Source organism: Oncorhynchus tshawytscha, linkage group LG22 (genome assembly GCF_018296145.1).
Source record: "Oncorhynchus tshawytscha isolate Ot180627B linkage group LG22, Otsh_v2.0, whole genome shotgun sequence".
NCBI lineage: Eukaryota > Metazoa > Chordata > Actinopteri > Salmoniformes > Salmonidae > Oncorhynchus > Oncorhynchus tshawytscha.
Window position 1 is genome coordinate 37,742,527 of NC_056450.1, and position 55,063 is coordinate 37,797,589.

Consider the following 55,063-nt stretch of genomic DNA (forward strand, 5'->3'; position numbering starts at 1 on the left):
GGAGAAAACCGAGGTTGTGAGTCAGACAGAAGCCCACAGAGAGAGGAGCTGTCAGCTGTAACAGAGTACCAGCATCCTGGCCTGGCCTTCAGACCCGGCTACACAGCCTGAGAACACAAGGTAACCAGCAGTATAAATAACTGTTAAGGCCTGATTGAGTAGAGAAATAAAAACAACCCCACAGGTCCAGTGCTTTCAGGAAGTATTCACACCCCTTGACTTATTCTACATTTTGTTGTGTTACAGCATGAATAAAAAATTGATTAAATTAAGATTTTTTTGTTACTGGCCTACACACAATACCCCATCATGTTAAAGTGGAATTATGTTTTTAGAAATGTTTACAAATTAATATAAAATGAAAAGTTTAAATGTCTTAAGTATTCAGTAAATATTCAACCCCTGTGTTATGGCCCAAATAAGTTCAGGAGTAAAAATGTGCTTAACAAGTCACATAGTAAGTTGCATGGACTCACTCTTTGTGCAGTAATGGTGTGGGTCTATGGGATGGGTGTCCCTAACCCGGGACAGTTGTTGCTAACATGCGCTAATGTGACTAGAATTATGTGGTATACAACAGCCAACTTTCCGGGATATAAACATGTCTTATATGGGCAGAAAGCTTAAATTATTGTTAATCTAACTGCAGTGTCCAATTAACAGTAGCTATTACAGTGAGAAAATGCCATGCTCTTGTTTGAGGAGAGTGCACATCAACAAAATGTTTATCACAGCAACTGGTTTGATACACTCACCTCTGAAGGTAAATAATGTACTTACATTCATTAATCTTGCTCTGATTTGTCATCCGGATGGTCCCAGAGATAAAATATAGCATAGTTTTGTTTGATCAAATCTATCTTTATGTTCAAATGTAGGAACTGGGTTCTACAGTTTGACCCCACTGCTGTCTCTGGCTCCACACCCACCCCGCCCGGCCATCTAGATGTGTGAAGGTTAGTGTCTTTTCTATTGGGAAGCTAATGATCCGTCATGTATGACATTCCTGGGAGTGTGTAAACTTAAATGTTTTATTACCATAGCATTTTGCATGTTCTCTATAGTTATGTACTTGAAAATGTATCAATTGACCAATTCGGCACATTTGGGCAAACTCCTGGCAGACTTGATACAAAATATTGTGTAGTAATGTAATTCTTCACTGGATCCATGAAACTTTACACACACATTGCTGCAGCTGGTGGGCATAATCTACATCTTACACCTAGACTCCTATCTGAAAGTATGACCTTTCTCTTGCATTTCAAAATGATAAAAAAATATATTAAAAATGCATGTTTTTTGGTTTGTATTTTCTTTTACCAGATCTAATGTGTTATATTCTCCTACATTAAATTCACATTTCCACAAAATTCAAAGTGCTTCCTTTCAAATGGTATCAAGAATAAGCATATCCTTGCTTCAGGTCCAGAGCTACAGGCAGTTTGATTTGGGTAAGTCATTTTAAGCGAAAACTGAAGAAAAAAAAGGGTACCTCACCTCTGTACCCCACACATACAATTATCGGTAAGGTCCCTCAGTCGAGCAGTGAATTTTAAACACAGATTCAACCATGAAGGAAACTTCTCAGGGATTTTATCATGAGGCCAATGGTGACTTTAAAACAGTTAGAGAGTGTAATGGCTGTGATAGGAGAAAACTGAGGATGGATCAACAATATTGTAGTTACTTCCCAATACTAACCTAAATGACAGAGTGAAAAGTAGTAAACCATTACAGATTAAAAATATTCCAAAACGTGCATCCTGTTCGGAATAATGCACTAAAGTAAAACTGAAAAAAATGATGTGGCAAAGAAAGTAACTTCATGTCCTGAATATAAAGAGTTATGTTGTACCACTCTTCATATTTTCAAGCATGGTGGTGGCTGCATTATGTTATGGGTATGCTTGTCACCGGCAAGGACTAGGGAGTATTTTTAACATTTAAAAAAAAAAACAGAATAGAGCTAAGCACATGCAAAATCCTAGAGGAAAACCTGATTCAGTCTGCTTTCCAACAGACACTGGGAGACAAATGAACCTTTCAGCAGGACAATAACATAAAACACAAGACCAAATATACACTGGAGTTGCTTACCAAGACAGCATTGAATGTTCAAGAGTGGCCTAGTTACAGTGTTCACTTAAATCGACTTGGAAATCTATGGGAAGACTTGAAAATGGCTGTCTAGCAATGATCAACAACAAACTTGACAGAGCTTGAAGAATTTAGATAATAATAATGTGCAAGTATTGTACAATCTAGGTGTGCAAAGAGATTTAACCAGAATGAATCACAGCTGTAATCGCTGCCAAAGATGATTCTAACATGTACTGGCTCAGGGGTGTGAATACTTATGTAAATGAGATATTTGTGTATTTCTTTCATTTACAATAAATTTACAAACATTTCTAAAAACACGTTTTCATTATGGGGTATTGTGTGTAGATGGGTGAGAACATTTTGAATTCAGGCTGTAAGAACAGAATGTGGAGGGATAGGAAATGTCAAGGGGTATGAATACTTTCTGAAGGCACTGTAGACAAGGGAGCAACAGGCCACACACATCAAAAGAGGTCCAATTAGATACGTACCAAAACATTATGATTTTCCAAATTACATTATGCCAGATGACATTATGCCAGATTACATTATGTCAGATTACAGCGGATGCCTACGACTGATGTTGCCTGCTGATGCCTGCTGATAGAAAACCTGAGACTGGAATGCTGAAGCCTACCACAGGCTACCAAGGGAGAGTGCAGTGCTTGACTTGATTTGGTCAATGCCCTGCCCCTGATCATATCTCTACAATGGAAAGGATTCATCCTTTCTTTCCTCCTCTTACTTCTAATGAAAACCGATTGGCTCTGTGAAAAACACTCAGGGGAAAAAGTTTACTCCACCTAGACTTGTTTCCCCTTCCTGTCAATTGTTGTCTTCCTTTATCCTTGATTGCATTCTTTACAAACTCAGGACTCCTATTCATTGAAATCATGATACCAGGATGAGTCTGAAATATGATTCAAATTAATTAACTTTTCTCACATTCTTTTGGACATCAAATCATATTTGTCACAAGCACCAAATACAACAGAACACTGAAATGCTTACTTTACAAGCCCTTAACCATAAATCTACATATTCATTACTGTACAACTGAATGCATCTTCTGCATTTTAACCCAACCCCTCTGAATCACAGAGGTGGGGGACTCAAGATCCACAGCACACAGGGAACAGTGGGTTTACTGCCTTGCTCAGGGGTAGATTTTCACCTCAGGGATTTGATCCAGCAACCTTTCGGTTACTGGCCCAATGCACTAACCACTAGGCTACCTTCCCGCCTCTGATCATGTGTTGTCCTAAAATCCACTAACCATCGTTGAGGGCCCAAGATTATGAGATGGGGCGGCAGGGTAGCCTAGTGGTTAGAGCGTTGGACTAGTAACCGGAAGGTTGCAACTTCAAACCCCCGAGCTGACAAGGTACAAATCTGTCGTTCTGCCCCTGAACAGGCAGTTAACCCACTGTTCCTAGGCTGTCATTGAAAATAAGAATTTGTTCTTAAACTGACTTGCCTAGTTAAATAAAGGTTAAATAAATAAATAAAAGATACAGGAAGAGATACATAAATCTTTTTATCACAACACCCAACTAATTACGTATTAGTGAGATGCGGGCGGGGCTGGTTCATGCGAGGGCAGCTCTCTGGAACCAAAATAAAAACACTGTTGTCTGTGACAAACATGTCCAGTCACATGCCAGGGGGTTAAAAGAAACAGCCAAGTTGAAGGAAGTGACCACACTGTGTTTCCACAGAGGGATTTCCTCCTTAGTGTTGTCCAGCTCCTTGGCTCCGGGTCAACTGGGAACAGTGATGAGGTTCCTTCCAGTTAACTGGAAGTCATTGAATACACAATCATCTGGCTACGGTGCATTGCAATAGCTAGACCCCCAAGTGTTTTATTGGTCCTCGACTGGATGTGTGTGTGGGTGGAAAACATCCATTTTGTAGCTGGATTCATCCTTTGTGTTGCCTAAGAGAGGAACTAGCTTGGAAATCTGTCTCAGTTTGAGCATGATATTTAACAGTAAGGAAATGCTGTGTCTTTTTAACCTCTCCAAACACTGTATTTATCACATATTTGTAAAGAATGTCCAATGTTTAGGGGTCCAGAAGTGAGAGAGAAAACAGCTAAAGATCATAAAATTATGGAACCCGCAAAAATGAACATCTGCCTGTCACTGATGTACAGTAGTTTCTACTGAGGAGGAAGTACAGTACTATACATTCCTATCCTCGTTAGACGCATTTAGCCATACAGATTACATAACATAACAAGGCTTTTAACTTTTGCTTCACTAAATGACCTAAAATCCCCAGCATTTCCCTTTATCATACATTAAGTCTCCTCTCCGTCTACAGAGCATTGACCCGAGCTCTGTCCCGGTTTGGAGGGGGGGATACTGGATGTGTTACACCATGGAGAGGGTTTGGCAGACAGGACCAAGTCCTTTGTCTACAGTGGTTCTCTGAGACCTGTCCTCTCTGCCCGTCCTCCCTCCTCCTGACAGATTCAACTGCTGTGCACAATGGCCTTGAGAGTGGGTGTCAGTAATGAGGACTATTAAGGCTGGTGTCCGAGGTGGGTGGTGCCATCAACATCAGCACTGACACTCCTCTTTCCATGCTCATCCATCATAATCCTCCTGATGCCCTCCACTGATTTGTGGCTAGTTAACGAGTTGATGCTACAGACGTGGGCAATAGGGCAAATGTTCCTATAGGATAGAGGCTACATTACTTTTAAATTCTATACATCTCTTCAGTCAATACATCTCTTCAGTCAATACACCTCTTCAGTCAATACATCTCTTCAGTCAATACATCTCTTCATTCAATACACCTCTTCAGTCAATACATCTCTTCATTCAATACATCTCTTCAGTCAAATAAAAAATAAAAACAACTCTTAATGGGTATAGGTTTATGATATACTATAGATGCTATTGTTATATAACTTTTGCACTTTAATTACTTGTTACTTTTATTTCTTATTTTTATTCATATTATTATTATTTTTTTAAACTGCATTGTTGGTTAGGGGCACGTAAGTAAACATTTCACTGTAAGGTGAAATACCGGTTGTATTTGATAGATGCTTCCATAATCCATCTGTAGTGGATCCCCCCCCACACACACACTCTCTCTCTCTCTCCTATTCCTTATCCTGTCTAATCTTTGATGTGGCAAACATACCAATTAAATCATCTTTGTTGTGTGAGAGTCTTCTAGGCCCCCCTGAGGGTCTTCTAGGCCCCCTTATTCAAAGGTTTTTGCTTCTCTTCCCAAATTGAATAACGGAAGCAAGAAATATATTAATGTGGGTTTCTGCTGAGAAGAATACATGTATTTTTTTCCCACAGGAACAGAGAATCATGTGTTCTTTCCTCTTTCCTATGTGTTACACACGTAAATAATGGGAGAGAGAAAAACACTTCACTATCTTCTTTGAGTCTAGGTCATCTTGAATTAGTTAATTTATGCAGTTTGTTGCCAAAACATTAGATCATCAGTCCACTTGGTCCCCACCGGATACAGGATTCAGAGAATGTATACACACACACACACACACACACACACACAACTTTGCCATCAATGTGAACTCTCTGTGCAGCACTCTCCATCTTTGCTGGCAGGTGTCCAAGTGGGCAAATACTTTTGCAGCTGTTTTAAATAGCTTCATGTTGATAAGACAGACTGACAATTATGGCGACTATGGGAGCTTCAAGGACACAATCGTTCCGGTTCATGAAGGAATGAGTCGCTTTAAATCCGATAAACCCAGAGAAACATGGTGACAAACTGTTTGACATCCTTTTTGATAGTTATTTGTTTGTGTATAATGAAATGGTTTAGGATAAGTGTAGCCGCTACTCTTGCTATTGTCAACGACACTGAGTGTGCAAAACATTAGGAACACCTTCCTATTGATGCATTTTGCTCTCAGAACAGCCTCTATTTGTCGGGTCACGGACTCTAGAAGGTGTCAAAGGCCTTCCACTGGAATGCTGGCCCATGTTGATTCCAATGCTTCCCACAGTTGTTAAGTTGTCTGAATGTCATTTGGGTGGTGGACCATTCTTGATACACATGGGAAACTGTTGAGCGTAAAAAACTCAGCAGCGTTGCAGTTCTTGACACAGTCAAACCGGTGTGCCTGGCCCGTACTACCATACCCTGTTCAAAGGCACTTCAATCTGTTGTCTTTCCCATTCACCCTCTGAATGGAACACATACACAATCCATGTCTCGATTCTCTCAGGGTTTAAAAATCCTTCTTTAACCTGTCTCCTCCCCTTCATCTACACTGATTTGAAGTGGATTTAACCAGTGACATCAATAAGGGATCATAGCTTTCACCTGGATTCACCTGGTCAGTCTATGTCATGGAAAGAGCAGGTGTTCCTAATGTTTTGTACACGCAGTGTATATCAGTTGGCTGCGTCCTTGTGACATTACCTGGTCAGGTGAGAAGCATGAAATGTCAACATCATGACAATTTTTTTAATCATTCCACAACAAGGTTCTTGTTTGGCAAATTATTTGGGTTGTGCAACTTTGTGTTGATAAAACAAAATGAATCTTTCTTTTTCACTTTCACTCTTTTTGACTGTCTTGTGGCACATCATACAACAACTAAATAAGCTAATCTATCTATGGGGTATGAATGGATGAACAGATGGTGGACTGGATTTCTTTGTGGCATCTGAAAATGTATCTGATTATAAAAAATGTTAGTCCTGCAACTTCTGTCACAAGGCTTTCATTGTAGAGAGCGGTCTCCTAGCAGCCAGAGATGCATCTTCCAAACTGGGAACTGACCAATAGCGGGATTGTGGACATACCAAATTGGGACGTTATGAGGGGTGAATGAAATACCATGCTTTGGAAGAGATGCAGTATTTACAATAGGTAGTCCTAATCTAAAGAAATACCATCGCATATATCCTTAAAAACACAGATATGTATGAAACTGGTACGATTTTTTTTGTAACCTTGAAGACAAATTACAGCGTGCTTTTATTATATTGCCAGTGAATGATCTTGAGTTGGTATCTTCCGCGCCAAAGTTGAATTCCCAGACCGATCTACAACCACACCGATATTTACTTTCTATTCCGTTATCATACTCATCTGGAAATCCCTTTACAGATGCATAATTTTACTGTAACTAGCTAGCTAAATAATCGGGAAAGATTATCCTAACAAATTGATAAACCACTCAGAAGCCCATTGTGAGTAAATTATCTACGTTATTTATACGCATTCAAATTCAGCTTGCTTAAACCAGAATGAATGGCATAACCTAGGCATGGATCTCTTTATCTAGAAAGTTGGGTTCCATAACAATATTATTTTCATGTGATCGTACAACTTTCCCCCAGCAAATTGACTCAAGAGAAACGTGTAAAAGAAGTCCTCATGTGTTGTTGTCCTTTGTGATGAAACAGGTGTGTCCGCCAACTGACTTGTGGGACTGGATAGGTGACCTGTGTGCCTGGTGGATCACAGAAGTAGGCTAATTCCAAACCTTACTTTATGATGTATTCTATGCGGCTTCAACCCTTCAATTGTCATATGAATCCTAAATCATTTTCTCAACGATTGACAGAGCCATGTGGGTCCAAGAAACCCAAAGGTCATCACAGTTAGATTTTTTTATTTAAAAAAAAATCTGGCATCTATCTGGAGACCTATGTTTAATTCCCAGAAATCAGGAGAGAGGTTATGGGCGTTACCTCCACGGAGGGTATTAGGAAGTGGGTCGCTAATGAATGGGGTGTGGGGGACTAGGCTCGGCCTTCTTCTCATTGTTGGTTTATTTACACTCTGGTTTCTGTGTAAGGGCTAAAGTTCCCCTAGGAGAAAGAAGCCAGGGTTTGGGAGATGTTGTCCAGGAAGCAGTGGTCCTTTCCTGTATTGCCCTGGTTGCTGGCTGCTTTTCCTTTCATATGAAATCAGGACCTTGTCTCAGAGGAAACTAAGTCTTGTGTTGTCATCAGACCTTGTGTTTGTGTCTGAGCCAGAAATCAGGAACAGGGATTTATGTGGCGCAGCATACTGAATGCTGCTCTACTTATGAATGAACAGGCCATTACCGATGCTGCTCGCTCAGGTGAAGAAATTACATAACATGCTTACATGTTAAAATCCATTGGAAAAGGAACCATGGCACATTGTTACTGCAGAAATCCATTGGAACATCAAACAGTGACATTCAACAGTTGTCTGTCTGATAAACAACAAACCTCTTCCTTGTCATTTTCTTTCTTAATAATTCCCACCCGGAATACTCCCCTTTTGTTTGCAATCTTGAAAAGCCTGCTGACTACTTCCTCAATAGTGGTGAAACTAGATACCTACGTATGTTTTCTTAACCTTTCTAAGAATGTTTTAGGAACCCCCATAGCAAAGCTTTATTATACATCATGGTACACACAGACAAGTTCTAGCAGTGCATCGATATGGATGTTCTTTAGAATTCAGTATTGGCAGAGCACTAAACTGAGTCACCAGCATCCCCCTCACACTACCATCCCACTGGGTGTTTGAGTCATTTTCCCCAGGAAGTTGGATTTACACGCTCACTTGTTTTTTTAAAGAGAGAAGTCAATTGTTGTACTTTATTTAGTAGTGAATTTTATCAACAGGTGTATGTATCCCTCTTCACACGTATCTCTGGTCTGTCGGCCACAAATCCAGACAGATTGATGTCAGGGGTGTTATGGGTAACATTACAGTTAGTCTGGTAAAAAAGCATGAGCTGACGCACGACCAACGTTTAGTAGAGGTGCTGACTAACGGAGAGTAAACTGTAGAAAAAGAAAGTCACACACTATACATGCTCCTGTCCCACACTATACATTCTCCTGTCCCACACTATACATGCTCCTGTCCCACACTATACATGCTCCTGTCCCACACTATACATGCTCCTGTCCCACACTATACATGCTCCTGTCCCACACTATACATTCTCCTGTCCCACACTATACATGCTCCTGTCCCACACTATACATTCTCCTGTCCCACACTATACATGCTCCTGTCCCACACTATACATGCTCCTGTCCCACACTATACATTCTCCTGTCCCACACTATACATGCTCCTGTCCCACACTATACATTCTCCTGTCCCACACTATACATTCTCCTGTCCCACACTATACATTCTCCTGTCCCACACTATACATGCTCCTGTCCCACACTATACATTCTCCTGTCCCCACACTATACATTCTCCTGTCCCACACTATACATGCTCCTGTCCCACACTATACATGCTCCTGTCCCACACTATACATGCTCCTGTCCCACACTATACATGCTCCTGTCCCACACTATACATGCTCCTGTCCCACACTATACATGCTCCTGTCCCACACTATACATGCTCCTGTCCCAACATTATTTAATGGGTAAACTTAAACAACATTATTTAATGGGTAAACCTAACCAACGTTATTTACTGGGTAAACCTAACCAACGTTATTTACTGGGTAAACCTAACCAACGTTATTTACTGGGTAAACTTAACCAATGTTATTTAATGGGTAAACTTTAACAACATTATTTACTGGGTAAACCTAACCAACGTTTCAGCAGTGCCTTGAATAGCCACACAAATATAATGACATGTTTTCTTTGGGGTTACATCGTCTACCAGACCAGATTGCATAATATCAACATGTAATTAACAATCTGGGTTAGTGCAGTTATTACACTTCTTGTTTGGAACCGCACCAGATGACCTTCTGGCCTATGAGCTCAGACTTGATTAAAAAAGAGACGACATCAAATTGTAATTTACTAAAACGCCGTTCTCTGCTCCAATTTACATAGCAGGAAAGGGATGTAGTAGACTATCAGAAAGAGTTTTGGGTGGTTTGTCTGTTTTTGGGATGGGATAGGAAAACTCCCACGTTGCTGGTGGGGTAATAGTTTTTTGAGGTTTGTCTGTTTTTGGGATGGGATAGGACAACTCCCACATTGCTGGTGGGGTAATAGTTTTGGGTGGTTTGTCTGTTTTTGGGATGGGATAGGACAACTCCCACATTGCTGGTAGAGTAATAGTTTTGGGTGGTTTTTTTCTTATTGGGATGGGATAGGACAACTCCCACATTGCTGGTAGAGTAATAGTTTTGGGTGGTTTGTCTCTTATTGGGATGGGATAGGACAACTCCCACATTGCTGGTAGAGTAATAGTTTTGGGTGGTTTGTCTGTTTTTGGGATGGGATAGGACAACTCCCACATTGCTGGTGGGGTAATAGTTTTGGGTGGTTTGTCTGTTTTTGGGATGGGATAGGACAACTCCCACATTGCTGGTAGAGTAATAGTTTTGGGTGGTTTGTCTCTTATTGGGATGGGATAGGACAACTCCCACATTGCTGGTGGGGTAATAGTTCTGTAAAGATGTTAGTCCGTTCCCTCAGGGGCTGACTGGATGTCAGGTTGCCCTGTTCTCTGACTTATTCTGCTTGTTGTCAGTGCTGTTACTGACTATCTGCTGCTGTCATACTATTTTGTATTTGAGCAATATGATTGACTGTTCATTCAAGCAGCACCACGCTACCAAGAGCCACAACTTCTCGAGCATGCGAACAGTACAGAATTTGATACTTAACACCAATGATTTATATATACGCTAGATGATCGATAGAGGGGTGCTGTGTCGAAGCCACCGTGCCTCCATCTTGGCACTCCCTCACGTTGTAAAGAATTTTTGTAAATACATTTTTCCTTTTTTTTATTTCACCTTTATTTAACCAGGTAGGCTAGTTGAGAACACCTTTATTTAACCAGGTAGGCTAGTTGAGAACACCTTTATTTAACCAGGTAGGCTAGTTGAGAACACCTTTATTTAACCAGGTAGGCTAGTTGAGAACACCTTTATTTAACCAGGTAGGCCAGTTGAGAACACCTTTATTTAACCAGGTAGGCTTGTTGAGAACACCTTTATTTAACCAGGTAGGCTAGTTGAGAACACCTTTATTTAACCAGGTAGGCTAGTTGAGAACACCTTTATTTAACCAGGTAGGCCAGTTGAGAACACCTTTATTTAACCAGGTAGGCTAGTTGAGAACACCTTTATTTAACCAGGTAGGCCAGTTGAGAACACCTTTATTTAACCAGGTAGGCTAGTTGAGAACACCTTTATTTAACCAGGTAGGCCAGTTGAGAACACCTTTATTTAACCAGGTAGGCTTGTTGAGAACACCTTTATTTAACCAGGTAGGCCAGTTGAGAACACCTTTATTTAACCAGGTAGGCCAGTTGAGAACACCTTTATTTAACCAGGTAGGCTAGTTGAGAACACCTTTATTTAACCAGGTAGGCCAGTTGAGAACACCTTTATTTAACCAGGTAGGCTAGTTGAGAACACCTTTATTTAACCAGGTAGGCCAGTTGAGAACACCTTTATTTAACCAGGTAGGCTTGTTGAGAACACCTTTATTTAACCAGGTAGGCCAGTTGAGAACACCTTTATTTAACCAGGTAGGCCAGTTGAGAACACCTTTATTTAACCAGGTAGGCTAGTTGAGAACACCTTTATTTAACCAGGTAGGCTAGTTGAGAACACCTTTATTTAACCAGGTAGGCCAGTTGAGAACACCTTTATTTAACCAGGTAGGCCAGTTGAGAACACCTTTATTTAACCAGGTAGTCTAGTTGAGAACACCTTTATTTAACCAGGTAGGCTAGTTGAGAACACCTTTATTTAACCAGGTAGGCTAGTTGAGAACACCTTTATTTAACCAGGTAGGCTTGTTGAGAACACCTTTATTTAACCAGGTAGGCTAGTTGAGAACACCTTTATTTAACCAGGTAGGCTAGTTGAGAACACCTTTATTTAACCAGGTAGGCTAGTTGAGAACACCTTTATTTAACCAGGTAGGCTAGTTGAGAACACCTTTATTTAACCAGGTAGGCTAGTTGAGAACACCTTTATTTAACCAGGTAGGCTAGTTGAGAACACCTTTATTTAACCAGGTAGGCTAGTTGAGAACACCTTTATTTAACCAGGTAGGCTAGTTGAGAACACCTTTATTTAACCAGGTAGGCTAGTTGAGAACACCTTTATTTAACCAGGTAGGCTAGTTGAGAACACCTTTATTTAACCAGGTAGGCTAGTTAAGAACAAGTTCTCATTTACAACTGCGACCTGGCCAAGATACAGCATAGCATTTGCCACATTTATTAAAATAAAGACACCTTAATGCATACTTTTAAATTCTATTATGTTATCTAAACATAAAATGAAAAAAATATCAAAATATTTTCCTTACAGTATTTTTTTTTTTTCTGTCTGTGAAACATTGAATTGAAATAGTGTAGAATTCCATTCTTTCCTATGGAGGACTGCTCTTCCTGGGGAGTGCCAATATGGCCGACCAATGGCTTCAAAGCATCTCAATGGCCAATACATAGGCATCAGCAATCCAGGGTTTATATAAATTGTTGGTTCACACAGCACATGCAAACTGTCCTCCCCTGAGCAAAAAGAATCACCCCTCAATCTATTCGCTGAGATTATTTATTTCAGAGAAAGTGATTTACAAAAGTAAACCGTCAATAGTGAACATACTAGCAAATTTACTAGCTACTGTTGATAGTCTACAAAATGAAAGCTACAAAAATACACTTGAACATTTGCTTTGGCTAGCATACTGTACCCCAGCAGGGTAGCCTAGTGGAAATACGAATTTGTTCTTAACTGACTTGCCTAGTTAAATAAAGGTAAAATAAAAATAAATAAATATCTTTCGGAACACAATTGTCTTAAAGGGGCAGCGTCCTATTTTGAAAACAACTCTCTAAATGACATCCTTTTACAAAAATGTATGCAATTAAATAATACACTAATATACCACCCCACTCAGTTTGAAGTTGTCTTTGCATCTCTCTTGTCTTGCATCAGAGGTAAGCCAAACAGAAGGAGTATGGTAGTGATGATGACGTGCCTAAATGGATAGCTAAAGCTTTGACTCTGAAGCACAAGATAACAGAGGGTAATTTTGTGCTGACTTTTGCCATCTACTGAATAATAAAAAATAAATCAATGCCGTTTTCAGTTATACATTGAAGATGATTTTGTGTGGAAAACGAGTCACAGGTACAGTTACATTTCCCCTTGTCTTGATCATTTTTTCAGGTCTTGCGTTTCTAGGTGCACGTTTTCCCCTTTGCCTCCCTTTTCAGTGTTTTAACTTGCGACTCGTGATGTTATGTGCCAGAACAAGATGCTAGAAGGCCGTGCCAACTTCGACCAAGATCACAATCATTCACCGACACTAGGGACAGACAGACTTCTCTTGTCTGATTCTCTGGTGTTTTGAAATGCTGTTCAGCTCCAGGTCTGTGAGGAATGTGTGCAGGATCTCTCGTGTCTGCTGATGGAGGCTGAGACCTTCCCTTCGTTCATTACCAAAGGGACCGTTGACCAACTGAGCTGTGTGTTTAAACAGTGAGCTGTGTGTTTAAACAGTGAGCTGTGTGATTGGTTCACGCTGTGTCTCCTGGGTTCGAAGTGGGAGTCGGATCCTTAGGGTAGTAAAACTGAGAGGTAGGCGGGGAGTCAACTCTCCATGGCAACTATTCACGTGAACTTGTGCTATTGTGCAAAGTATCTCTTCACTTGGTGTTTTGGCTCTATTTGTGCCAGACTCTTTGTAGAGTTTTATCTCTCAAAAGAATGGTCATACTGTAATCCACTGGCAGTGGGCTGCTGTTACACTACCGGTGACTGTACACCTTGTGGGTCTGTTGCAGGTCATTGACCCTGATAAGCTAACTGAAAGACATTTGAATTTGAACTGTAGTGTATCATAGGCAAATTTACAATGAATGCAAATGTGAGTAGATAACAAGGTATGTTTTATTGCATCATTATAGTGCTGTTATGTTTCAGGTCTTTCATTTCTCCATAGTTAGCTGGATAGAGACTGTGAGGCCATTTAGTTAGCTGGATAGAGACTGTGAGGCCATTTAGTTAGCTGGATAGAGACTGTGGGCCATTTAGTTAGCTGGATAGAGACTGTGAGGCCATTTAGTTAGCTGGATAGAGACTGTGAGGCCATTTAGTTAGCTGGATAGAGACTGTGGGGCCATTTAGTTAGCTGGATAGAGACTGTGGGGCCATTTAGTTAGCTGGATAGAGACTGTGGGGCCATTTAGTTAGCTGGATAGAGACTGTGGGGCCATTTAGTTAGCTGGATAGAGACTGTGAGGCAATTTAGTTAGCTGGATAGAGACTGTGGAGCCATTTAGTTAGCTGGATAGAGACTGTGGGGACATTTAGTTCAGTGTGTGAGTGTGTGTGTGTGTTTGTTTGTTTGTTTGTTTGAGCCCAGAGGTCAGGCTCAGGGACAGTCCAAATCGAAGTGTCATTGCAAAAATAAAATGTCCACGACTCTCCCCTTGTTCTGTGAAGGGAATTGAAGAATTGCACAACCTCCCCTTGTTCTGTGAATATAATTAGCTCAAATGAATATTTACATCAACAAATAACAGTAGCTGTAGGAACCCTGTGTTTATAAAGGTGGATATCCACTTTGCCATTTCAGGATGCTTTTGTGGCACAGTCGATGCCAGGCAGGGCTACGGGCCAGAAGGTTGATGCCAGGCAGGGCTACTGGCCAGAAGGTTGATGCCAGGCAGGGCTACGGGCCAGAAGGTTGATGCCAGGCAGGGCTACTGGCCAGAAGGTTGATGCCAGGCAGGGCTACGGGCCAGAAGGTTGATGCCAGGCAGGGCTACGGGCCAGAAGGTTGATGCCAGGCGGGGCTACGGGCCAGAAGGCTGATGCCAGGCAGGGCTACGGGCCAGAAGGTTGATGCCAGGCAGGGCTACGGGCCAGAAGGTTGATGCCAGGCAGGGCTACGGGCCAGAAGGTTGATGCCAGGCAGGGCTACGGGCCAGAAGGTTGTTGCCAGGCAGGGCTACGGGCCAGAAGGTTGATGCCAGGCAGGGCTACGGGCCAGAAGGTTGATGCCAGGCAGGGCTACGGACCAGAAGGTTGATGCCAGACAGGGCTACGGGCCAGAAGGTTGATGCCTGTCTCCCTGCCTGTCTCCTGTCTCCCTGCCTGGTCTCCTGTCTCCCTGCCTGGTCTCCCTGCCTGTCTCCTTTCTCCCTGCCTGGTCTCCCTGCCTGTTTCCTGTCTCCCTGCCTGTCTCCTGTCTCCCTGCCTGTTTCATTAGATGACAACACAAGCCGGCTGTAGACAATGATCAGTTAGGTGGTAATCAGATTTTCAACATGTTGATTCTATATTTATAATAGCATTATGTCTATTATAAATATAGCATCAACTTGGTTGCACTACAACCAATAAGCAAATCCTTCTGACTTTGGGAGCTTCAACATCACGGTTTGCGTATTTCGACACCACAATCTGCACAGTTAGGATGCTGGAATGATATTTTGGATATACGTGCCCAGGTAACCTACAGCAGACTTTTTAAAGCAGCCTAATCAGATTCCAACATTGTGACTGGTTGTGTTTATGCCACACATAGAAGTTAATACATTTGAAAAGTTAAATAACAAATATGTAGGCTATAGGCTTTGAAGCGTTATGGGTTCGGTAACTGGTAATTGTCGCTCAGATTTGAGAGGAGCATTCGTTAAGCCCTTTCAACCTCAGCTAGAAACTAGTAATACAAAAACATGGATCAAAATGGGAAGTCTGACAGTGTACCTCTGGCTATCTGTTCATAAAGCGGACATTTTGTTATTGTAGATTTGTCCAAGACGTCTGGCGCTGTAGATGGATGGTCCATGTCGTAGGTTATTATATTAAACCCCTGCTGGAGAATACCAATCATACACTATGTCTGTTTAATCCTCTCTGACACCTACCTGGCAGCTGGCTAACGCAGGTGGAACAGGAGCAGGTGTTAGGTTGTTAGGGTACACGCTCAGCTAAACTTGAGTTTCCATGGTGAAACATTACCATAGCTACTGGGTACACTTTGGAAGTCGTTAGGAATGTTCAATAGTTGTTCTTGCTGAGGTGTGTTCCTCTGGCAGAGTGGTGTGTGTTTCTAAGCAGCTAGAGGATGGAGAAGCGGAGAGAGGGGGCTAACTCACATGGACCAGGGTTGATGGTCTGTCTGGACAGGTGCTGGTTTAGCAGAAGGCTAATGGAGTGGGTGGTATTTTGGTATTTTATTAGCATCCCCATTAGCTGTTGCAAAAGCAGCTGCTACTCTTCCTGGGGTCCACATGAAACATGACACATGACATAATACAGAACATTAATAGACAACTACAGCCCAAGGACAGAACTACATACATTTGAAGGATCAGAGGGCTGTTTGTCGCTGTTCTCTGTGATCTGACTGGTTCTGCTGTTCTCTGTGATCTGACTGGTTCTGCTGTTCTCTGTGATCTGACTGGTTCTGCTGTTCTCTGTGATCTGACTGGTTCTGCTGTTCTCTGTGATCTGACTGGTTCTGCTGTTCTCTGATCTGACTGGTTCTGCTGTTCTCTGATCTTACTGGTTCTGCTGTTCTGATCTGACTGGTTCTGCTGTTCTCTGTGATCTGACTGGTTCTGCTGTTCTCTGATCTGACTGGTTCTGCTGTTCTCTGTGATCTGACTGGTTCTGCTGTTCTCTGTGATCTGACTGGTTCTGCTGTTCTCTCTGATCTGACTTGTTCTGCTGTTCTCTCTGATCTGACTGGTTCTGCTGTTCTCTGATCTGACTGGTTCTGCTGTTCTCTGATCTGACTGGTTCTGCTGTTCTCTGTGATCTGACTGGTTCTGCTGTTCTCTGTGATCTGACTGGTTCTGCAGTTCTGCTGTTCTCTCTGATCTGACTGGTTCTGCTGTTCTCTGTGATCTGACTGGTTCTGCTGTTCTCTGTGATCTGACTGGTTCTGCTATTCTCTGTGATCTGACTGGTTCTGCTATTCTCTGGGATCTGACTGGTTCTGCTGTTCTCTGTGATCTGACTGGTTCTGCTGTTCTCTGTGATCTGACTGGTTCTGCTGTTCTCTGTGATCTGACTGGTTCTGCTATTCTCTGGGATCTGACTGGTTCTGCTGTTCTCTGTGATCTGACTGGTTCTGCTGTTCTCTGTGATCTGACTGGTTCTGCTGTTCTCTGTGATCTGACTGGTTCTGCTGTTCTCTGTGATCTGACTGGTTCTGCTGTTCTCTGTGATCTGACTGGTTCTGCTGTTCTCTGTGATCTGACTGGTTCTGCTGTTCTCTCTGATATGGCTGGTTCTGCTGTTCTCTCTGATATGACTGGTTCTGCTGTTCTCTCTGATCTGACTGGTTCTGCTGTTCTGTGATCTGACTGGTTCTGCTGTTCTCTGTGATCTGACTGGTTCTGCTGTTCTCTCTGATCTGACTTGTTCTGCTGTTCTCTGTGATCTGACTGGTTCTGCAGTTCTGCTGTTCTCTGTGTTTGATGGGACACCCCGACAGTGGAGGATGTTATGTGGTGGGATACTGTCCTAACTAGACTAACGGTTTGTTTTGACATCAACTGACTGGATGTCTTTAAATCATGATGACATATGGGGCTATTATATTATTGTAGTGTTTGTGTTCTTGACCTTTCACTGCAGAGTGCAGACAGCTAGTCAGTGTTTAAGTGGAAAGACGGTGCTAGTTTCACTGTGCTGTGTCAGAAAAATAACACTCCACCCTACATGTAGTCTCCCATAAATAAGCAAGATGTGTGTTTTGAACTGTAGAAGAGAAGCTCTGTCTCACAAGAAGCCATAAAGCCGCTGGTAGGAATTTACTTGGACATAGCACAGTCCTTTCCAGGTGTTCCCAGTAGGTCTGCCGCTGTAACGCAGGCCTATCAGGCTGTAACTCAGGCCTATCAGACTGTAACTCAGGCCTATCAGGCTGTAACGCAGGCCTATCAGACTGTAACTCAGGCCTATCAGGCTGTAACTCAGGCCTATCAGACTGTAACTCAGGCCTATCAGACTGTAACTCAGGCCTATCAGACTGTAACGCAGGCCTATCAGACTGTAACGCAGGCCTATCAGGCTGTAACTCAGGCCTATCAGACTGTAACGCAGGCCTATCAGGCTGTAACTCAGGCCTATCAGACTGTAACTCAGGCCTATCAGACTGTAACTCAGGCCTATCAGACTGTAACGCAGGCCTATCAGACTGTAACTCAGGCCTATCAGGCTGTAACGCAGGCCTATCAGACTGTAACGCAGGCCTATCAGGCTGTAACTCAGGCCTATCAGGCTGTAACGCAGGCCTATCAGACTGTAACTCAGGCCTATCAGACTGTAACTCAGGCCTATCAGGCTCAGGCCTATCAGGCTGTAACTCAGGCCTATCAGGCTGTAACTCAGGCCTATCAGGCTGTAACTCAGGCCTATCAGGCTGTAACTCAGGCCTATCAGACTGTAACTCAGGCCTATCAGACTGTAACTCAGGCCTATCAGGCTGTAACTCAGGCCTATCAGGCTGTAACGCAGGCCTATCAGGCTGTAACGCAGGCCTATCAGGCTGTAACTCAGGCCTATCAGACTGTAACTCAGGCCTATCAGACTGTAACTCAGGCCTATCAGGCTGTAACTCAGGCCTATCAGACTGTAACTCAGGCCTATCAGGCTGTAACTCAGGCCTATCAGGCTGTAACGCAGGCCTATCAGGCTGTAACTCAGGCCTATCAGGCTGTAACTCAGGCCTATCAGGCTGTAACGCAGGCCTATCAGGCTGTAACTCAGGCCTATCAGGCTGTAACGCAGGCCTATCAGGCTGTAACGCAGGCCTATCAGACTGTAACTCAGGCCTATCAGGCTGTAACTCAGGCCTATCAGGCTGTAACTCAGGCCTATCAGACTGTAACTCAGGCCTATCAGGCTGTAACGCAGGCCTCAGACTGTAACGCAGGCCTATCAGGCTGTAACGCAGGCCTATCAGACTGTAACGCAGGCCTATCAGGCTGTAACGCAGGCCTATCAGACTGTAACGCAGGCCTATCAGGCTGTAACGCAGGCCTATCAGACTGTAACTCAGGCCTATCAGGCTGTAACTCAGGCCTATCAGGCTGTAACTCGGGCCTATCGGGCCTATCAGGCTGTAACTCAGGCCTATCAGGCTGTAACTCAGGCCTATCAGGCTGTAACTCAGGCCTATCAGGCTGTAACTCAGGCCTATCAGGCTGTAACTCGGGCCTATCAGGCTGTAACTCAGGCCTATCAGGCTGTAACTCAGGCCTATCAGGCTGTAACTCAGGCCTATCAGACTGTAACTCAGGCCTATCAGGCTGTAACGCAGGCCTATCAGACTGTAACTCAGGCCTATCAGGCTGTAACTCAGGCCTATCAGACTGTAACTCAGGCCTATCAGGCTGGCTCGGCAGGATATCTTCATCCATTTGCACATGATTTTCTTTCCTTTACCCATCCTTTTCTATGATGTAATGTCACTTCCTGTCCAGCAGACCAGAGGTGTGTTTCAACTGGAATGAATGTATATGCCCATATAATAGGTCAGAGTTCATATTGTTTGTTTATTGGGTTTGTTAGGGACAAAGAAGGTGATTTTATGCTGGATAAAAGGAATGCCTGCACTAAATGACAGTTTGACTGACAGTGTACTGAAATCCTAGCCTGGCACAGTGGCACCATTCCCTTGGTCATCTGTCACAGGTCGAGGAAAATATGTCCAACCTTTTAAAAGGAAGCGGGGAAGAGAGTGTCAGAAAGTAGAAGGGATGTCATGTGGCTGAGAGCAAAAGTCCTTACGTCCTGCATGGCTCTTCCTGATTCATGACGTAGGGCGGAGTGAGAGCAGGAGGAGGAGTGAGCCAGCCTTTTAAAGGCTTGTCTTCAGACAGCACTCAACACATGCTCACAAGACGCAGACTCATGATCTACGTTCTCATAGCCAGCTTTTCACTTAGAGGAGAGGAATCTTCAGTGTCCCAGGGAGTGTTCTGTTCCAGGTCTCTGAGACTCCACTGGAGATTCCGTTGGTGAACACTCACAAGTAAGTAAACTAGAACTGTCTGAACGAGCAGATCAAACAGTCAGAGTTTAGACGTGGTTTGTGTCTGTGTGCTTTTATGGTAGGAGGCTTTGGTCTCTGTTAGTTGAGGTAACCAAACTTTGACTCAATGGAAATAACTTTTTGTACTCCAGACATGTAAGTGACATTTATATTAACCAGAAGCACATTCCATTTGAAACTAACCTAGATACATTTGTTGTAAGTTTGCTGAACAAATGTTATTAAAAAAACAACGCCTGTGGAGACTTCTATCCATGAAGACACAGAGACCATCCATTCTGTCTGTGTCTTCTCGTCTCTGGCTCCCTGTGGCCTCATTGTTGCTGGAATGTTCCTAAAAATACTGGCCTTGATTATAACATATGGCAACTCTGCTCGAAGACAATCGTCTCTCGCCTTAGTCGGGTGAAAGTATGTAAGGCAGTGGAAGAATTGAAGTGTAAACACTTAGCAACCATGCATTTCAGAATGAGAATGTTGAAAACGGATCATGCTGTTTATAATGATGTAGTTCGGACAGTTGTAATACCGAACTGGGATAATGTAGCTTTAAGTCAGATCCACAGGTTGGCTGGTGGTCTCTGTTGCCAGCCTGTGTATAGACTAGTGTGTACAGTGCATTAGGAAAGTTTTCAGACCCCTTGACTTTTTTCCACATGTTTCTACGTTACAGCCTTAACTCATTATGATGAAGCAAAAACAGATTCAGACATTTCTGCACAAGTCGATTTTTTTATATTTTTAAATAAGCATTCAGACCTTTTACTCATTACTTTGTTGAAGCTCCTTTGGCAGCGATTACAGCCTCGAATCTTATTGGGTATGACGCTACAAGCTTGGCACACCTGTATTTGGGGAGTTTCTCCCATTCTTCTCTACAGATCCTCTCAAGCTCTGTAAGGTTTTTCTAAAAACCTGTTTTGGCTTTGTCATTGTGGGATATTGTGTGTAGATTGATGTGTAAAAATAGTAATGTAATCAACTGTAACGTAACAAAATGTGGAAAAAGTAAAGGGGTCTGAATATTTTCGAATGTACCGTAGAAGTCGTAATATCCTCAGGCCGTCAGTTACAACAAACAAACTGCCCCACTCTCTCCTGCACACTTTGGACTTTGAGAGGCTCTCTGCCTGCCTATGGCGAAACAACCTGGGATTCCAGGGGTTAATCATTGGATGATGACTGAGATCTGTGTGTCTGGGGGAAAGTGGGAAAGTGGGTTCTCTGGCAAAGCCAAAAGGAGGCACCAGCTGGTGACTCAGCCTGGCCACTCTCTCCTCCAGAATCACATCTCTGTGATTACTGGGTGACTGACTGGCTGACTGACTGGCTGGCTGGCTGACTAGGGATATGTTTGTGATTGCGCCCGTGCCTGCATATCTTTGTAATGCATTCATTGCTCTGTGCTCCCTTTCTCTCTCCTCTTAGGCTGAGTTTTACTACCACAGTAAAGGCCTGTGGAATTGTCTATACTGTGTTACCTAAGATTAGCAGGGCTGGGGACTGAGCCCTAGGTTTAGGAATTTCAGAGGAACATGAATGGTTGTGAACAGTATGATGATAGATAGAGTTGGAGCACTATAGATGTTTTATGGTAATTTAGGAATATGTGGAACACTGTCTAATCGTCAGTCGTTTGCAGGTGAAGCAGAGTTGAGGGCAAAGGTCACAAAGCCTGTGTCAACATCGTGACTGATGATGAGGGCTTTTGAACTATTCTCTTTTAATTCTCGTGTTCTCGTGGGCTAATGTGGACAAATGGCAGATCTCAGTGTCTCTATGTTTAGCTCCACCAGGGATTTAGCTCTACCAGGGATTTAGCTCCACCATGGGTTTAGCTCCACCAGGGATTAGCCCCACCAGGGATTAGCCCCACCAGGGATTTAGCTCTACCAGGGATTTAGCTCTACCAGGGATTTAGCTCCACCAGGGATTAGGTCCACCAGGGATTAGGTCCACCAGGGATTAGGTCCACCAGGGATTAGGTCCACCAGGGATTAGGTCCACCAGGGATTAGCTCCACCAGGGATTAGCTCCACCAGGGATTAGCTCCACCAGGGATTAGGTCCACCAGGGATTAGCTCCACCAGGGGTTTAGCTCCACCAGGGGTTTAGCTCCACCAGGGATTAGCTCCACCAGGGATTAGCTCCACCAGGGATTAGGTCCACCAGGGATTAGGTCCACCAGGGATTAGCTCCACCAGGGATGAGCTCCACCAGGGATTAGCTCCACCAGGGATTAGCTCCACCAGGGATTAGCTCCACCAGGGATTAGGTCCACCAGGGATTAGGTCCACCAGGGATTAGGTCCACCAGGGATTAGGTCCACCAGGGATTAGCTCCACCAGGGATTAGGTCCACCAGGGATTAGCTCCACCAGGGATTAGCTCCACCAGGGATTAGGTCCACCAGGGATTAGCTCCACCAGGGGTTTAGCTCCACCAGGGTTTAGCTCCACCAGGGATTAGCTCCACCAGGGGTTTAGCTCCACCAGGGGTTTAGCTCCACCAGGGGTTTAGCTCCACCAGGGATTAGCTCCACCAGGGATTAGGTCCACCAGGGATTAGCTCCACCAGGGTTTAGCTCCACCAGGGGTTTAGCTCCACCAGGGATTAGCTCCACCAGGGGTTTAGCTCCACCAGGGATTAGCTCCACCAGGGTTTAGCTCCACCAGGGGTTTAGCTCCACCAGGGGTTTTCCACCAGGGATTAGGTCCACCAGGGTTTAGCTCCACCAGGGATTAGCTCCACCAGGGGTTTAGCTCCACCAGGGGTTTAGCTCCACCAGGGATTAGGTCCACCAGGGTTTAGCTCCACCAGTCCCTCCTCCCCTATTACCCCCATACCACTTTTCACCCTGCATTTACATTTACATACATGGCTAACTCTGAACCTTAACAACTTCACACAAAACAACAGTTTTGAATGATGCAGAGCTTGTTGATCCTGTTCACCCCAAGTCTTTAGTGTCACTGTCCTGATAGAAACACAATAACACTAGAGATGTATCAACGTGAGACTCTGGCGGGCTATTGGTTTGGGGGTTTAGATGACCATGTGTGTACCTATCTACCTCTGAATGCCACTAGCCATTGCTTCAGGAGGAGATGGGTGGGTAGTTGTTGGTTTGTGTTGGTGGGTTGTGTTTCGACACCTTCCTTCTTAGTGCACAGTATTTGGTATTCATGGCCGTATTGCTGGCTGGGGCCACAGATAACAAAGCGAGTGGATTTGAGGATAACACCATCAGTTAGGCTGGGTTTGAATGGACAGGAGGCAGCGTCTAGGGAGAAAAGATTAACCCTCTGTTTTATCACCAGGAACAGGAGAGGTTTACCCTAATTACCACCTGAACAATGAGACTCATTTGTTGGTGTGATTACACCCAGTATGCTAACCATACAAGAATGCTAATCGCACAATAGCATGAGTGTTCCAGTTAACTGGGCAGTTGATTAGGTCAGGAGTGAGAAAAGGAGATGGGGGGGGGTTACTAAGTCTCTCCTCTGAACAAGAATCTGGGTTGAGTGTGTTCTGGAATGATCACTGTCTGTGTGAGACTTGTCTTGCCTTTGACCAGAAGCTGCCGTGTTGTGTTGGACAGTGTCCTGTCCTTGTGTGTATGTCTGTGGGCCTGTAGGGCTGCAGCATGGCTCCACAGTAGCTCTGGATGTGAATGATGACTGGGTCAGGTAAAGCCCAGACACTAGAGAGCCTGCCTGCCTGCCTGCTAGCCTGCCACTTCACCCAGTCAACACTGCCTGAGCAACTGGGCCAGCTATTAAAAGACCTGCCTCTTCGGGACAGCAGTGTGTGAGGAGAGACTGAGCTACACGAGACAATTCAACCTTGTTTTATGTGCCAATATCATGATTATAGTCATGTCCTTTCTGTGTGGGGACTGATATCTACATTTCGACATAACTTGTCCTCTTCTGTCCTCTCCCCATGCTTCAACATAACTTGTCCCCTTCTGTCCTCTCCTGTCCTCTCCCCATGCTTCAACATAACTTGTCCCCTTCTGTCCTCTCCTGTCCTCTCCCCATGCTTCAACATAACTTGTCCTCTTCTGTCCTCTCCTGTCCTCTCCCCATGCTTCAACATACAGTAACTTGTCCTCTCGCCATGCTTCACCCTAACTTGTCCTCTTCTGTCCTCTCTCCATGCTTCACCCTAACTTGTCCTCTTCTGTCCTCTCCCCATGCTTCAACATAACTTGTCCTCTCTCCATGCTTCACCCTAACTTGTCCTCTTCTGTCCTCTCTCCATGCTTCAACATAACTTGTCCTCTCTCCATGCTTCACCCTAACTTGTCCTCTTCTGTCCTCTCTCCATGCTTCAACATAACTTGTCCTCTCTCCATGCTTCACCCTAACTTGTCCTCTTCTGTCCTCTCCCCATGCTTCAACATAACTTGTCCTCTCTCCATGCTTCACCCTAACTTGTCCTCTTCTGTCCTCTCTCCATGCTTCAACATAACTTGTCCTCTCTCCATGCTTCACCCTAACTTGTCCTCTTCTGTCCTCTCTCCATGCTTCACCATAACTTGTCCTCTCCCCATGCTTCAACATAACGTGTCCTCTTCTGTCCTCTTCTGTCCTCTCCCCATGCTTCAACATAACTTGTCCTCTCCTGTCCTCTCTCCATGCTTCAACATAACTTGTCCTCTTCTGTCCTGTCCTCTCCTGTCCTCTCCTGTCCTCTCTCCATGCGTCAACATCGTTGCTGATCTTTTCTTACTGGTTATTTGCTGACTGTCTGCGTACAGTAACCATTCAACTCCAATATTTGTATATCCATCCCTTCTCCTGATTGGTAGAATCAGGGTCATGTGATATTTCACATGATTATTTTAATACAGGATGTAGCTAGATTAGCGAAGGATTTTACTACTGGGACTCTAATGTCTATTTGGGTGGAGAGTTCTTCTTTAGTTTGTCACATACAGAGGAGTAGTGTGAGGTGAATTACAATAGTCTGAGCTGCCTGGTACCAGCCGGCCCTGCTTTCTCTCTCTGATGCTACTCGGGCTCTGGGAGACAGCAAGGCTTTAAAAAGATTCATCAAAAAATTGACGGATGAATATGGTCATGTTGATGATGATGATGACGAAGGGGAATGAGATGAACCCGGTAGAACTTAGTGTGATGTAATCCGGGACTTTGATGGTGTAACTGTAATGAAAAAAAAGATGTGTGAAGACAAAAAAAAAAAAACGGGATTGCTTTTCAATTCCTCTGAAACTGGGGATGAAGAAAAGAGGAGAACTAAGTGGTGGATGAGAGCTGTAATCTGCTGTGAGACCAGAACAGCAATGGAGCAATTCTCTTCTTTCTCCAGTCATGCATTAGGAGTATTAAAAAAGGGCTCATCATTACCAGGAAGAGGTGGTGGTGTGCCAGAGTGTTTGTTGTACTGGGATTTAGAGGATCAGGTTTGGTGTTGTGGAGGGGATATAAATCATCTTCATATCATCTGCCTTGACAGGTTGGACCTGCCCATATTTCATCACAAAGACTTTCTCTCACTGTCTGTCTTGTGGTGTTGAACAAAGAGCAGAACAAGTGGAGTAATTGAGGAAGTTGAAATGTTTTCATAAGATCCTGCAGTGTTTGATGCAACTGAATGTAAAATATTTCAGCTGCTTTTCCCACTTTCTCTCTCTCCTTTAAAAAAAATAAATATTCTCCCTTTCAAGTAATTTCATTTGAATGAAAATCTGTGTGTGTCTGTGTCAGTCTGTGTTTTGTTGTCAGTGGGGGAGGGGTGCAATTGGTCAAGCCTTTGACTACAGCCAATAGCAGTGCAGCTCCCACCCTCCACCCCTCCTCCCTGCCCTGCTGAGATTCCATGTCTGGCCTGTGATTGGCTGCTGTGGGACCCTGTCACCCAGAGGCTGTGAGCGTGTTTAGGGGAGGAGTCAGATGGCATATTAAAGCCGGGCTGTCTGCTCTCCTTTCCTTTAGAGTGCTCCTGTGTGCTTGTGTTAATGTGGAGCAGTAACACAACAGGAAGTCCTATCGGTCTGACACAGTCTTCCTCGCCCTGTCTCCTCTCCAGGAGCCCTGCTGGAGCATCACTCCGGGGACCCTGGGAATCTGTGGAGCTGCCAGTTGATCCGCTGCGTTTAAGGATAGTGGGAGGACCAGACAGACGGAGCTGGATCAGGAGATTTAGTCGCTCAGACAGTCTGACAGTTTTCTGCTGTGTGATTTAGTTAAAGGGACCAACCAGCACCCCAGGATATGCCCCTGTTGGGTCACTAAGCCGGACTGATGTGGTGTGCGAGCCATGGTGACTCTGTCCCACAAGAAGTCTTTCAGTGAGGAAGACTGCGAAAAGGACAGACAATAGACCAGAGGAACGACGTGAAGAGAGCAGGACGAACAGCAGCAGACGAGCCAGTAAGATAGTTAAAGGCCTTGGGTGGGAGGGAGAAGAGGAGACTGGGGGGTAAAAGGTGGAATAGAAGATTCCTATTTTCTCTGGTTTAGGACATTTGAGCGCACAACAAGGACATTGAACATTACCCCCTAACCCCCCCCCGTCTCACCCTCTTTTCCTAACGCTCTGTTCCTCCTTCACAGCTCCAGAATGCCTGTAGAGACCCTCCGGCCCTCAGACGGGCGTCTGGCGGGGGTCCCCTTCACCTCAGCCATGCCTTTCCGTATCCTCAACAAGGGACCCGGCTACTTCCGGCGGCCCGCGGAGCCTGGAGCCCGTAAGCTGAGCGCGGTGGAGCGTCTGGAGGCGGACAAGGCCAAGTATGTGAAGAGCCAGCAGGTGGTGCTCACCAGGCAGGAGCCTGTCAAACCACCCATCATCCGCAAGCCTCTGCTGTCCCCGGGCATGATGCTGCAGTGTCGGATCAACGCCCCCCCGGCCCGCAAGGCTCCCCGGCGGCCTGCCGACTCAGAGAACGGAGGAGGGACAGGAGGGATAGGGTGGCGGAGGGGACCACCTCTTAACCTGGAGATCCTCAACAACCTCATCAACAATGTGTGTGATGCACCCCTTCTCTGCTCCCCATCTTCCGTCCCCTCCTCGCCATACACCTCCTCTCCTTCATCTGGGGGGAACAGCATGGAGAAGGGTCTCTCAGCTGACCGGGAGAGGAGCAATCGAGTCCTGAGCAACCTTAAACCTGTTAATAACTGCAACACCTCCTCCTCCACCACCTCCTCTTCTTCCACCTCCTCTCCCCTTAACAACAACAACAGCCAGACCTGCCCTGACGAGCCCAGCCACCGGCCACCCCCTGTCCCAGCACGGGGCATCAGGGTGGGGGTGCCAGCGCCCTACAGCTCTCCTAACTCCGTGACGGTGCGCAGGGTGGATGTGAGGCCCCAGGCTGAGCCGAGGAAGCCCCAGAGGACCCAGTTTCAGCCTCAGATCAAGCCCAGACAAACTTCCCAGCCCCAGGTGGCTCAGCTCCAGGCCCCATCACCACCACCCTCACAGCAGGCCAAGCCCCAGCCTCTCACCCCCACCCAGGCTTTGCCCTCTCCCCCAACCTGCCTGCCTCCCAGCCCCATGCTGATCCGGGCCGGCATGATGCCCCCAGCCTCCCCTGCTTTCACCCGCCTGTCCTCAGCCAGCTCCAGGGGGTCTCGGCCCGGCTTGGCCCGGAAACACCCCTCCCTACACCGCTCCAAGTCTGACCTGAGCGACCGGTACTCACGAGCCACAGCCGACCTGGAGCGCTTCTTCAACTACTGTGGGCTGCACCCAGAGGAGGTAGAGGGCATGGGGGGAGTGGAGCGCTTCGCCAGGGCCAGCTCAGACATTGTGTCTGTGTCCAAGCTGCGCAGCGCCAGCACCCCCAGCTCTGAGTGTGAGCAGGCGCGGGAACAAGGGGAGATGGAGAGCGAGGAGGGTCCTGCCCGGCCCGGGGAGCGTGTCCCCTACGGAATCTCAATCATCGAGAGGAACGCTCGTGTCATCAAGTGGCTGTACGGGATCCGGCAGGCGCGGGACGCTGTGTCCAACGTTTAGAGGAAAGAGACAGGAGGGGGAGGCTCTGGAATGATACCCAGGCTTAGAGGAAAGAGACAGGAGGGGGAGGCTCTGGAATGATACCCAGGACTAGAGGTTAGAGACAGGAGGGGAGGCTCTGGAATGATACCCAGGCTTAGAGGAAAGAGACAGGAGGGGGAGGCTCTGGAATGATACCCAGGCCTAGAGGTTAGAGACAGGAGGGGGAGGCTCTGGAATGATACCCAGGCTTAGAGGAAAGAGACAGGAGGGGGAGGCTCTGGAATGATACCCAGGACTAGAGGTTAGAGACAGGAGGGGGAGGCTCTGGAATGATACCCAGGACTAGAGGAAAGAGACAGGAGGGGGAGGCTCTGGAATGATACCCAGGACTAGAGGTTAGAGACAGGAGGGGGATGCTCTGGAATGATACCCAGGACTAGAGGAAAGAGACAGGAGGGGAGGCTCTGGAATGATACCCAGGACTAGAGGAAAGAGACAGGAGGGGGAGGCTCTGGAATGATACCCAGGCCTAGAGGTTAGAGACACGAGGGGGAGGCTCTGGAATGATACCCAGGACTAGAGGAAAGAGACAGGAGGGGGAGGCTCTGGAATGATACCCAGGCCTAGAGGTTAGAGACACGAGGGGGAGGCTCTGGAATGATACCCAGGACTAACACAGGTTGTTTTTTATTTATTGATAAATCCCACAGACCATTGAGGGGTACATATTTTCTAGGAGGACATTGTCATTCTGTATTGTGTTGCCTTACGGCATGTATAGTATAATTTCTTAGAAGAGATGAAGGACCAGAAATCACACTCCTCTCTAAACAAATATTCAAAGCAATAATGGCAGTGGTAGAAATGACTGAATGCTGAGGATGATGGTGATGTTGACCAGATGCTGTGGTTCCTGCTGTCACTGTCTGTCTGAAATACAGGTACTTTGGAGGCTGTGTTTAGACTCCAGGGCCCCGTTCTCTCTGCACAGGGGTCCAGGGCCCTGTTCTGTCTGCACAGGGGTCCAGGGCCCTGTTCTGTCTACACAGGGGTCCAGGGCCCTGTTCTGTCTGCACAGGGGTCCAGGGCCCTGTTCTGTCTGCACAGGGGTCCAGGGCCCTGTTCTGTCTACACAGGGGTCCAGGCCCTGTTCTGTCTGCACAGGGGTCCAGGCCCTGTTCTGTCTGCACAGGGGTCCAGGCCCTGTTCTGTCTGCACAGGGGTCCAGACCCTGTTCTGTCTGCACAGGGGTCCAGGCCCTGTTCTGTCTGCACAGGGGTCCAGGCCCTGTTCTGTCTGCACAGGGGTCCAGGCCCTGTTCTGTCTCACACATTCAGGGGTCCAGACCCTGTTCTGTCTGCACAGGGGTCCAGATACTGTGATCTGTCTGTAACAGGGTCCAGGGCCCTGTTCTGTAAAACTGTTAACAGAATCTCATGATGCAAGAAAAGGCTCTAATATGTGTCCTCATCTCAACAAAGCTCTCACACATTCACGGATGACAAAGATAGTCTTGTGTGTGGAGGGTGTGAGAGTGGGGGACTTCATTGATACTGTGAAACATGAAAGCTGTAAAAGAACCTGTTTTTCTTTCTTGTAACCTCGTCTGTAAAACTGTTAATTAATACCGTTGCTGTCAAGCACACAAGTCAAAGTTAATATGTGTCCTCATCTCAACAAAGCACATTCACCTATACGTCTGGGCACGGATGACAAAGATAGTCTTGTGATGAGTGGAGGGTTGAGGTAAGTGTAGGTTGGATGAGTAGGTTGCTGTCTGGGGTTGGAGGAGAGACACGCGGCTCAATGGAAGAGGGATCAGGATGGTCTAGTGAGACAGGTTGATACAGGAAAGAGTGTGAGACAGGTTGATACAGGAAAGAGTGTGAGACAGATTGATACAGGAAAGAGTGTGAGACAGATTGATACAGGAAAGAGTGTGAGACAGGTTGATACAGGAAAGAGTGTGAGACAGGTTGATACAGGAAAGAGTGTGAGACAGGTTGATACAGGAAAGAGTGTGAGACAGATTGATACAGGAAAGAGTGTGAGACAGGTGTATACAGGAAAGAGTGTGAGACAGATTGATACAGGAAAGAGTGTGAGACAGGTGTATACAGGAAAGAGTGTGAGACAGGTTGATACAGGAAAGAGTGTGAGACGGGTTGATACAGGAAAGAGTGTGAGACAGGTGTATACAGGAAAGAGTGTGAGACAAATTGATACAGGAAAGAGTGTGAGACAGAATTCTCTCAAAAGGAAACTGCGTGTACTCGACAGTCTACTGAAATGGACCAATATTTATTTTTACAATGTCATTTGAAGTTACAAACTATTGTAATATTCAACAACCAGTGCATAGCGTTAAAAATGTGTACAAAAGTACAATCTGATCGTATCTATGTGAGCATGCACACACACACACACACACACACACACACACACACACACACACACACACACACACACCTAGGCACCAGCCACACAACATGAGTGTGAATGTTGTGTGTAACTGAATGCTGAAGTACGTGTGATGACAGTGTAATATGCACTCTGCTCTGTGGGAAAGAAAAGGAGGGAAGACTATTTATTCGACTTCCTGTTCCTCTCAGGGGAGACAGACGGAGGGCTCAGCCATGGTCTGGTCTGGTGTTATGATGATGTGGGTCTGGGCCTGAGCTCCATGGTCTGGTCTGGTGTTATGATGATGTGGGTCTGGGCCTGAGCTCCATGGTCTGGTCTGGTGTTATGATGATGTGGGTCTGGGCCTGAGCTCCATGGTCTGGTCTGGTGTTATGATGATGTGGGTCTGGGCCTGAGCTCCATGGTCTGTGATGATGTACTGTTGAGTTCAACACTGTCTGGCTGCCCAAAGAAAAGTCAAGCTATCCTTATGCTGCAACATGTTGTCTTTCTTAACATGTCAATAAAGAATAATGTTTTTTTAAAGTATTTCCCTGGTCAGTACTTGATGTGATATTACACACCAGAGAAAGATGTCCTTCTCTCTTGTCTTCCTGAGGTGGTTGTCCCCACTTGCCCTCCATACTAAGGGAGAATGGAATGGGTAGTGGGTACAGGAGGGGGCTGTTACCCAGGCTCCGAATCCTCATTCCACAGTGTCCCTGCCTGCCAAACCATGTTCCATGGCACGTCATTTTAACACCCCCTACGTACCCAAGGATGTGTTCTGATTTAAGGTGCAGGTTTTAGTTGTTTTGGGGAGGGTTATAGTTTTGATGGTATTGGTGCAGCAACCCGGCCAAACTCTACCCCGGATTACGCTGGGCCAATTCCCAATCACAGCCTTTTGTGATATAGCCTGTAATCGAACCAGGGTCTGTACTGACACCTCTTGCACTGAGACGCAGTGCCTTAGACCGCTGCGCCACTCGGGAGGCTGGAGCGAAGGACACTGTCTACCTCAGATAAGACTTTTATTTCCATTTTGAGCCACAGAAAGAAACATGGTACACAAGCATGAAGGTGTCATGCTCAATGGGGGATGTTCCTGCAGGAATTTTTATTTAATTTTACCCTTATTTTACCAGGCAAGTTGACTGAGAATACATTTTCATTTACAGCAATGACCTGAGGAATAATGAGGGATGAATGAGCCAATTGGAAGCTGGAGATAATTAGGTGGCCATGATGGTATGAGGGCCAGAATGGGAATTTAGCCAGGACACCCGTTTAACGTCTCATCCGAAAGACTGCACCAATAGGGTGCTTGAGAGGGGGATCTTCATACAGGAACCAATAGGATGCTCGAGGGGGGCCATTCCGGCAGATGCAGGAACACCCCAAACTGCAGGCTGCAGTTGCACACTTTTGCAGCGTGTGGGTTTGGAGTGATCTTCAAGAACACTGCAGAAAAAAGATCCGGTTAGCCACCGAATCACACAGGCATCTCCTTCCCCCTACGTCGCCAAGCTGAGCAGAGACGCAGCCGCTAAGCAGAGTGTGTACGGAACGAGTGCGAAATCAAATGTTATTTGTCACATGCGCCAAATACAACAACCTTACAGGGAAATACTTACAAGCCCTTAACCAACAATGCAGTTCAAGAAATAGAGTTAAGAACATATTTTTTTTAAACAAAACAATTTAAAAAAATAATAAAAAGTAACAATAAAATAACAATAACGAGGCTATATACAGGGGGTACCGATACCGAGTCAATGTGCGGGCGTACATGTTAGTCGAGGTAATTTGTACGTGTAGGTAGGGATAAAGTGACGATGCATATATAATAAACAGCAAGTAGCAAAAGTGTGTGTCAATGCAACAGTGCTGATGGCCATTTGATTCATTGTTCAGCAGTCTTATGGCTTGGGGGTAGAAGCTGTTGAGGAGCCTTTTGGACCTAGACTTGGCGCTCCGGTAACGCTTGCCGTGCGGTAGCAGAGAGAACAGTCTATGTCTTGGTCTTTGACCATTTTTTGGGCCTTCCTCTGACACTGCCTAGTATAAAGGTCCTGGCTGGCAGGAAGCTCGGCCCCAGTGATGTACTGGGCCGTATGCACTACCCTCTGTAGCGCCTTATGGTAGGATACCGAGCAGTTGCCATGCCAAGCGGTGATGCAACCGGTCAGGATGCTCTTGATGGTGCAGCTGCAGAACCTTTTGAGGACCCATGTCAAAACTTTTCAGTCTCCTGAGGTGGAAAAGGTGTTGTCGTGGCCTCTTCACAACTGTTTTGGTGTGTTTGGACCATGATGGTTCATTGGTGATGTGGACACCAAGGAAAATTAAACTCTCAAACTGCTCCACTACAGCCCTGTCGATGAGAATGGGGGCGTGTTCGGCCCTCCTTTTCCCATAGTCGACAATCAGCTCCTTTGTCTTGATCACATTGAGGGAGAGGTTATTAAACTGGTACCACACTGCCAGGTCACTGACCCCTATAGGCGCTAAGCCAATTGTGCGTCGCCCCACGGACCTCCCAGTCGCGGCCGGTTATGACAGAGCCTGGGCACAAACCCAGAGTCTCTGGTGGCGCAGCTGGCGCTGCAGTACAGTGCCCTTAACCACTGCGCCACCCGGGAGGCCCTACCTTTGCTTTCTTGTGCACAGGGACTATGGTGGTCTGCTTGAAACATGTAGGTATTACAGAGTCGGTCAGGCAGGGAGAGGTTGAAAATATCAGTCAAGATACTTGCCAGTTGTTCTGCGCATGCTCTGAGTACACTTCCTGGTAATCCGTCTGGCCCCGCGCCCTTTTCAATGTTGACCTGTTTAAAGGTCTTGCTCACATCGGCCATGGGGAGCATGATCACACTATTGTCTGGAACAGCTGGTGCTCTCATGGATGCTTCAGTGTTGCTTGCCTCGAAGCAAGCATAAAAGGCATTTACCTCATCTGGGCAGCTCGCGGCTGGGTTTCCCTTTGTAGTCCGTAATAGTTTGCAAGCCCTGCCATATCTGACGAGCATCAGAGCCGGTGTAATACGATTCAATCTTAGTCCTCTATTGACGCTTTGCCTGTTTGATGGTTTGTCGGAGGGCATAGAGGGATTTCTTATATGCGTCTGGATTGGAGTTCCGCTCCTTGAAAGTGGCAACTCTACACTTTTGCTCAGTGTGGATGTTGCCTGTAATCCATGGCTTCTGGTTGGGATATGTACATACTGTCACAGAGAGCGCATTTGCACTTTGCCAAATAAATTCTAGTAATTCATGAAAAATTATACATTTAACGCGACCCACCATTAACATGTCCGCTACCCACTTTGGGTTGCGACCCATACTTTAACAAAAGGCTGATCTAAACCATATTGCACTAGTGTTGCACAATTGACTAATGCATTGATTCACAAACGTGTGGATATTTTAAATGTGGCCTATTTGACTAACAGAGGCAAAAAAATGCAAGTAATAACATAGTTAAGTTAATAAAGGTTATTCTTGCAGGGACGTGTGGTGTTGGAGAGCCATTGTCTTTACACTGTACCACTCAGAGAGGGGGGTATGTGGTGTAGATTAGGACATCTCTTAAAGTGAGATTTGAATCTGGATCTGTCTATTTACACTACACGAGCACTGTACCTCTCCTGGATCTAGTTTGTGTCGTCAACGTAGTGTAAAGAGGCCCTTTGTATTCTGAACGGAGCAGACTACCTTGGCCCCGGGAAGACAGTGGTTAACGACTGATGTCATAGAGGAATACGTAGAGGGATAAGGACAACAGGCCAGTGGCTCTACTGCCACAGTGTTTTTAGGATGACACCTCTCAAATTCGTATCCAATAACTTACCTGGAGTACAGCAACAGCAGAAGATACTATGACCACTTTAGAGGAATTTCAAGAGACAAGACACATTTTTAGGGAGTGTGGGACAGGGATGAAATTTTAGCATATTTCCTGTGTTTTCCTGTGGTCTGTCGTTTCCCATTAGACTCACAGTCTAACAAGCAGAGGATCACCTAGTTCTCAGGCGGAGCGAGGGAGTGAGGGAGCAAGGGAGTGAGGGAGCGAGGAAGCGAGGCACAGAGGAGGCCATATGTCCATATTTACTGAGAGATCAGCTGGGCTCTGGTGCTCTGCAAGGGGAAAAACACACACAGATACACACACACATCTGCATTTCTCCACAAACACACACAGTCATGTGGAAATGTAGCCATCTGTTAGTGTGTGAACTGCATGTTCAGTTTTGTGTGTCACTGTGTATGTTTGCTCTGTGTATCAGTTTAGGGCGTTTGTAGGTGTGTGTAGAGCATGTTTGACTTTAGACTAGGAGGGCTGTGTTAAAAGGGGAATGTACTTTGTGTGTGTTGATTTCTGGGGGGCTGGGTGAGTGTTATTGTAAACTGAGGGCTTGCTGATTCCTAGTTTCTAGGCTGCTGCTAGTGACACACTAACCCACCGGCAGGAAGTAGGAGGAGCATGTGCAGTGATAAGCTGATTAGGGACAAGGGGCAGATGGGGTCTCTGTCTCGTCTCCTAAAACCTTTTAAAAGCTCAAATGTGAAACCATCTCTATTATTTTTTCAAATTTAACTAGGCAAGTCAGTTACAAATTCTTATTTAGAAGAACAAATTCTTATTTACAATGACGATCTACCTCAGCCAAACACAGTCGGCACTGGGCCAATTGTGCACTGCCCTATGGGACTCCAAATCATAGCCAGATGTGATACAGCCTGGATTCAAACCAGGTACTGTAGTGACACCTTTAGCGCTGAGAAGCAGTGCCTTAGACTGCTGCGCCACTCAGGAGCTTTAGACTAGGTGAAAGGGCAGAATGAGTGTTGGTTGAGCAGGGGAGACAGGTATGGAGCTAATTTGTATTTTCATTTTATAATTTTTTATTTGTATTAGGATATTGAAGTTGATTTTAATATTGTTAATTGTTTAATGCACCAATTTAATATTTGAACTGAGCCATGTGGCTGAGTTGGTAGAGAATGTCTTCTGCAATGCCAGGGTGGTGGGTTCGATTCCCACGGGGGGACCAGTATGAAAATGTACACCCTCACTACTGTAAGTTGCTCTGGATAAGAGTGTCTACTAAAATGTAAGATTGAACTTGTATTTCATTATTTAAAATTGAATGATTATTGCATTCAGTTTTTTTTGTAAACTATATTATTTATATATTCAGTTTCAATATGGTAAATATTGCATTCATTGTCTGTGTATTATGTTTACGAAACATAATTTAAAGTTGATCAAAGTGAAATATAAGAATAGTCGAATAGCCCCGTCATAGCCCTTCTAAGGATAGCATTTCCATTCCCTATTTAATATTGCGACTGATTGGGTTCGAACCAGGTCTCCTGCATGTCACAAGACTGTGTTAATTAACACACTTAGATAAAGCCCATAGGGATTTGTTTGGGAAGCTAACACAAGCCTTCAATTCTCCAGCAAGGTTCATTGAACCACCTCGGTTACATTTCACCCCCCCCCATTTGACCTCATGCTCAGAGATCACGGTACCAATATAACTGACTGGTTTCCAAATCAGGCCTACTGCACAACAACACATTCAGTGGCAAACAGAAGCAGAAGGATCTGTGCACCCCAATTGAATGAGAGTGCAATAGAGGTGGTTTGGTGATCCATGCATGTGATGAGTAGCCTTGTAATTACCAGACTGATTACATTACCGTGTGTAGCAAACCATTCATGTAAGCTCGTGGGATCAGGCCCGCTCGCGGGATGTGATGAGCAACCTTGGCTGAGACATGAAGACGTGTTAGTTTGACTGATGGGTTTCTAATCCAGGTCCCCAGTGCACAAGAAAAGTTACTCATGACATGAGCGTGGTCAGCGAACCACCTGTGTTACATTTCACCCGGCCCATTCTTTTGCTTGAGGGGCCCATTATTAGCCAGATAATGATCATTTTGAAATCATTTTGAAAAAAAAAAGTTAGACAGGACCACTGGTCTAAAAATGGTCCAGCCCATCTGGCATTTGCCTGAAATGCCATATGGCCAGTCCACCCCTGCTTGAAACTGGACTATGTCTAATACAAACTAACACGTCAAACTAACACATCTTCAGGTCTCAGGTAAAAGATTTTCATGGATCCCCAAACCATGCGAGTAACTTTGCTTGATCTTGAAGACTTGTATTAGTTAAACTCACTCCTCCGCCTGGAGTCAAATCAAATCAAATTTTATTTGTCACATACACATGGTTAGCAGATGTGAATGCGAGTGTAGCGAAATGCTTGTGCTTCTAGTTCCGACAATGCAGTAATAACCAACAAGTAATCTAGCTAACAATTCCAAAACTACTACCTTATAGACACAAGTGTAAGGGGATAAAGAATATGTACATAAAGATATATCACCCCTTGTACAATTGAAGAAGGCCGTTTTTTTTATAGGTCAATGTGTTGAAATGCTTCAGGAGGGCGGTCACGTCTTTTGAGTCTCAATATGAGCTGAATCAGAGGGAACCGGTACTCGCTAAGCAGGCAGCGTGATGATCTTTACAATTATGGAATTTCTCATGGAAGAAGGGTGTCTCATCCCTCCAATCTATGTCACGGTAACATTGAAGCTGTTCTGGCTGGTGGTCGCCCAACAACCCTATTAAGACCCTTTATGTTGATGTTTCCTTGATTTAGGCAGTTACCTGTAGTTCTACAAGCTAGTTTCTCTAACTTGATATCCTGAAATGTCTTCTTGCTAGCTAGTTATGATGGGAGATTGGAAACCTAGCCGGGCTAGCTAAAGCCAACTTCATAATAATAATAAATATTATTATTTTAACAGGACAGATCTGAGGGGGCACGTGCCCCTGTGCCCCCTATGGGCATGAAGCCTCTGTGAGGCAGGGGTCCTGAGTTCGAGTCTCTGTATGAGCCGAATCAGGGGGAAGTGGTACTCGTTGAGCAAGCAGTGTTGTCCTTTACGTGAACTTACTGATCCCTATAGGCTTTAGCTTAGTGGGCTAACACAGTCTTGTGACATGCAGGAGACCTGGTTTGTCAATCAGTCGCAAGTGCAAGATTAAATAGGGAGTGGAAAGGCTATCCTTAGAATGGCTATGATAGTGCATGTCAACTATATTCTTATGAGGGACAGTTTTGTTTTTGTGACAATCCCTTCTACCGCAACCTGTGAGCATCATAGATTTGAACAGAAGGCACGTTCATGCTTCGTAGAGTCTTAGCTTTCAGGAGTGGGGTCATAATAGCTCATAGCCAAACTGGTTCAAATGCTACAGCCAAATCCATTGAAAGAAAATGCATTCAAAAATGCCACATTGGTTTCAGAAACCGCCAGAAGATTCTGTTTACCACAGTCAGTGACTGATTCTATCATTTCTCCTCTACTTTTTCTGTCTGTCAAAGTACCATCCCACCGGGCACACACTGGTTGAATCAACATAGTTTCCACCTCATTTCAATAAAATGATGTTAACCCCAATGTGGAATAGACATTGAATTGGTGTCTGTGCCCACTGGGAGGTTGTTAAGGATCTGAATGTAGAGAACAGAATTAGAACATTAACCTAGCTTGAACCCCTTCCCAGACCTGAAGATTCCCATGTTTCTGTCATGGCAGATCTCCTCTTCGTCTGAAGAGGAGTAAGGATCGGACCAAGATGCAGCTTGTTAAGTTTTCCTAATTTTAATGAAAAAACTGAACACTACAAAACAACGTGACGCTGCTAAACCACTGTGCTAACAGGCAACATAACATAGACAATCACCCACAACCCACAATGACAAAACAGGCTACCTAAATATGGTTCCCAATCAGAGACAATGACTAACACCTGCCTCTGATTGAGAACCATATCAGGCCAAACACAGAAACAGACAAACTAGACATAGAACATAGAATGCCCACTCAGATCACACCCTGACCAAACAAAACATAGAAACATACAAAGCAAACTATGGTCAGGGTGTGACAGTTTCTAGGGTTGTAAAGTACTTAAGTAAAAATACTTTAAAGTATTACTTAGTAGATTTTGGGGTATCTGTACTTTACTATTTATATTTTTGACAACTTTTACTTCACTACATTCCTAATGAAAATAATGTACTTCTTACTCCATACATTTTCCCTGACACAAAAAAGTACTCGTTACATTTTTGAATGATTAGCAGGACAAGAAAGTGCTCCAATTCATACACTTATCAAGAGAACATCCCTGGTCATCCCTACTGCCTCTGATCTGGTGGACTCACTAAACAGAGAACATCCCAGGTCATCCCTAGTGCCTTTGATCTGGGGACTCACTAAACAGAGAACATCCCAGGTCATCCCTATTGCCTTTGATCTGGGGACTCACTAAACAGAGAACATCCCTGGTCATCCCTATTGCCTTTGATCTGGGGACTCACTAAACAGAGAACATCCCTGGTCATCCCTATTGCCTTTGATCTGGGGACTCACTAAACAGACAACATCCCAGGTCATCCCTACTGCCTCTGATCTGGGGACTCACAAAACAGAGAACATCCCAGGTCATCCCTACTGCCTCTGATCTGGGGACTCACTAAACAGAGAACATCCCAGGTCATCCCTACTGCCTCTGATCTGGGGACTCACTAAACAGAAAACATCCCAGGTCATCCCTACTGCCTCTGATCTGGAGGACTCACTAAACAGAGAACATCCCAGGTCATCCCTACTGCCTCTGATCTGGAGGACTCACTAAACAGAGTGAGTCTGAGTGCTGTAGTGTGCCCCTGGCTATCTGTCTGGTTTGCTTAATATACGCAATTTGAAATGATTCATACTTTTACAATATATTTTTACGAAGTATATTTGAGCAATTACAGTTACTTTTGATACTTAAGTATATTTAAAACCAAATACTTTTAGACTTTTACTCAAGTAGGATTTTACTTTTCACTTTTACTTGAGTCATTTTCTATGAAGGTATCTTTACTTTTACTCAAGCAACTGTTTTGCAAGGATAAGTAGCAGCGTGGGAGGATAGGAGTGCAGAGCCATGTCTCAACAGGGCGGATCAATGACAGGGGTCGCTAAAGTTCAGTGACCCTAATGGATCTCCTAAAGGAGGTGTGAAAAGCAACTCCTTTTAATAGTGTATGAAGCTTGTAAACGAGCAGGCTAAGGCAGAAGAAACATCTGAGACACACTCAACACAATATGAATTGGGCTGGTGTAGCATGAAACATGTTTTCCTGTCACTTCAAGTGGTCCTGTCACTTCAATTGGTCCTATCACTTCAATTGGTCCTATCACTTCAAGTGGTCCAGTCACTTCAATTGGTCCTATCACTTCAATTGGTCCTGTCACTTCAATTGGTCCAGTCACTTCAATTGGTCCAGTCACTTCAATTGGTCCAGTCACTTCAATTGGTCCTATCACTTCAATTGGTCCTATCACTTCAATTGGTCCTGTCACTTCAATTGGTCCTGTCACTTCAATTGGTCCTATCACTTCAACCGTATGAGCTTCCTTTAGTGTATTAGGGCTTTGAGGAATGTGTTATGTCAGTGATCAACGTGTCTTTATCTGCTTGGGGGTTTGACTTCCTGTCTGGTTTTCTGGGGCACATATAGCCTTTCCTGTTGGAAATATGTACATACAGTAAAATACCTTAAATCTCTGAGATAATCAGATGAGATATGTCTTCTACTTTGACCTGTCTGCTGCACACAGACAAACACATCCACACCTGCCTGCCTCACAACCCTCCTCTCTCTGGCAATAACAATGTCAGGCCAGGAGCCATAATCAACGGAAACAACGGATTTAAACCGCCCACGTCGGATGTCATGTACCGGGAGTACCTTAGGCCAGAGTTGGGCAATTCCAGGATTATTAGTGATTGCCTAACCTCTTCCATTGAAAAAATTCCTTGACTGACATCACAAGTTTTATAGGAAGTCTCCCACCCTGTTGTTGTTGTGAACCCTGTCCCTCGATGTCCTGTAATAAATAACTCTCTCGTCAAAGGTCTGCCTACGTAACACAGGCAGCATGGGGGAGACCAGCCCATCGGTACTGTAGTTGGCCACCCAGATCATAGTACAAGCATGTTAATAATGATGTAATATGTTATATTATAGTGAAGACTTTATTATAGTGTTATAGTGCTTTATAATGCACTTTAGATATGCACAGATGGTCTGTCATTAACAAGGTTTTTTAAATGATGTGTGTGATATTGTCACGTTCTGACCTTAGTTCCTTTGTTATGTCTTTGTTTTAGTTTGGTCAGGGCGTGAGTTGGGGTGGGTTGTCTGTTATTTTTTTCTATGTTGTGTTTATGTGTTTGTCCTGGTATGATTCTCAATCAGAGGCAGGTGTCGTTAGTTGTCTCTGATTGAGCATTATACTTAGGTAGCCTTTTCCCACCTGAGTTTTGTGGGTGATTATTTTCTGTCTAGTGTTTTCTGCACCTTTCAGGACTGTTTCGGTTTTCGTTTATTTCACATTGTTATTTTTGTATTTTTCAGTGTTCAGTCAATAAACATCATGAACACATACCACGCTGCGCATTGGTCTGACATTTCTTACTCCTCGTCAGAGGAGGACGAAGAATATCGTTACAGAAGTACTATAATTGCATGATATTACACAGGATTTTAGGTTAGTGTGTCTCTGTCCTTCAACATGGCAATTGACCTAAAGCAACAGATCAACAAGTGATTGAGTTGATGGGTGGGTTACACAAAGGAGTATCCGGCCTCATGACCTGTAGTGACCTAGAAAACATAATCACTTTTTCTCTGCCACTGTGGCTCCAGGCGTCACATGTAGGATCAGCACAAAGTATGGTTTCAATAACATTGAATGCTGGATTAAATAGAATTAAAAGGACTAGAGTGTATTGAAATATTGGTTCATTTCTCTGCTTGTACATTGCTTTTCAAACTGGTCTGATGTACAGTACCAGTCAAAAGTTTGGACACACCTACTCATTCAAGGGTTTTTATTTATTTAAAAAAAAGAAAAACCCTTGAACCTGGCCTCCACAATCATTTGACCTCAACCCAATTGAGATGGTTTGGGATGAGTTGGACCACAGATTGAAGGAAAAGCAGCCAACAAGTGCTCAGCATATGTGGGAACTCATTCAAGACGGTTGGAAAAGCATTCCAGGTGAAGCTGGTTGAGAGAATGCCAAGAGTGTTCAAAGCTGTCATCAAGGCAAAGGGTGGCTACTTTGAAGAATCTAAAATATTAAAATATATTTTGATTTAACACTTTTTTGGTTACTACGTGATTCCATATGTGCTATTTCATAGTTTGATGTCTTTAATATTATGCTATAATGTAGAACATAGTACAAATAAAGAAAGACCCTTGAATGAGTAGGTGTGTCCAAACTTTTGACTGGTACTGTATGTAATGTATCTGATGTAGGTATTATTATTTATTTTTAATGTCAATAAATGCACTGTATAAAGAATCTGTTTTGCAGACTTCCTCTACATGTGCCCTACATCTGTCATTATAAAAATGTATGCTAACACACGTCCATAGAGAGGACAGCACGTGTGTTACGTTGGAGTTGGAAGAGAGCCTCGGCTTGTTAGCTCCGCTGATATGCTGGAGCCAGTTGTCCTAGTAGACTAGTTGTCTGTTGGGACATAGCTGGTGCCCTGGACTGAGACAAGCGTGAGCAGATACCCACTGGCTCCGACTCTGTGAGTGAATATCATGACAGAGGGAGAGTCTGATAAACACTGAGACAGATATTAAGTCACTGAGAGATATGAAAAGACAGACAGACAGCTAGAAGACAGACAGCTAGAGGACAGACAGACAGATAGACAGACAGCTAGAGAACAGACAGCTAGAGGACAGACAGACAGCTAGAGGACAGACAGACAGCTAGAGGACAGATAGACAGCTAGAGGACAGACAGATAGGCAGACAGCTAGAGGACAGACAGACAGACAGCTAGAGGACAGCCAGACAGACAGACAGCTAGAGGACAAATAGAGAACAGACAGACAGCTAGAGGACAGACAGCTAGAGGAAGATAGACAGACAGCTAGAGGACAGACAGTTAGAGAACAGACAGACGGCTAGAGGACAGACAGACAGTTAGAGAACAGACAAACGGTTAGAGAACAGACAGACAGTTAGAGAACAGACAAACGACTAGAGGACAGACAGCTAGAGGAAGATAGACAGACAGCTAGAGGACAGACAGACAGTTAGAGGACAGACAGTTAGAGAACAGACAGACAGTTAGAGAACAGACAAACGGCTAGAGAACAGACACCCAGGGTATTCCGTGTTAAAGAGTACAAATACATCAGTAACAGCAGCATCATCACCAATCAACAAAAACAACAGCCTTTCTTTCTTCCTCTCTTTCTCTCATCATTCCTCTCTCTCTTTCTCTCTCATCATTCCTCTCTCTCTCTCTCTCATCCTTCCTCTCTTTCTCACTCTCTCATCCTTCCTCTCTTTCTCTCTCTCTCATCCTTCCTCTCTCTCTCTCATCCTTCCTCTCTTTCTCTCTCTCTCATCATTCCTCTCTTTCTCACTCTCATCCTCCCTCTCTCTCTCTCTCTCTCTCTCATCCTTCCTCTCTTTCTCTCTCTCTCATCATTCCTCTCTTTCTCACTCTCATCCTCTCTCTCTCTCTCTCTCTCTCTCTCTCTCTCTCATCCTTTCCTCTCTCTCTCTCTCTCTCTCTCTCACTCTCATTCTTCCTCTCTCTCTCTCTCTCTCTCTCTCATCCTTCTCTCTCTCTCTCTCTCTCTCTCTCACTCTCATTCTTCCTCTCTCTCTCTCATCCTATCCCACCTTCTTTTCCATTCAGTCTACACAGGAGCCTTTCAGGGGATAAATCCCTCAACTAATTAAAGATGCAAAATCTACCCCACTTTCAGTTACAGCTTAATGTCCGTAAAACTGCTTCTAAAGCAGGGCTGCTTTCCTCCACCATAGAAGGCTTGTGTTTCTCACTCTCATTCTTTCAGTCTTTCACACACACACACACACACACACACACACACACACACGTGTTATGTCCTCATTTGCATGTGCTTAGCTTTTGAACACACACATATATAATATACACTCGTAGAAAAAAGGGTTCCAAAAGGGTTCTTTGGTTGTCCCCATAGGAGAACCCTTTAGGCTTCCACGTAGAACCCACTGTGGAGGGTTCTACATGTATCCCAAAATAGTTATACTTGGAACAAAAGGGGTTCTTCAAAGGGTTCTTCTATGGGGACAGCCGAATAACCCCTTTGGGTTCTAGATAGCACCTTTTTTTCTAAGTGTATATAACTTTGAGAACATCTTCTACACTGGGCTGCGGTTGCACAATATGGAAGCTCAGAGAACCCTCAGTGTGTTAGAATAACGGTATAGTTTGGCTCATCAGCTCAGAGAACCCTCAGTGTGTTAGAATAACGGTATAGTTTGGCTCATCAGCTCAGAGAACCCTCAGTGTGTTAGAATAACGGTATAGTTTGGCTCATCAGCTCAGAGAACCCTCAGTGTGTTAGAATAACGGTATAGCTTGGCTCATCAGCTCAGAGAACCCTCAGTGTGTTAGAATAACGGTATAGCTTGGCTCGTTGATTTATCCCATATAAGATGTTGTGCCTATTTTCAATTTTTAGATATCAGTCTTGGCCAGTGTTTCACTGTCCCTCTCCCTAACTCCCACGGACACCAATAGGATCACAGCATCCATCTCTCTGTGCCAGTTGATGGGCATAGAGCCTTTGTCTTGTCCCTCCTTGCCACCAAGGTGGAGCCCTGTTGTGAGCACAGTGAGATTCCACCATTGGGTCATGTTTTTACCCTCTGAGTGAGGTCAGGGGTCTGCCATGGTGATGTCTGTATCTACAACAAACCTGTATCTTTCTCAGCAAGTTATATGCAATCGCACCAACTATGTCATATTTACTTATGCAAACAATGCAGTGGCATCATTTGTTTTTACTTTGATATTTCTACCAGTACTCACTTGCAAAACACAATATGATATAGAACAGACACTGTCTTTAAAATATATATATATATACATACATACAAACACATACAAACAACAACATAATACAAACATCAACTACATCATACCTTCCCAGACTCACTAGCTCACACCACCATCTCCATCAACTACATCACACCTGCCCAGACCCACTAGCTCACACCACCATCTCCATCAACTACATCATACCTGCCCAGACCCACTAGCTCACACTACCATCTCCATCAACTACATCATACCTGCCCAGACCCACACCACCATCTCCATCAACTACATCATACCTGCCCAGACCCACACCACCATCTCCATCAACTACATCACACCTGCCCTGACCCACTAGCTCACACCCCCATCTCCATCAACTACATCATACCTGCCCAGACCCACACCACCATCTCCATCAACTACATCATACCTGCCCAGACCCACTAGCTCACACCCCCATCTCCATCAACTACATCATACCTGCCCTGACCCACTAGCTCACACCACCATCTCCATCAACTACATCACACCCACTAGCTCATACCCCCATCTCCATCAACTACATCACACCTGCCCAGACCCACACCACCATCTCCATAAACTACATCACACCTGCCCAGACGCACATCTCTATCAACTACATCATACCTGCCCAGACCCAATAGCTCATACCCCCATCTCCATCAACTACATCACACCTGCCCAGACCCACTAGCTCACACCACCATCTCCATCAACTACATCATACCTGCCCAGACCCACACCACCATCTCCATCAACTACATCATACCTGCCCAGACCCACACCACTATCTCCATCAACTACATCACACCTGCCCTGACCCACTAGCTCACACCCCCATCTCCATCAACTACATCATACCTGCCCAGACCCACACCACCATCTCCATCAACTACATCATACCTGCCCAGACCCACACCACCATCTCCATCAACTACATCACACCTGCCCAGACCCACACCACCATCTCCATCAACTACATCACACCTGCCCTGACCCACTAGCTCACACCACCATCTCCATCAACTACATCATACCTGCCCAGACCCACACCACCATCTCCATCAACTACATCACACCTGCCCTGACCCACACCACCATCTCCATCAACTACATCATACCTGCCCATGACCCACACCACCATCTCCATCAACTACATCACTCCTGCCCTGACCCACTAGCTCACACCCCCATCTCCATCAACTACATCATACCTGCCCAGACCCACACCACCATCTCCATCAACTACATCATACCTGCCCAGACCCACACCACCATCTCCATCAACTACATCACACCTGCCCTGACCCACTAGCTCACACCCCCATCTCCATCAACTACATCATACCTGCCCAGACCCACACCACCATCTCCATCAACTACATCACACCTGCCCAGACCCACTAGCTCATCACCCACATCTCTATCAACTACATCATACCTGCCCAGACCCACTAGCTCATACCCCATCTCCATCAACTACATCACACCTGCCCAGACCCACTAGCTCACACCCCATCTCCATCAACTACATCACACCTGCCCAGACCCACATCTCCATCAACTACATCACAGCTGCCCAGACCCACTAGCTCACACCACCATCTCCATCAACTACATCATACCTGCCCAGACCCACACCACCATCTCCATCAACTACATCCTACCTGCCCAGACCCACACCACCATCTCCATCAACTACATCACACCTGCCCTGACCCACTAGCTCACACCCCATCTCCATCAACTACATCATACCTGCCCAGACCCACACCACCATCTCCATCAACTACATCACACCTGCCCAGACCCACTAGCTCACACCCCCATCTCCATCAACTACATCATACCTGCCCTGACCCACTAGCTCACACCACCATCTCCATCAACTACATCACACCCACTAGCTCATACCCCCATCTCCATCAACTACATCACACCTGCCCAGACCCACACCACCATCTCCATAAACTACATCACAACTGCCCAGACCCACATCTCCATCAACTACATCACACCTGCCCAGACCCACTAGCTCACACCACCATCTCCATCAACTACATCATACCTGCCCAGACCCACACAACCATCTCCATCAACTACATCATACCTGCCCAGACCCACACCACCATCTCCATCAACTACATCACACCTGCCCTGACCCACTAGCTCACACCCCCATCTCCATCAACTACATCATAACTGCCCAGACCCACACCACCATCTCCATCAACTACATCACACCTGCCCAAACCCAATAGCTCACACCCCCATCTCCATCAACTACATCACACCCACTAGCTCATACCCCATCTCCATCAACTACATCACACCTGCCCAGACCCACGCCACCATCTCCATAAACTACATCATACCTGCCCAGACCCACTAGCTCATCAACCCCATCTCCATCAACTACATCACACCTGCCCAGACCCACTAGCTCACACCACCATCTCCATCAACTACATCACACCCACTTGCTCATACCCCCATCTCCATCAACTACATCACACCTGCCCAGACCCACATCTCCATCAACTATATCATACCTGCCCAGACCCACTAGCTCATATCCCCAACTCCATCAACTACATCACACCTGCCCAGACCCACTAGCTCACACCACCATCTCCATCAACTACATCATACCTGCCCAGACCCACACCACCATCTCCATCAACTACATCATACCTGCCCTGACCCCACACCACCATCTCCATCAACTACATCATACCTGCCCTGACCCACTAGCTCACACCCCATCTCCATCAACTACATCATACCTGCCCAGACCCACACCACCATCTCCATCAACTACATCACACCTGCCCTGACCCACTAGCTCACACCCCCATCTCCATCAACTACATCATACCTGCCCAGACCCACACCACCATCTCCATCAACTACATCACACCTGCCCAGACCCACTAGCTCACACCCACATCTCTATCAACTACATCATACCTGCCCAGACCCACTAGCTCATACCCCCATCTCCATCAACTACATCACACCTGCCCAGACCCACTAGCTCACACCCCCATCTCCATCAACTACATCACACCTGCCCAGACCCACATCTCCATCAACTACATCACAGCTGCCCAGACCCACTAGCTCACACCACCATCTCCATCAACTACATCACACCTGCCCAGACCCACATCTCCATCAACTACATCACAGCTGCCCAGACCCACTAGCTCACACCACCATCTCCATCAACTACATCATACCTGCCCAGACCCACACCACCATCTCCATCAACTACATCATACCTGCCCAGACCCACACCACCATCTCCATCAACTACATCACACCTGCCCTGACCCACTAGCTCACACCCCATCTCCATCAACTACATCATACCTGCCCAGACCCACACCACCATCTCCATCAACTACATCACTCCTGCCCTGACCCACTAGCTCACACCCCCATCTCCATCAACTACATTACACCTGCCCAGACCCCACACCACCATCTCCATAAACTACATCACACCTGCCCAGCCCAGACCCACATCTCCATCAACTACATCACAGCTGCCCAGACCCACTAGCTCACACCACCATCTCCATCAACTACATCATACCTGCCCAGACCCACACCACCATCTCCATCAACTACATCATACCTGCCCATACCCACACCACCATCTCCATCAACTACATCACACCTGCCCAGACCCACTAGCTCACACCACCATCTCCATCAACTACATCATATCTGCCCAGACCCACTAGCTCACACCCCCATCTCCATCAACTACATCAGACCCACTAGCTCATACTCCCATCTCCATCAACTACATCGTACCTGCCCAGACCCACTAGCTCACACCACCATCTCCATCAACTACATCATACCTGCCCAGACCCACTAGCTCACACCCCCATCTCCATCAACCACATCAGACCCACTAGCTCATACCCCCATCTCCATCAACTACATCATACCTGCCCAGACCCACTAGCTCACACCCCCATCTCCATCAACTACATCAGACCCACTAGCTCATACCCCCATCGCCATCAACTACATCATACCTGCCCAGACCCACTAGCTCACACCCCCATCTCCATCAACTACATCAGACCCACTAGCTCATACCCCCATTGCCATCAACTACATCATACCTGCCCAGACCCACTAGCTCACACCCCCATCTCCATCAACTACATCAGACCCACTAGCTCACACCCCCATCTCCATCAACTACATCAGACCCACTAGCTCACACCCCCATCTCCATCAACTACATCAGACCCACTAGCTCACACCCCCATCTCCAGCGCCCGCATCACTTCCCACCACGACCTAAATCTGCATCATTTTGTTTCAATCCGTAGCCCACACACTTTTTTGATATTTAAATAACAAATACTTTTATTGATTTCCAACTTTTTAGTATCCATTTTTTTCAAGATGAGTGATGTGAAGAGAATCATCCAACCCATTGGGTATCTCACTAAATGCCATAGACTGGAACAGAATAGACTTTACCTTTACACTATCTACGCTAACATATTTTGATAAAGTACTGATTTTGTCAAATGAATATTGCATTTTCACTCTTCCTCTGGAATCAGCATCAGTAATTGAGGGATTTCTCTCCCCGGCTCTGTAATGTGGATGCCATGCTTTGAAGCTCAACGCGTCTTCAAAGGAAAACGCTAATGTCTCTGAGGCGATATCACTAAACTGGGTCGCCAGTGTAGCGAAGGATTTTACAAGAGAGAAAAGTTTTGTCGGTAGCACTGGAATGAGTACATTCACAGTTATAATGGTTTGCCTGGATGGATAAATTGAATCCATCGAAATGACGTGACGCAGCCTCGTGGTTATGGTATGTCTGCGTTCAGTAGCTTCATGTTCTCTTTTCCCTGGCCTTGTTTTGGTTATTTTAAATCTCGAACATAGAAGGCATACTGTAGGATCACAGGGTGCGAAGTAAGGAGTCACCAAGGAAACGGGAAGTGAGGACAACATTTAATTGGTTTACATATTAATTTGAATATCTGTCCTTATTATAGCTAGCTGTCGGGTATGCAATGTATTGAACTGTCAGGGGAAGGAATTCAGATGCACCCCAGGCTTCTGGATGTAGTGTGTAATGACACTGTCTCTTTAAATGAAGGTGTCACACCACTAAGCTTTCCCCCTAGCGTATATGATGGTCAGGGGGTTTCTCTAGTATGTAAACATCAACAGCATGCAATAATAGCATGCCTAAGTGTCCGGCATTACAACCATTTAAGAGGTGAAATCCCCTGGGCCTTCTCAATCTAATGGGCAAGCTAATGTTACTGCTTGACAATGAGTGTCTGTGTGTGTGTGTGTTTTGTGTGTGTGTGTGTGTTTTGTGTGTGTGTGTGTTTTGTGCGTGCGTGTGAGGGTCTCAACCAGCGCTCGTGCATTTGTCTCGAACAGTGGGAGACATTGTACCCCAGAGACCATAATTTGACTTGGATTCTCCATTAAGACTTCAGCTGCATATATGAGTCATTAAATATGGCAGGTGTGACTGTGAGCAGGTCTGTCGCTGTATCTATTCCATGTGTGTTGAGCAGTCAGATGAATTATGGAGAGGAATCAGCTTCCTGAAGGTAGGCCAACGGCCAACGGCGTCAACTAACGGAACACATTGATGAATTATGGAGAGGAATCAGCTTTCTGAAAGCAGGCCAAAAGGGTGGTGAAGCTGTGGAGAGGGGGAGGACCAACCCCGTGGTGAAGAGGGGGAGGACCAACCCAGTGGTGAAGCTGTGGAGAGGGGGAGGACCAACCCAGTGGTGAAGATGTGGAGAGGGGGAGGACCAACCCAGTGGTGAAGATGTGGAGAGGGGGGAGGACCAACCCCGTGGTGAAGAGGGGAGGACCAACCCCGTGGTGAAGATGTGGAGAGGGGGGGGGAGGACCAACCCAGTGAAGATGTGGAGAGGGGGAGGACCAATCCCGTGGTGAAGAGGGGGAGGACCAACCCAGTGGTGAAGATGTGGAGAGGGGGAGGACCAACCCAGTGGTGAAGATGTGGAGAGGGGGAGGACCAACCCAGTGGTGAAGATGTGGAGAGGGAGAAGACACACCCAGTGGTGAAAATGTGGAGAGGGGGAGGACCAACCCAGTGGTGAAGATGTGGAGAGGGGAGGGCCAACCCAGTGGTGAAGCTGTGGAGAGGGGGAGGACCAACCCAGTGGTGAAGATGTGGAGAGGGGAGGACCAACCCCGTGGTGAAGAGGGGGAGGACCAATCCAGTGGTGAAGAGGGGGAGAACCAACCCAGTGAAGATCTGGAGAGGGGAGGACCAACCCAGTGAAGCTGTGGAGAGGGGGAGGACCAACCCAGTGGTAAAGCTGTGGAGAGGGGGAGGGGGAGGACCAACCCAGTGAAGCTGTGGAGAGGGGGAGGACCAACCCAGTGAAGATGTGGAGAGGGGAGGACCAACCCAGTGGTGAAGATGTGGAGAGGGGAGGACCAACCCAGTGGTGAAGATGTGGAGAGTGGGAGGACCAACCCAGTGGTGAAGATGTGGAGAGGGGGAGGACCAACCCAGTGAAAATGTGAAGCTGTGGAGGGGGGGACCAACCCAGTGAAGATGTGGGAGAGGGGGAGGACCAACCCAGTGGTGAAGATGTGGAGAGGGGGAGGACCAACCCAGTGGTGAAGCTGTGGAGAGGGGAGGACCAACCCAGTGGTGAAGATGTGGAGAGGGGGAGGGGAGGACCAACCCAGTGGTGAAGCTGTGGAGAGGGGGAGGACCAACCCAGTGAAGATGTGGAGAGGGGAGGACCAACCCAGTGGTGAAGATGTGGAGAGGGGGAGGACCAACCCAGTGGTGAAGCTGTGGAGAGGGGAGGACCAACCCAGTGGTGAAGATGTGGAGAGGGGGAGGACCAACCCAGTGGTGAAGATGTGGAGAGGGGGAGGACCAACCCAGTGAAGATGTGGAAGCTGGGGAGGGGGAGGACCAACCCAGTGAAGCTGTGGAGAGGGGGAGGACCAACCCAGTGGTAAAGCTGTGGAGAGGGGGAGGGGGAGGACCAACCCAGTGAAGATGTGGAGAGGGGGAGGACCAACCCAGTGAAGATGTGGAGAGGGGAGGACCAACCCAGTGAAGATGTGGAGAGGGGAGGACCAACCCAGTGGTGAAGATGTGGAGAGGGGAGGACCAACCCAGTGGTGAAGATGTGGAGAGGGGGAGGACCAACCCAGTGAAAATGTGGAGAGGGGGAGGGGGAGGACCAACCCAGTGAAGCTGTGGAGAGGGGGAGGACCAACCCAGTGGTGAAGATGTGGAGAGGGGGAGGACCAACCCAGTGAAGCTGTGGAGAGGGGGAGGACCAACCCAGTGGTGAAGCTGTGGAGAGGGGAGGGGGAGGACCAACCCAGTGGTGAAGCTGTGGAGAGGGGGAGGACCAACCCAGTGAAGATGTGGAGAGGGGAGGACCAACCCAGTGGTGAAGATGTGGAGAGGGGGAGGACCAACCCAGTGGTGAAGCTGTGGAGAGGGGAGGACCAACCCAGTGGTGAAGATGTGGAGAGGGGGAGGACCAACCCAGTGGTGAAGATGTGGAGAGGGGAGGACCAACCCAGTGAAGATGTGGAGAGGGGGAGGGGGAGGACCAACCCAGTGAAGCTGTGGAGAGGGGGAGGGGGAGGACCAACCCAGTGAAGCTGTGGAGAGGGGAGGACCAACCCAGTGGTGAAGCTGTGGAGAGGGGGAGGGGGAGGACCAACCCAGTGGTGAAGCTGTGGAGAGGGGGAGGACCAACCCAGTGAAGATGTGGAGAGGGGAGGACCAACACAGTGAAGATGTGGAGAGGGGAGGACCAACCCAGTGAAGATGTGGAGAGGGGAGGACCAACCCAGTGGTGAAGATGTGGAGAGGGGAGGACCAACCCAGTGGTGAAGATGTGGAGAGGGGGAGGACCAACCCAGTGAAAATGTGGAGAGGGGGAGGGGGAGGACCAACCCAGTGAAGCTGTGGAGAGGGGGAGGACCAACCCAGTGGTGAAGATGTGGAGAGGGGGAGGACCAACCCAGTGGTGAAGCTGTGGAGGGGGAGGGGGAGGACCAACCCAGTGGTGAAGCTGTGGAGAGGGGGAGGACCAACCCAGTGAAGATGTGGAGAGGGGGAGGACCAACCCATTGGTGAAGTGGAGAGGGGAGGACCAACCCAGTGATGAAGCTGTGGAGAGGGGAGGACCAACCCAGTGAAGATGTGGAGAGGGGAGGACCAACCCAGTGGTGAAGATGTGGAGAGGGGGAGGACCAACCCAGTGGTGAAGCTGTGGAGAGGGGAGGACCAACCCAGTGGTGAAGATGTGGAGAGGGGAGGACCAACCCATTGAAGCTGTGGAGAGGGGGAGGACCAACCCAGTGGTGAAGATGTGGAGAGGGGGAGGACCAACCCAGTGGTGAAGCTGTGGAGAGGGGGAGGACCAACCCAGTGGTGAAGATGTGGAGAGGGGGAGGACCAACCCAGTGAAGCTGTGGAGAGGGGGAGGACCAACCCAGTGGTGAAGCTGTGGAGAGGGGGAGAGGGAGGACCAACCCAGTGGTGAAGCTGTGGAGAGGGGGAGGACCAACCCAGTGAAGATGTGGAGAGGGGAGGACCAACACAGTGAAGATGTGGAGAGGGGAGGACCAACCCAGTGGTGAAGATGTGAGAGGGGAGGACCCACCCAGTGGTGAAGATGTGGAGAGGGGAGGACCCACCCAGTGGTGAAGATGTGGAGAGGGGGAGGACCAACCCAGTGGTGAAGCTGTGGAGAGGGGGAGGACCAACCAGTGGTGAAGCTGTGGAGAGGGGGAGGGGGACTGACCAACCCAGTGAAGCTGTGGAGAGGGGGAGGACCAACCCAGTGGTGAAGCTGTGGAGAGTGGGAGGGGAGGACCAACCCAGTGAAGATGTGGAGAGGGGGAGGACCAACCCAGTGGTGAAGCTGTGGAGAGGGATTGGGAGGACCAACCCAGTGAAGATGTGGAGATTGACCAACCCAGTGAAGATGTGGAGAGGGGAGGACCAACCCAGTGAAGATGTGGAGAGGGGGAGGGGGAGCACCAACCCAGTGGTGAAGATGTGGGGAGGGGGAGGACCAACCCAGTGGTGAAGATGTGGAGAGGGGGAGGACCAACCCAGTGCTGAAGATGTGGATTGTATTGTTTAGATTGTATTGGTATATTGTATTGGTAGATTGTATTGGTAGACTGTATTGGTATATTGTATTGATAGATTGTATTGGTAGACTGTATTGTATATCGTATTGGTATATTGTATTGGTATAATGTATTGGTAGATTGTATTGGTACACTGTATTGGTAGATTGTATTGGTAGATTGTATTGGTAGATTGTATTGCTAGATTGTATTGGTAGATTGTATTGGTAGATTGTATTGGTAGATTGTATTGGTAGATTGTATTGGTAGATTGTATTGGTACACTGTATTGGTAGATTGTATTGGTAGATTGTATTGGTAGATTGTATTGGTATATTGTATTGGTAGATTGTATTGGTAGACTGTATTGGTATATTGTATTGGTATATTGTATTGGTATAATGTATTGGTAGATTGTATTGGTAGATTGTATTGGTACACTGTATTGGTAGATTGTATTGGTAGATTGTATTGGTAGATTGTATTGGTAGATTGTATTGGTACACTGTATTGGTAGATTGTATTGGTAGATTGTATTGGTAGATTGTATTGGTAGATTGTATTGGTACGCTGTATTGGTAGATTGTATTGGTAGATTGTATTGGTAGATTGTATTGGTAGATTGTATTGGTAGATTGTATTGGTAGACTGTATTGGTATATTGTATTGGTATATTGTATTATATATTGTATTGGTATATTGTATTGGTAGATTGTATTGGTAGACTGTATTGTATATTGTATTGGTATATTGTATTGTATATTGTATTGGTATATTGTATTGGTAGATTGTATTGGTATTGTCACGCCCTGACCTTAGTTATCTTTATTTTATTTATTATTTTGTTTAGGTCAGGGTTTGATGAGGGTGGTATGTGTGTTCCTCCGTGTCTAGGGTTTTTTGTAATTCTATGGGGTTTTGGTATGTCTAGGTGTTTGTAGGTCTATGGTGGCCTGAATTGGTTCCCAATCAGAGACAGCTGTTTATCGTTGTCTCTGATTGGGGATCCTATTTAGGTTGCCATTTTTCCATTTTGGTTTTGTGGGTTATTGTCTATGTGTAGTTGCCTGTCAGCACTCGCGTTATATAGCGGCACAGTCGTTTTGTTTCTTTGTTTAGTGGTTTCCTTCATTAAAAGGAGAATGTATGCGTATCACGCTACGCCTTGGTCTCCTCCATATGACGACCGTGACAGGTATATTATATTGGTAGATTGTATCGGGTAGATTGTGTCGGGTAGATTGTATTGGTAGAGAGCTAGATGACGTGATAAAAATCTGTCTTTTTGACTCGTGCATGTGTGTCGGGGGGGGGGTGGAATGAGTGGAGCTGGAAAAACTGAGACGTGGAGATGTGTGTCGGGGGGGTGGAATGAGTGGAGCTGGAAAAACTGAGACGTGGAGATGTGTGTGAATGCATTG

General features: G+C 46.1%; 1 protein-coding gene across 5 annotated transcripts; it reads left to right on the top strand.

The window, feature by feature from the left end:
* The first annotated feature begins 7,166 nt into the window (after positions 1-7,166).
* LOC112222376 (protein FAM110A) lies at positions 7,167-29,371 on the top strand. 5 transcript variants are annotated; one of them, XM_042304178.1, is made up of 4 exons: positions 7,167-7,304; positions 7,521-7,583; positions 26,135-26,478; positions 26,662-29,371. In XM_042304178.1, exon 4 carries the CDS (start codon positions 26,669-26,671, stop codon positions 28,067-28,069), a length of 1,401 nt encoding a protein of 466 aa, XP_042160112.1. In that variant the 5' UTR covers positions 7,167-7,304; positions 7,521-7,583; positions 26,135-26,478; positions 26,662-26,668; the 3' UTR covers positions 28,070-29,371. The 5 variants fall into 5 exon arrangements, with proteins under 5 accessions (XP_042160112.1, XP_042160113.1, XP_042160114.1 ...); XM_042304180.1 differs by lacking the exons at positions 7,167-7,304; positions 7,521-7,583 and adding an exon at positions 19,901-20,054 and having other exon boundaries at positions 26,662-28,082; positions 28,270-29,371; XM_042304179.1 differs by lacking the exon at positions 26,135-26,478.
* The last annotated feature ends 25,692 nt before the right edge of the window (positions 29,372-55,063 follow it).

What these genes read in the sequence shown, in the direction of transcription:
- LOC112222376 (XM_042304178.1), top strand. Translation starts at nt 26,669, where the DNA reads ATGCCTGTAGAGACCCTCCGGCCCTCAGACGGGCGTCTGGCGGGGGTC.